Source organism: Ostrinia furnacalis, unplaced genomic scaffold (assembly GCF_004193835.3).
Source record: "Ostrinia furnacalis isolate ACB-3 unplaced genomic scaffold, ASM419383v2 OfSCF0664, whole genome shotgun sequence".
Lineage (NCBI taxonomy): Eukaryota > Metazoa > Arthropoda > Insecta > Lepidoptera > Crambidae > Ostrinia > Ostrinia furnacalis.
In genome coordinates this window covers 66,181-138,269 of record NW_021130903.1, presented here as the reverse complement: position 1 = coordinate 138,269, position 72,089 = coordinate 66,181, and the positions used below count along the sequence as shown (strand labels likewise).

At 36.7% G+C, this 72,089-nt stretch overlaps 4 protein-coding genes and 1 long non-coding RNA gene across 5 annotated transcripts; 1 reads left to right on the top strand and 4 right to left on the bottom strand.

The window, feature by feature from the left end:
- Positions 1-5,522: 5,522 nt before the first annotated feature.
- Or-18 (olfactory receptor 18) lies at positions 5,523-9,213 on the bottom strand. The gene is made up of 5 exons (XM_028323642.1): positions 8,498-9,213; positions 8,096-8,195; positions 7,903-8,010; positions 6,772-6,927; positions 5,523-5,595 (listed from the first exon to the last, which is right to left on the bottom strand). Exons 1-5 carry the CDS (start codon positions 9,211-9,213, stop codon positions 5,542-5,544), a joined length of 1,134 nt encoding a protein of 377 aa, XP_028179443.1. The 3' UTR covers positions 5,523-5,541.
- A 7,433-nt stretch (positions 9,214-16,646) lies between these two features.
- On the bottom strand, positions 16,647-17,674 carry LOC114366699 (uncharacterized). The gene is made up of 2 exons (XR_003657043.1): positions 17,379-17,674; positions 16,647-16,812 (listed from the first exon to the last, which is right to left on the bottom strand). It is a non-coding gene; the product is annotated as an uncharacterized LOC114366699 (long non-coding RNA).
- Positions 17,675-41,260: 23,586 nt separating this feature from the next.
- On the bottom strand, positions 41,261-52,945 carry LOC114366705 (uncharacterized). Its single transcript, XM_028323649.1, has 3 exons — positions 52,707-52,945; positions 41,697-41,894; positions 41,261-41,266 (listed from the first exon to the last, which is right to left on the bottom strand). Exons 1-3 carry the CDS (start codon positions 52,941-52,943, stop codon positions 41,261-41,263), a joined length of 441 nt encoding a protein of 146 aa, XP_028179450.1. The 5' UTR covers positions 52,944-52,945.
- Positions 52,946-53,130: 185 nt separating this feature from the next.
- mRpL32 (mitochondrial ribosomal protein L32) lies at positions 53,131-54,583 on the top strand. The gene is made up of 4 exons (XM_028323641.1): positions 53,131-53,323; positions 53,450-53,686; positions 53,785-53,912; positions 54,372-54,583. Exons 1-4 carry the CDS (start codon positions 53,236-53,238, stop codon positions 54,507-54,509), a joined length of 591 nt encoding a protein of 196 aa, XP_028179442.1. The 5' UTR covers positions 53,131-53,235; the 3' UTR covers positions 54,510-54,583.
- A 171-nt stretch (positions 54,584-54,754) lies between these two features.
- On the bottom strand, positions 54,755-56,162 carry spn-F (C2H2-type zinc binding domain-containing protein spindle-F). Its single transcript, XM_028323640.1, has 2 exons — positions 55,333-56,162; positions 54,755-55,216 (listed from the first exon to the last, which is right to left on the bottom strand). The coding sequence occupies exons 1-2, from the start codon at positions 56,075-56,077 to the stop codon at positions 54,858-54,860; spliced, it is 1,104 nt and encodes a 367-aa protein (XP_028179441.1). The 5' UTR covers positions 56,078-56,162; the 3' UTR covers positions 54,755-54,857.
- Between the last annotated feature and the right edge of the window lie 15,927 nt (positions 56,163-72,089).

Here is a 72,089-nt window from a genome sequence, read left to right as displayed (position 1 = left end):
CAACTGAGCTAGGGAGACTTAAGTACGCAACGGCGTTTCATCCTCGAAGACGCGCCCCACCACTTTTTGATCGAGGGAAGCGCGGGGTGTGGGGAGTTTGATCCGAGCAATCCGAGCGTCATTATTGTAGTGTGCGTGTGCACTCATGGATAATTTAGCGTGTACCGATCCGATAGCACTCAAACATTAGCGAAAGAATGGTGGGGCGCGTTTAACAGTGTAATTGAACTTTGAAGCTCATAATAACAACACTATTCGTATCTCAAACAAAATTTTAAATAACTTGAAAAAATCCAATTGCCTAAGGTTAGAATTTCCACCTTATTTTTCAAGTTATTTAAAACAACACTACGCCCCAAAAATTCTAAACTAACAGCTGCTCGATTCCAGACGTAGAAACATTATCCGAGCCGAAAGTTTCCAGAGCAGGTGTGGCCAACAGTTCGAGTTGAACACTGAAACTGTTTTAAGCGGACATCGCTGAATTTAAACGACGACCTCTGCCTTTATTAGGGATAGGTATGACAAAGTTAGGCCTGTGCAAATATACCTCACAGGTGCGAGTAGTTTTGAATGTCACATATGTATAATATATGCTGTAAGCGTGAATGATTTCAAAGGTTCATCATCATCATCATCCCTCTAGAAAAGTTATCTAATTTTAATGTCGAAATCTCTTTGCTCCGGCTATTTTTGGCAGGTATCTAGTTACTTTAATTACACTTACACTTTCGAAGTTAAAAAAACTTTGACGAATGTTTCAAAGTAATTTTCAGTGAAAATATATTTTATTTTACACCATACAACAGTAAAGTAAGAAAAATAAAGAAATACACAAAAAACAAAACAATTTAGGCGGTCTCATCGTAGTGAGATGACAAATATTTGTAAGCAACTTTTAAAAAGCTCTTTTACATTCACTCGTCTCGATTCGACTCTCCAGCAGACAACAGTACCTCAAAATGCATGACCCCCTGTCAATGTTTACCAATCGTCTCATTTGCGGACAGCCAACGTGTTAATTAAGCTCCCGATTGTCAGTTCAAAGCTTAAAGCTCGTGGCTTCAGCCGTGATTACAGAAGTTAAGCGACCCACGCCGCGGTCGGGCTTTTCCGAACAGGTTTTGGTCTAATTTATTAACATAAGTATTTAAGCGTCTACAGGGTGTTAGGTAAATGGGTATATGAGCCGACACTAGCTCATGTTAACATGGTCATATAAATGGTATGGTGAAGTCAGAAAATTGATATCTTCATTTTAATTATTTTATTTTTCATACAAATCGGATTTTATAAAATTTATTTTGTATGAAAATTAAAAATATTAAAATGATGATATCAAATTTCTGACTTCACCATACCATTTATATGACCATGTTAACATGGGTTAGTGTCGGCTCATATACCCATTTACCTAACACCCTGTATAATCACTGTACCATCCATGTTTTCATTTAAATATATATTTCTCTACGTATATTTATGTACTAACGGGACTATTCCCACCTGTCGTTCCCACCGCTGCAACTCCTGTGTAGCCAGGATCTACAGCTTGACCGCCAATAAAAACCCAACCAGTGAAGGTCAAGTTTGTCCCGGGCGAAAGTTAAACTGTCATTGGACCCGCAACGAATAATCAGAAGAACATGAGGAGTTCGAAGTTATTTATATTTATTTACTAGCTGTACCTTCTTATGCGTGAAAATACACTCGGCGTCAAATAAATCGCACCTCTGATCTTTCGCTTTGGCTCTTATCCATCTATCTTATTCGACGCGAATACATGCTCTAACTCTGAAACAGTATTTGATTTTCCGCAATCAATCTCAATTCAAAGTCTATAGGATTGTGGCTGTCCACCATACTGTCAGCCATAATTACATAGCGCTCCCTCTCTCCAGGAGTTCTCAATCCATCCACACTAGGAATTAGGTTAGTTAGGAGCCAGCACAATACGTTACGTGCTATAGCTTTGGCTGGCCACAGTAAAAATAGATTCAGAAGATATTCTCAGATGAATTAGGAAAAAAGAAAGAAAGAAAGATACATTTATTACAATGGACATCACACAAATACAGGCAATTACATAGACATGACAGCACTTAATAAAGGAAGAAAAAATAAAAACAAGAGTAAACTGAGCAGTGCCACCCATTCTCAAATAAGATGCCCACTGCAATGGGATCGAACTCAGCATATTATGCCGTGGCCCACGGTGACGAAGGCCTCGGCGCTGGTTTACAGTGTGCCCTATGCCGAGTGCAGCTGGTTTACAAATTACACGACAGTTAAGGCCAGTTAGATTTATAACACTGCATCAAGCAAGACCATTAGATGATTTGAGATGATGATTGGAGGAAAAAATGTGTAAAGCCCATTTTACCAGGTTGACACTATGTCACTTTTTCCATAACGACCGGTTCTGCACTGCAACCTATTACTTGGTATATAAAGTCGGAGTCCTGCCTACATTACATTTTCAGGTGCGTGACCATCTTTCGAAAATTTTTGTGCTCCAACCAGTCATTCAGTCTACGAAATTATATTTGCACACTCAATGCGACTTGAATTTAGCAATGCTGCGGGCTATGTCTGATGTTTTTTTTTTTGCATAACAAGGTAGGTATTTGACCGCAATCGAACCTGGTATTAAGTGAGATGCAGTCTCGGATGGTACATGTTATAAACCTATTACAACATAGTAATAATGCCCTGTAAGTGCCTATTTACCTCGCAAAAATTACAGGGGGCGTTTATTGTCTGTCGCGGTGCTCTTGTGCTTTTTTGACGCAACACAAGTAAATCTATGGCGACTGAACCATCGTGGATTTGAACCATCGCTCGGCCTTCGGCCTCGCCTTTCTGTCTGTCACTGGACTCTAGTCCTTTTTAGACGCATAAAAATTAATCTATGACAATTCTCGGGCTTTAAACTATCGCTCGGCCTTCGGCCTCGCCTTTTTCTACGTTAGCTGAGCCCCCCTGCATACAATTTGTATGGAGAACTCAGTTCCATTAGGAAAATGGGTGACTGCTTGGCGGCCATCTTGGATTTCCAAAAGTTTGCATTTTTCCCTTAATCTGGACCATTTTCCGCGCCGAACCTTATTTTTACTTTTTTTCTATCCTCACCCAGTCCCGTGAAACAATTCCTTGAAACCACCCATGCCCCAAAACTTTGAGTTCCCCTAACTCCCAGTGTTGCCAGGTGATCGAGACGAAAATGGTCAAATGGCCCGGATTATAGATTTATTTTCCAACAGAACTTACGAATAAATGATGATATCTCTTTCGCTTGCAGCTGGAAGAACTTAATCGTTCAATATCTGTGTTATTCGATTGCAGATTTAAGAACAAATCGATCTACTCTTTCAAATTTTACTCTGGTTCCAACACTAGCACTTGTTATGGCCAGGCACGTGCCAGGTAAACAACTGTGCACAGACAAGACTATTGATTTGGAGTGGTAAAAACTGCTAAGTATGAACTAACTTAGTTTCTAACTCCATCTGTGTGCTTACCATGAGTGTACATTAGGTGTGCTCGCTAGCGAGTACGTCAAAAAATGTATGAAGATTTTATTTCTTGAAAGTAGCCGCTAGGGGCGCTGCGCAATATGTCAAATATTTAATGTCATTTTTTTACGCAGTCGCTAGCGAGCACACTTTACATAAACTCATAGTAAGCACACTGTACTAATTACATAGTACATAATGACCACCTGTCCTAGACCTAGAGGTCCCAGATGCAATACCCAGTGGGAGCATTATTGCTCGGTTTGATTGATAATAGAGCTTGTTCTAAGTCTATTGCTTTTAGGGTTTGCTACCACCATCTTGCCTAAGTCTGTCGCCATTAACAATGTTAACAGCGTTGTTGTGTTTCGATAGTTGCAGGTAAGACAGCCAGTTCCTCTGTGGTTGGGGATTCCGGGTGAATCTGTCTTCTTTCCGCCTGATCATCACTTTCCATCAGGTGAGAAACTGCTTCGTTGTGGATAACTACGTAAACCCTTCTAAATTATACAATGAATTATGTATAAACCACGGAGGAAACAAAATCATCAATTACAGACTTTCACTAACCACTTCAATTTGTAATGTAAATTAATTAGCCTTAAAATTGAAATATAATTTTAATTAATGCTAATAGAGACGTCAAGGGCAATTCTGGGATAATTAATATGAATCCGGCCGTTAGAAAAGAAAAGGGAGAACGGCCAGATCATTGTGTTCCATATCAAACCATGATGATGATGATCCATTTTGATCCATCCATCAATCCACAAGCGGTCACATAATTATGATCGCGTAACATTTAATTATCTAAATGTCTCGATTCACCGTGCTTGAAGGGAAATTAAGTCAACAACCTTCAATGGGGGTGTTTCATTCTGGAATTTGTGTATAGTTGCTGAGTTAACTGGCAGAAAATAATTAGATTGTGAAACTAAAAATATTACATTTATCCCAGCAAAAAAATATCAGAGAAGGTAATGCTTTAATGGCAATTTTTCTGGATATAGAGCCATTTTCTTTTTCGTACAATAATTTAATTTGAATATGCTTTAAATTATTCCAAAAGTAAAAAATAACTGCTGTTTTTTGTCCAGATGGCAAAACCTTTGTGCGCACACTGCAACTGCGCAAAGTGTTTGAGCTGGCGTTTCTCTCTGAGCTGTGGCTCTTCCCGAAACACAGGTCATATTTAATTACTACTATTTTGTCATGCTAATTGATCGCGCCGAAAGGAAATTGCTGGATTGTGTGCTGAAGAACCATGCATTAATTACTCACACGTTGTTTAATAGCACGCAATTCATTTTGGAATCAGTTTGATAAATGGTGATAAATTTTGCCTCTACAATACAATATGTGATGTGATAAGAATCTCTAGAAATTTAATTTTAGACCCAAGTCGTTCACATCAAAGGAGTAACGTGACAAGCACCTCTCGTAAATGAAAATCATCATCATCATCTCAGCCATAGGACGTCCACTGCTGAAACATAGGCCTCCCCCAATGCTTTCCATGTTTCCCAGTTGGTAGCGGCCTGCATCCAGCGCCTTCCTGCTACCTTTATCATGTCGTCGGTCAATATTTCATTACTTTTATTAATATTTAGAGGCGGTTGACACCATGGTAGTGATTTTATTCACAATCCTTTTTACGCGTTTCCACCAAAAATCTGGCATGGAGTTGAGTTTAATACAAAATTTAAAATAATGTGACAGTAATAACATTTTTTATGCATAACAAGGCAGGTATTTGACCACAATCGCACTTGATGTTAAGTGGGATGCAGTCTAGGATGGTACATATCTGCCCTGCAAGTGCCTATTCACTCTCGCCTTGAAAAGGCCCGGATTATAGTCTTCGGGAAAGACAGCAGCAGGCAACAAATTCCAGTCCGTAGCCGTTCGCATTATAGAAGAGTCATCGAAACGCTTAGTGCGAGCTGGTGGAATGTCAGCAATAAAAGACATGACCATAGGTGTGACTGTGTAATTGAAATTATAATTTTTTGCTTGTATTATAGCATTAATTGACGACGTCTCGGAGAACTGCAAAAATTGAGTATCCGTTGTATAGAGCCTGTTAACAAACAATCAAAAAATAAATGATACAACTCTCTTTTTTTATAGGCAGAATGTGTCAAGTGACTCAAAAGAAAGCACTGGATGATTTGATGATAATACCAATGCTAATGGAATGTGAAAATTAACAAAATGATTTAGGTACCTACATAAAAATAAAAATAAAATAAATTTTCATTTATTTCAGACCAGGGCTCATAAAATTCCAATAACAATTACATTAAATAAATTAAATTAAAATGTTATAAAATGTATTAAAATGTTACGCCAACTTTCATACCAATAATTAATAAAATCAACAGATACCATATTTCCAACAGATATAATCTAAAAATATACTGCCTCCTCATTGTAAAAGTATCAAAGTTTGTCGCCAACTTTCATATCAAGTATCAAGTTCACCTGATCACCGTACGAAACTCGTCTACTCGCAATCAAACTTGCTCGATCATCCGTGATAACATGGGTGGTAAGTGTCTTCCAATAACGTCCAAGTGTATTCGAAGTTTAACTAGGTACATGTAAGGTTTTAAGTTGAGAACAACTTTGGAATTGGTTTGAAATAATTTGTAAACAGCGAAATATTTAGTTTCCTCGCCTACCTGTACGAGTAGAGCCAGTTTTAAAGAACTCGTAGTATATAAGTCGTGAAAAGAAAGTTAATGCTAACATGGTACTCAAATTGACTTAATATTTACTATTTATATTATTTGAATAGTGTCTTTTACACCTAGTATAACGAGAAGTTCTCCAGTATGTCAAAATTACGATTTTCTTGAATGAATTCCTTGTGATTTTAAACTTTCATGTACCTAGTTGTAGATAATGTTTGAAATCATTTGAATTTTTTTTTTTGTTTATTAAATTGCTGTTCACAAGTCATTATGAATGTCTGTTTAGAAAGAAAATGTTGATCATTAATTGATTTAGTTGAACGAGCGAGCGAGAGAAGTAGACGCCAAGAGACCCAAGAAGGTTGTAGTTGAGAAACTAAATTTCACTATTTGTACTGACCTGTAGCGTGGGCAGGCCTCCTAGTAGGTGGACCGACGATCTGGTAAAGGTCGCGGGAAGAGCCTGGATGCGGGCAGCGCAGGACCGTTCATTATGGAAAACCTTGGGGGAGGCCTTTGCCCAGCAGTGGACGTCATTTGGCTGAAACGAACGAACTGACCTGTGCATAAGTCTGCATAGACATATCGGCTATGCCCCCAGCGGTGAGGCTCAAGCTCTTCTGAGCCACCGTGATCACTATGAGTAGGTCTCGCTGCAGGTCTACCGGCCAAGACGTCCAGGTGGACTCGTATGCTGCTAGCGATATGCCTGCACTCTGGGAAAATTACACAGTTTATTTTCCTGTATAGGCAAGAGGCAAACTTCACGGTGCGTTGCGGCACTGCGTCATCTTACATAGAAATATCTGTGACGGGCACACGGCGAATTCTTTGCGATGCGGCTGCGCAAAGCATCGTGTGCTTTGGCTCTAAGACTACTAGGTTAAATACTAGTTATTTCCCGCAGAATATCCCGTCTTATATTGCTTATCAATACCCAAACGGCATTCCATATAAAAATCTCGAAAAAATTAGACAATTATTGAATTTTGACTCAGACTTTTGATTATTTATCTACTGACGATCAATTTGCCTTTTTACTAATTTTATACTAATCTGTTTTACTGACGCTGGAGATTTTAGAATGTTAGAATTAAGAGGGCATTTACAACAAGCATTACAACAACCCTGATATAAACAAACGAGAATAATTTCGAACATGCCACATGTAACAAAGGCCAATCAGCGGCCCGTAGAATCCCCTGATTCTCGCTATCACTGTTATGACAAGGCAATGCGACTGCACCGACCAAAGTGGATAAACCTTACATTCAATAAAGAACAGTGCAATGGAGTTTGATTAAGGCAATTTACAAAGGCTGAGACGTCTTTAAGATACTGGAGAAAATTCTGCTTCTGAAGCATTCGTAACTTGAACTGACATTACAGATCTAGAGATATTGCGATTTAAAAAGGGAAAATTTCACTTGCTCAATAAGGACTGCTAAAAAACACGAACTCCTGCCGAAAGTCCAGCTACAGAGAGCTTTATCTACTTTATTTGATTATGTTCGTAAGTCGCATGTGTTTCAACACGTACTAAATAACCGAGTAGTGTATTTTGCAAATAAACTATGAAACAAACTAAGCCTTTTAATTTGTTTCTGTCACCATTTTAATACTGCGTTCTTCTGAAAGATTACTGCATTTTGGCTAATAATGTAGTTTAGTTAATCTTAAAAAGTACTTACTTCATCTATCAAGTTGTTGCCCAAATGACAGAAAATGAATGCATTGAATAAAGCCATTATCAGAAAAGCCATGAAAGATACTAGATGATTCTTTTGTTCCAGCCCAATCTGAAAACATTCACGTATGAATTACAATTAAAACAAAAACTTATTATGTCCCAAATTAATTTCAAAAAATTAAAAAAACACTTACTAAAGACATCATAAGAGCATTTAGACAAAGCTCTGCTGTGATCGCTAAGTTTTGAACTAGGAAAAACTCATTGAAAGCTGATTTTATTGACTTGGAATACCTGCAAGAAAAAACATAAGCATTAGAAACACAATATGAATTGGGATGAAGAAAATTACATAACTCGTAGAGCTGATGGCCGCTGAGGCAGAAAAGTTTTAAAGAAAGAAAGAAAAAAGCTTGGGGGAGGCCTTTGTCCAGCAGTGGACGTCTTTCGGCCGAAACGAACGAAATTACATTGCATGACAACTAGTTTTCTATGCTTATCTCTAGACTCCTTCTTTTTTTAGCTTTCCTCTGACACAAACTAGACCTTCACTGATGTTTTTATAAGCATAAAATATTTTAAGAATAAAAACTTACTCCATGAGACGAATATGTTTCTTCAGAATATCCTTGAACTCTTCTCTCAAATATGTCTCGCTCTCCACAGAGTACTTCAAAGCTTTCAACCGTCTCTGCAGTTCAACTAACTGATCGCAGAGGTACATCACTACGCTACACACTATGCCCTGAATGGCTATGGCTCTAAACATGAACGGTAGCACAAACAGAATCGAAATAATTAGAGTTGCTGCCAGAAACGTCAACTTATTCTTCTTTGGCTCAAAAGGGAACCAAGCGTCCATTATTAACTCCCCTTTAATCTGAGCTAAGAATTGAAAGGCTCCAGTTATTGAGGTCACTAATAGAGTGACCATGACTACATGGATCTTCATGAGATATTTACGGTTAACGTCAATTTGATCCCCGGAGTGAAGAATGGAGGAGATGATACATTTGATTTGCTCGTGCTTGATCAAGAAAATCATGATCTTGAAGAAATAATTGTAGGTAATTGTGACTTTATCCACATTGGATAGTAGCCTGATGACGTCATCTTTTGACATGTACGTCCCTATGCCAGTAGAGATAAGGAAGATGATTGAACCAATAAATAAGGAATACTGGTAGATTCTGTAAAGCTGATTAGACAACCTGTTCTCATCAGGCCATAAGCCAACGTAGAACAAAAACTTCAGATTGAAGTCGAAAAAATCAGCACGAGGGTAGGAGGTACCGAATACGTGGACTGCCATCTTGGAAATGATAAATCAATGGCAGATTTGCACGTGGAAGTAAAAAATTATGGACATGTAATGAGCTATGAATTGCCATGAAGTTACTAAATTAAAATGTATAGAACAGGCGCATAAAAAGCGTGACATTTACATATTAAGTGACAGTCAGGCAGCACTCAAAGCCATTGCCTCAGTGAGGGTTGGATCCAGACTCGTTTTGGAGGCAATCTTGGCACTGAATAAACTTGGAAGGCACAACAGGGTGACCCTCATGTGGGTACCTGGACATACTGGAATCGAAGGCAATGAGAGAGCCGACAGTCTAGCGAGACAAGGGTCAGAGGCGGCACCTTAAAGGCCGGCAACGCACCTGTAACGCCCCTGGGTCTGCGGGTGTCTATGGGCGACGGTAATCACTTACCATCAGGTGATCCGTTTGCTCGTTTGCCTCCTATCACAAAAAAAAAAAAAAAAAAAAAAACCTATTGGGCCAGAGCCGATAGTGCCCTTATCTATAAGCACTGTACACANCATAACGATATATCCAATTAATATTATTCTTACAAACATTTATATTTCGATTTATCAATGTATGTCAGAATATGTATTTATTAACATCTCGACTTATACATTTATGGATTTTTGTTTTTAATTTGACAAAAACAGTTATCAAGTTATGATCCCCTCTGAGTACTAAACACATCCATGATATGTGCAGTTGTCTTGTTATGCACGCAGTCAAGAGTTTGGATATTTGGAGTTATCCAGCTTTTACCTTCGTATAATCATATTTTTATATGTGTCATTAGCAGTTGTTAAAATATAACATTGTCAGGATTTCGAGCGTCTTTAAATATTTTTTACTTACCAACCCCTGAAAATATTTTTTTAATATATTAAGCGTTAATTATTACTTTTATTACTATTTTCAACAGTTTAAAACTAAATTAACGTTTAAATAGCAAGTTGAAAGAAGAAGGATAAGTTTAGTCAATATAGGTACTATCTATTAATGTTTTTTCATAACAGACTAATATTTCGTTTGACAAGAGAATTTAAGTAAACAATCTAATAATAAACTTTTAGGTCAATTTTAAGTTCCGGATAATTTTATTTTTATAGTCTATTTGACTTCAATGACATAATTTAGGAATAATGATGAGGTAAAAGTAAGTAGGGTCGATACGCCAGATCTCGTCCATTTAGTGAGTTGGTAGATTTGAGGAATAAAGATAATATACAATTTTTCGTAATCATTTTGAACGAAAAATTGTTGTCATTATGCTCCCTTTAGTCTTTATAAGTATAGTATAAACCTTGCTTTAAACCATTAGAAGTTTTAATATTATCTTTGTAATATTAATAAAATATAGAAAAAATGCTATTAAAATCACTAACAATTAATAACAGCATGGAAATAAAAAATATTAATAAAATCTTACTAATACCAATCAAAATATTTAGGTATCACACTTAATAATTCGTTCGTTCGTTCGTTCGTTTCAGCCAAATGACGTCCACTGCTGGACAAAGGCCTCCCCTTAATTAATAAAGGACTTAATAATTATAAACAGACATATATTTTGATTTATTTCATTTTTTGAAATTTCAATAGTATGGCTCAATTTGCAATATGGTATATTGGTATCCTCTCTAGGTACAGTTTGCTTTTTAATATTATTTACAACGTCTGTATTTAGAAAATAGTCGTGATAATGTGGACGCAAATTGGCTATCACAAGGGCAAGCTAGTTGTCAAAGTTGCACAGCGTGCTATGGAGAGGGCTATGCTTGGTGTTTCTTTGCGAGATCGAATCAGAAATGAGGAGATCCGTAAACGAACCAAAGTCGCTGACATAGCCCGACGTATTAGCAAGCTGAAGTGGCAATGGGCAGGGCACATAGTAAGCAGAACTGACGGCCGATGGGGCAGAAAGGTTCTGGAATGGAGGCCGCGTACCGGAAAACGCAGCGTGAGACGTCCACCTACAAGGTGGACCGACGACATCGTAAAGGTAGCAGGGAAGCGCTGGACGCAGGCCACTACCAATCGATCAACATGGAAAGCATTGGGGGAGGCCTATGTTCAGCAGTGGACGTCCTGTGGCTGAAATGATGAAGGGTAAGCTACATTAAGAGCGTGTATTAGCGTCCAGGAAAAGGCATAAGTACTGAAAAAAANGCGATCGCTGCCGATTGCGGCCGCAAAAACAAGTTTACATGGGCATGAGATTTTTTTCAAAGTTACTCTCACGTACGTGTATCGTCGTGTGTAAAGGGTTACGCTTACAAACATTTTATTTCTATAAGGGCTGATTTTTCAATCGTCAGATAACTTTTAACTGAAGAATAAGTTTGGCACATTGACAGTTTCAGTATGGGAAAATTGTCAAAATGACAAGGTTATTCTTCAGGTAAAAGATATCTCAGGATTGAAAAATCAGCCCTAAATCATTCTTAATCTTCTTTGCAGGGCCGTAACATATAACATTTTGCCTTTTTAAAACAAATTACAAAACTAATTGAATTTTAAAACTCGATGAAGTCACTTATGAGGACGTCGAGTGGTGTCACAAGCAATACGTGCTTGAATCGTTAAAAAAAAATAATTACATGACTGAATAAACATAAATTCAGTTTGTAACTGTTCAAAAACGCAATGTCGCCATCTACTACCGCTAAAAATACTCCAGATTTCAATGACAAGGGGGCATTCTAAAATTATGTAGACTTGACTGAGTTTCGTCGAAAAAAGGTTGGGAAACTGTGCCTTTGGGGTTGGATCCTGCGAATCCTGTGGCCTCTATCTGATTACAACGTGTCTAAATTATTTCGCCGCGCATGGTTAGGGCGTTTTGACGTTTTGCACGAATAACAGTCTTATCTAACGTGATGTCATAAAAATTGTTGAAGAGGTTAAGTTTTTTAAACGCAATGCGTGATTGTCTGGCTCAAAACATAATATTTAATTAAATTAAACAATTACTAGGGACAATCATGTTGTTTTTGTTGTGGTTATCATTGCGAGAGGGAGGCCATTGCCCAGCAGTGGACGTCGACTGAAACGAACGAACGAATCATATCTCAAGGGCGCTACGGTCACTAAATACACTCAACATCAAATAAACCGCACCTTCCGCGACGCGAACTTTAAAGATTTTCTTCTGACACAATCATGGTACCCCAACAATATTGGTGTTATTTGAAAGCCCAATAAATATCCTTAAAGAAAAATACATTTCATTTGTAATTATATGATTAACATATACCATAAATGTGACTTGAAAATAGACCTCACTTTGGGCTCACCTCTGGGATCAATTAGACCAATTTTTATGGTTATAAAACCAAATAAAGATCTCACGTGTCCACTTTAACAGATGGATAGCGATTAATCCCAACTTAACAGTTTTATAGTCATAAAAATGGCTATAGCGTAACTACCTATTTTTTGAAGAAGTGACTCTGGATCCTTGTAAAGTAAAAATTTTTGGGGTAAAAACCTTTCCTTTAATTAAATGAAGTTTAGAACTAGGCTTTCAAATGGTACCAATGTTGGTGGGAAGTGGGGATGTAGACGTTTGATAAGTGCTTGTCGCGGGAGGTGCGATTTATTTGATGCCGAGTGTAGAAATGAACATTTATTAGGTAGGCATTATTGTACATTATTGTATGACCACTCAAAAAGCAAGTAGGTACTTAAAGCAATAGAATACAGTGATGGGATTTATATACATATTTATTATTCAAAAACACAACGAACGTATTTCTTCCTTTTGAGTTTAACCAACTGCCCCAAAGGAGGCTTTGGTTATACCGACATATCCTGGCAACCGCAAACCCTTCGTTAGATTACACACAATCTCGGAATCGTTTCGTCCAGCAATAATCGCCGGATGAATTGTTTATCACCGGGTCTACCGTTGGGTCTACCGCTGTGTATCATTGGATTGCTAAGGAAATACGTAGGGATACGAATATGAGAGTTTGGCTTTCAAACCCCCGAATGTTATTAGGGATTACTGTAACACATTCGTGGTTTTAGGTAGCCACTATCTAGTGACACGTATTACTTTAAATTGCTTCTATACTGCACATTAAATAAATAATACAGAAAAGATAATGAGGTCATATTCATAGGATAAATATTTTCCTATTAAAATTTTATTTTATTTATAATATTTTATGTGATTTATTTCCTCTTGTGAGACGATAATAGCATTATTTGCTTATCAATAGTTCGGTCTGCATGGATACGCAACATTTTGAGATAAGAACCAAAATGTACTCAACTATACTAAGATTTTTATTATAATGTTCTTTATTAGATTGAAATTTAATGTAAGTGAAATGGTGGAAATTCCGATTAACTAACTAACTTTATCATTATTTTTGTTTCACGAGTTTCAGAATTAGTAAGCCACTGGCTATCCTTTACATGCACATATTTGAAATCTATCATTCAAACTGATTCGATACTATCCCACTAATTATTAATGTTCACTGATCTATTGGATCCACTATATGGATAGGATCTTTGCGGATGAGGGGGGATAAAGGTATAGGGAAGCACAAAAGATCCCAATGGGTCGACGTGCACTGCGCCCATGCGCGGCCCTAAAATAAGATAAGATAAGATAAGATAAATTAAAATGTATAAAACAGAATTAACCAGAAGTTTTATTTTATGACACTACGATTTTTCTCTCAGCGTGTCTACTCGCATAACTTTTTGGGCTATTCATAAATTTCTGCTATATCAACCAACCCATCTGGCCTAAGTGGGGAGTGTAGTCCTCCGTTTCCCTCTGGTAAATAAGAGAAGGTCGTGCTCTTGCAGTGGAGACTACATGAGCTGATGATGAAAATGATGATGACAGCTGTATCATTATACTATGGATTCAAAACACTTCTCGTGACCTTAATCATATCCATATCCATATTTCTAGCATCCTCAACACACTCATTGGAACTCATTACTCTAATGCAAAAGAAAAACTTTGCAATTAGACTGAAATGATAGGCGAAGCGCATAAACGAAATGGAAATGGTAGGTAATTGTTAGTTCTTTGCTGATTTAATATGCGAACTTTAAAGCTACGAGGGTAGTTTGTGAAAGTTTAATTTGCACTTGAAGTTTGTGTTTTATTAGTGAAGTAGGGAATTGGATTAGTAAAAAGTTTTCCATAGTATCCGTTTATTTATTTATATAGGTATAATATGTTAAATATATTTATTTATATTATTATGTTTGTATGTATCTGTATATTTATGTATGTATGTATGTAGGTATAATTATGTATCTTAAATATTATATCAATTAAAAATTTAGCTTCTACCCTTCTACCTCTACCTTCGCACTCACAGCTTTCTGCATAACCCAGGAGTCGACTGGCTGAGAATGCTCAAATAGCATTAAGTCCACCTTTTGTACTATTTTATTGTGCAATAAAGTTTTATAATAATAATAATAATCCTTATTTGTAGACCAAGTGCTGCCAAATTGTGTTATGTACTCGTATCTGCTGATATCTTTCCCAAAATACCATAATCTGGATCTCTTCAAAGCAAGAGTAGGTAGGCATTTGCCTACTGGGCAGGTACTATCCTAGACTGTATCACATATTGCGATAACCCGAAAATTCGCGCTATAGCGATGGGTGTAGCCAAGTATTCACGTATACTTCGTTGCTTTGATACATACTACTTAGTCAGAACTGTCTGGAGCACTTTGCGCCGCTATCGCCCGAATGTTTTTGTGACGTTTAGTGTGTGGCTCAGGGGTGAGCATCAGGTGTATAACATTTGCTGCTTAAAAAATTTATCTAAAACGATTGAAAGGTGTAAAGTTATCTCTACTTCCCTAAAATCTCCATTTGTAGAACACGTGCTGTCAAATATGTGTAAAAATTATTGTGAAAGGTATAAGAATTTCCTTCAGAATTCCACAGCAAGATGCAAGTAGCTTTCAAAAGCACTTTAAAATAATCCAAACGTGACACGCGGGCGCCGCGTGTTGCCCGCACTTAAGGACCTAGAAATGCACCTTGGAGGGCTTTATGGGACAGGTAGAGGCCACTACTATTTGTCATCTTTCATGAAAAAATATTCATTTTATCTCCTTCTGTTATGTTACGATTGAGACCAGAATCCTGGTATTGGGGTCGAGTTTTTTAAAGTTATATCTGGACACGGCTTTATTTCCGCTTACCGCTGGGCTACACAATATTGGACATTTTACACTGCGCTTCTGGTCCCAAACTAAGCAAAGCTTGTACTATGGGTACTAGACAACGGATATAAACATATGTACTTAAATACTTTTTTTTTGTAAATACATACATAGGATTATACATAGAAAACACCCAGTCCAATACAAACAATATGTTCATGCACACAAATGTTTGTACTTTGCGGGAATCGAACCCGCAACCTCCGGAATAGTAGTCCGTTTCGAACCACTACACCAAACGGCCGACTAATTTACATTACATTACAGCGCGTATCATGTGTGTGGCCCAGAGGTTACATAATCATTATTTTATTTTTCATACAGTCCAGTTGAAATATTATAGATGTGGTGAGAGGCCCGCCCCTAATGACATCTTTGTGAACCTCAGGCCCTCAACCCGTCTGGTTAGCGTAGGTAGAATAGGTCTATTATCCATTTGCCTCTGTTATGTTAGAGTTGAACATTGACGTGCTTCTGTAGTAGAGAACAAAATTTGGCGATGAATACTGACACTTACAAAGAAATTACCAGTTCTGCACACATGTTGTAAAGAGCATAAACCAAGCACTTATTCTCCACTTATTTTTAGTCCATACATTTTGGTCACATTTTTAGTTTTAGTTAGTTTCTTACCAATAGTAGGGGACACTGCAAATGCAAGTTATCTTTTCACAGAGAACGGTTTTAGCTTCCATCTGCCTCAGTGCATACGACTTGTACAGGGAACACTTTTGTGCTTTGACCATTTTTATGTAGAACATAAGTTGCGGAAAATGTCGTGAGCCTGTTTTTATTTAGGTCCTTCTTTCTCTTTATTGGGCATACAGTTTGGGTTGGCGTACTATAGTCTTTTAGATATTATTATCACAAATGCAGAAGACTCAGTTGGTCAGACTTTATAATAGCTACATTTTCTAAGTGTGGACAGGCCTCCCATTAAGTGGACTGACGATCTGGTGAAGGTCGCGGGAACCTGGATGCGGGCAGCGCAGTACCAGTCGAGAAATCTACAATACACAACAAGCTTCATACTAGCTCCAAAAAAACTGACTTAATTTTTTAATTTCTCGTAAAATACCTTTGTCATACAAAATGAATGAAAATCTTACTTTTTTTTTAACTTTAACTTTGACAAACGTCAAAAATCTGTCAACCTCCATACAAAAAATATTGAAACAAACGTAGATTTTTGCAACGACTGTGTTTTATTTCTTTCACATGCTACCATAAACAATATTTAATACATATTTTGTTACAAAGAAGTTCTAATATCAATACCCCCACTTAACAAAATAAACTAATTAAATTCAAACTGTGTTTCATTTAATTATTCATGACAAAACCTATTACATTAGTCAGTTGTAATGCCTAATAAATGAAGAAACCTATAATGCTTACACGACATTAATCCCTTTGTCAACAAGTCAGCAGGCATCTCATTTGAACACAAATATTTAATTTCAATAATCTCATCTTTAATATAATCTCTAATAAAATGATGTCTGACATCAATATGCTTTGACTTATTATGACATTGGTGACTTGTTGCCAAACTTAAAGCACTTTTTTTATCACAATACAAAGTTATTACTTCTAATTATTTACCTGTAAGCTCATAAATATATAGCCTCTCTAGCAGCCTATCTATATCTATAGTTTTACAATCTGACATTTGGAACTTAGACAATAACTGCTCTATAAGTATATTGAAGCTGATCTACAGTTATTACATTGTTTTCTCTATCAACATTAACATTCATGCCCAAATAACGTTTGACAGGTCCTAAGTCTTTCAACTTAAATTCTGAACCCAACATTTTTTTTAATTGTTCAGTTTGCAAGCTATTATTAGAAAATATAAGAAAATCATCAACATACAAGCAAATTATGATTTTAACATCATCATCAAATTTTGTAAACAAGCAAGGTTCAAACTTACTAATCTTGAAACCTATGTTAACTAAACAATCTTTTACTCTTTCATACCATGCTAATGAAGATTATAACTTATGCCTTCCACAAAACCTATCTCCTCCATACCTGCTGCACTGCTAGTGCATAGATTTGTGAAACCATACTTTTGTGGTGGTCTCCTCTGTCTCTTCGGCCTGGTATTTGGAGTCTGAGTAACTGGATTTACATCTGAAGTACTTGTTGCTTCTCCACCATCTGCACTTTCTGGAGATTGTGAGACTGTAGTTACTGTGGTTGGACAGTTCAGGGATTCTTGTTGTTTCAGCTCCCCCACTGAATNATTTTTTTAATTGTTCAGTTTGCAAGCTATTATTAGAAAATATAAGAAAATCATCAACATATTAATACAAGCAAATTATGATTTTAACATCATCATCAAATTTTGTAAACAAGCAAGATTCAAACTTACTAATCTTGAAACCTATGTTAACTAATCAATCTTTTACTCTTTCATACCATGCTAATGAAGATTATGACTTATGACTTCCACAAAACCTATCTCCTCCATACCTGCTGTACTGCTAGTACATAGATTTGTGAAACCATACTTTTGTGGTGGTCTCCTCTGTCTCTTCGGCCTGGTATTTGGAGTCTGAGCAACTGGATTCACATCTGAAGTACTTACTGCTTCTCCACCATCTGCACTTTCTGAAGATTGTGAGACTGTAGTAACTGTGGTTGGACAGTTCAGGGATTCTTGTTGTTTCACATCCCCCACTGAATCCCTATCCTCTGCACACACCACAGCTTCATCATTATTCAGGACCCAGATGTTGTTGGAATCTTCACCTGAAACTGTCAGTCCTGTCTCTCCTTCCATCACAATAACATCTCTGCTGGTGGTTACTGCATTCCTTTTTGGATCATAGATGCGGTATCCTTTCACATTCTCGGAAAAACCCACAAGTATCTGTCTCTCCGCTTTTCTATCCCATTTCAATCTGCATTCTTTTGGGATGTGGACCATTACGGGACTTCCAAATAAACGAATGTGACTTAAGTCAGGCTTTTTGCCATGCCACGCTTCATATGGTGTCATATTTTTCAAGCTTGAAGTTACACATCTGTTCTTCAAGTAAACAGCTGTGTTAGCTGCTTCAGCCCAGTACTTTTTCTCGAGTTTTGCATCAAACAACATGCACCTGGCCTTTTCAATGATGGTTCTGTTGGCTCTCTCACTCACTCCATTTTGTTCTGGCGAGTAGGCATTCGTTCTTTGATGAACTATTCCATGGGTCTTCAAATAGTTCTCAAATTCTCTACTACAAAACTCACCGCCATTGTCTGTGCGAAGTACTTTTATCTTTCTGTTTTGCTGATTTTCTGCAAATGCTTTGAACTCTTGAAAATACTTGAACACTTCATTCTTATTTTTCATGAAATATATGAATGTCATACGGCTGTAATCATCTATGAACAACACAAAATATCTGGCACCTCCTATGGATTTCGTTTCCATTGCACCACAGACATCTGCATGTACTATCTGTAGAGGTTCTGCACTTGTGTTACTTGAATGAGGAAAAGGTAGTCTCATTTGTTTACCTTCACAACAGGTTATACACTTCTCCTTTGTCATGTCACTAATGGTTGGGTAAGAAAAACCATTGACTAAGCCGTTCTTCATTTTGTTCATGTCACTACCGTTGATATGAGCTAGTCGCCTGTGCCATAACTCTGCGTCTGCTACTGCTGATGCCGCTAATCCACAATCTGCTTCCTTTGTCATAAGCTTGTAGACTCCATTAGTCAATTCTGCAGTTGCAACCAGTACATTTTTCTTGTTTCTGATGTAACAATGGCTTTCATTGAAGTTAACTTTGTTCCCATTGTTAATCAATGCACTTACTGATAGCAAATTTGTAGTTAAACTTGGCACACATAGCACATCTTTGATTGTCACATCGTAGTCATAACTGGTAGTTATCTGTACGTCTCCGGAGCACACAACTGGCACTTTCGTATCATTTGCAACAGTTATTTCTGATAAACTTGGAGAAAAATTCGCGTTGTTTATCCAATTCTTGTTAGCTGTCATATGTGCGCTGGCACCAGAGTCAACGTACCATTCAGTTTTATCGTATGTACCATTCAGAAATACCACACTGAATGCATTGGTTTCCTTTTTCTTCAACAACGGACACTGATTTCGATAATGCCCCTCTTGTTTGCATTTGTAACAAGTGATTTTCTTTGTTGATGAAATATTATCTGTCACTGTCTTTCTGTTGACACATGACGTATCACCATATTTTTTCGGCTTAGTGTTGCCAGAGAAAATTTTGTTTTTCGCTGCAAATGCTGTTCCACTAGTACTGCCTTCAAAGTCACTTGCAACTTCCATGTCGAGCAATTTTGTTTTGATGACATCTGCAGTTATCGAAATCCCCGAATGTTCAATTGCCATGATCATTGGAGTATAACGTTCAGACAATCCTGCCATTAATAATGACCCAACCCATTCATCAGTAATTGTAAAACCCGTGCCATTTAACCGTTGAGCCGTTTCGACTATTTGCGTTATGTAGGTAGCCATTGAGTCGCAATTTTCGAGTCGTATAGATATCAAATGTCGAAGTAGGGTTATTTTCCTTGAGAAACCAGAGTCATCGAACATGGTCTTCAGTGTATTCCATAATTCTGCCGAGCTCTTAGTGTTCTTTATGTGCACGTACAATACTGGGTCAATCGTCAATATTAGCTTTGCCTTCGTTTTTGCGTCGTCTATCGGTTTTAGTTCAAAGTCATCCGTTGGCTTTATATACATAACCATGCCTTCTAAAACCAGTAGGTTTTCTGCCGCAAAACACCACTCGTCGTAATTCTCCCTGCCTTTCAATTTTGGCACATTTGCAATATAGTTCGTAGCCATTCTGTTTCCGCAAAAATAACGTAACACAATTTATCTATTTTGTACTAAAATAAATCTGATAAAATTGTTTAGGCCCATAACCTATTGAAACAAACGTAGATTTTTGCAACGACTGTGTTTTATTTCTTTCACATGCTACCATAAACAATATTTAATACATATTTTGTTACAAAGAAGTTCTAATATCAATAAAAAACACCGGTTATCGTTATAGTTACTATCAAAGTTAGGTGGTGCAACTCAGCCTAAGTCTATCAGTGAGTTAAAGATAAGTTCCGCTTCAAAAAAAGGTTTTTCATGCACTCTCTTTGAAAACATTTCACAAAACCACATGATATCGATATGATACGTTATTTATATGTTTATAAGGTCCCGCGTCCGCGATGTACACCCGCAGTTTAAATTGGAATGTTTTATGCATGCGACCGCCGCGCCGATCAATTCGCCTGTGGGTGTACAAGGGCTGACTTTGAAAATTGTAACGTTCTGGAACAGTCGGTGTTTGAAAATAAACATTTGAATGTTTTTGGGATTTTTAGGTGAAACCAGTTAGGACGTTGAGTGCACTATGTAACTGTGTAGGTGTATGTGTACTAATGTGTAGGCAGAGGAAATGGCCATACATTTGGGCCATTAGGGTTTCGTATTTTTGTGATTGGCTTATGAGATTGTTAATGTACCAAATACAACTCAAGGTTGTTTGAAAACATTTTAAATCTTCTCGAAGAAGTTAGCATACCAAAATATTTGACTAATTTATTTTCTTGAAGCTTTTTCGTACAAGGTGATGAAATCATTTTTCAGGACCTTGCCTGAAAAATGCTTTCTTGCTTGCTGAGCCCTTGCTCAACATATTCGGACTCTAGATACTTAGTAGATAGAAAGAACTCATTTCATAAAACGTTGATCGAATTTAAATAAATAGGCGACCAAATCGCAAATATTGTCCTACTAGCCAATATAGAGGATAAAAATAAAATGGATTCTGTCGAAATCAATTTAGTAAATCGGAAAGCGAAACGACTGTAGTGAACAAAGTTGGTAGTCCATTTAAATCGGTATTGAAATCGTTTGCCTACGCAATGTAAATACCGATTTGAATAAATAAAATCGGATCTTATTTTTAGCAACTGAATATGTATCAGGCGTGTTGTATAATCAATGGAGACGATAAAAAAGTAATAAAACTTATTTATTTTTTGCAAGTAGACTTTTAAAAAGCACTATTAGGCAGGTTTTAGAATCGCGCTGACCGCTCGCTGATCGTCGGCGCTGACAAATCAATATGTATGTAATTGAAGGAAACGTTCTTGAGTGACGCTGATCGCTCGGCGCCGACGCTTCATACATTTCGGCTGACGGTCAGAGTGCGTCAGCGTGACTCTAAAACCAGCCTTACATGTCCCAGCATTAACTCTACCACTGCTTCGGGACAACAAATGGCCCAGTGTGCTGAGAAGAAGTAGCGCAAGAAACTCAGTCACTATTGTGAGACTCAGACACTACTTGGGCAATCGCTTGTTTGAAAGTAACGGGACTATAATTCCCACCTCTCTTTCCCACCACTGCAACTCCTGTGTAGCCAGGATCTACAGCTTGACCGCCAATAAAAACCCAACCTGTGAAGGTCAAATTTGTCCCGGGGAAAGTTAAACAGTTGTTTGAAAGTAAGTCTACATTAAAATCTTTTACTAAATCATATTGCAAATGATATAAGTTTTGTTTTACACATAAAAAAATAATTTTGTCCCACCTTATTGAACCGAAGCAGTTAATCCAAAAAATAATTGAGACATGTAGCTTTTTGAAAGCCTTACGTACAGAAAATAAAATAAATTTTGTTATTATTTTTTATACTTCAATACACTCGACTGTTTATGAGAAGATAAAAGTATCTTTCGTGGAATTTAATCCATTACAGAAAGTATATCGATCAAAGAACTTTTTCCTTACACATATTATTATAACACTATTTATTGATGACTCTAACATACATATAATGGTTCCTACATAAAATATTTTACGACAAAAAGCAGTATCTGTTCTCGAGGCCTTAATGTTCAAATTTCAAGGTTAACGGATAACCAAACAGATTATACTTAGTATAAATAATATAGTAGATGAAATACAAAGTATATACGATCGTAAGTACCTCTCAAGTTTCGTTCGCTTCTAGACTTCCGATGCCATTTCAATTTCAAGTCTGAGCCGTGTAGGGTAACAACAAGTTAAGTTCAAAAGGAGAAAATGTACTAAAGCTTAAAAAGAGGACAATTCTAATTCCCCTGTGATTTGATCCCATCTCCCCAACCAGTACGAAAGATGATGGGCTTAATTTGAAGTCCATATTTTAGTAGAAAATACTTATAATGGAAAGAAATTAATTTTTGGTACAGCATTTTATAACTTAAATACCTAAACTAAGATAATGTGTATTTTCGTCTTAAGTAATTTTTCAACTTAATTTGGGGTCTTCCCTCTTCATTCTAAAACAGTCTGTCTAAGGTTGTTGCTGGTTAGGTTATCGTTGTAGTACCTAAATATAATAAGTACTTTAAAGAATAATTATGAAGTTTTTAGGATCGTTGGTCACCCTACGCCGGATAAGCGTTCTTACAAACTCCAAACTAACTAATGCGCTCTTTAGTGATATCGAGAACGTCTCGATACCTTTTGTATGCAAATACAGGCGATATGTTTGTTCGGCTTATAGCCAATTGGATGGCAATTGAGCCTTTATGGTGCTTGTTCGATAAGTTTTAGGTTTTTTATTGTCGTCTGTAATAACAAAATGGAGTCTGACTTCGATTTCGAATACCCATGTTGGCTTATAAACTCTGGAGTTACATAATTATAAATCGTTCATCTACGAAGACGTGCCCCACCAATTTTTGGTCGAAGAACGCGGGGTGCGGGGAGTTTGATCCGAGCAATCCGAGCGGCATTATAATAGTGTGCGTGTGCACTCATGGATAATTTAGCGTGTACCGATAACACTCAAACATCAGCGGAAGAATTGTGGGGCGCGTCTTCGTGGATGGCACGATCTACATATTATAAAACTAACTTTTGCCAGTGTCTTCGCTCGCATCAATTTGGTTTTATCACGGAAAGACTATCGCACGCACGTTCCCGTTCAAGAAACTGGGATAAAAACTATCCCAAGTGATTTCTTGGGTCTCAAATTACCTCAATACCAAACTTCATCTAAATCAGTTTAGTGGTTTGAAAGATTCATATAATCATTATATCCATAACTAGCTGTGATCGCGACTTCGTACGCGTGAAAATAGTTTGAATAATATATCCCGTTTTTGCATCATTTTCTTTACTGCTCCGCCCTTGCTGGATGTAGGGTGATCTTAATCCTAAAACCTTCCTCTATAAATGGGCTATCCAACACAAAAATATTCAAATCGAACCTGTACTTCCCGAGATTAGCGTGTTCAATTAAAGAAACAAGCTTCTTCAGCTTTATAATATTAGTATCTAGAAAGTAAATAGTAGGATATAGAGTTCAATCTGAAACTGAAATGAAACGCAATCGAAGTGCATGTTCACTTTTGATCACAAAAATCGGTCGAAATGTTGTCAATTGCATCAGTTTCCAATTTCGACGACGGAGAGGGAGAAAACTCGTATTACCGCCTTCAAAATGGCGATATTTTGTAGACTGTAAGAACGTGGATATACGGTTTCTCTCATATTGCTACGGATGTTCTAGTTTCTGATTATCTCTCATATTGCAGATGTTACAGTTTATAATGTAAGTTATGTTGAATTGTCTTTAAAGTGACTTAAATAACTTAAAGTAATTTAACTTTGTACTTACCAAATAAAAGTAAGGGACATTTAGCCTTTTTTTTTCGACCGACCCGTCCGTGGCGACTTCGGGCCGGAAGACGTAGCGCGGGCGGGTCTCCTACTAGGTGGACCAACGATCTGGTGAAGATCGCGGGAAGAATCTGGATGCGGGCGGCGCAGGATCGGTCGTTGTGGCAATCCTTAGGAGATGCCTTTGTCCAGCAGTGGACGTCATTTGGCTGAAACGACGACACCGACGACGACGACATACAAATAAAACTTTGAGCAGCCCCATATGCCACCTATTTTTTGAACAAAAGAAAACTCCCTTTTACTGGGTAATTTACCCCACCATTAAACGTCGTGTGCGTTATCACAATTTAGCGCATAAAGTGGGGTACTCACTCCATAACTTTATTAAGCTAAAGTGGCAAACGCTCCCGAAGGCTTTTATTTTTGACAGCAAATTACATTTTGTCATTTATTAACTGTCAACCACTCAATATGGCGGGTAAATTAGCAGATAATAATAATAATAATAATAGGCAGCTTTGTGGCAAGCTGTTGGTGAGTAGCGACACCACGGGGCCAGTTGTTAATCCGAGTGCTCCCGAGAGTCGGTCAAGACCCTCGTCTTCGGCTTGCCGAAGTGGAATCCGAGAGGGTTTGCAGGACTTTCACCTCTGGCTTGCCTTAACCGGCCGACCAGAGTGGAGTCGCTAGAGCTATATGCTCCAGGGGTGGAAGTGTTAAAGGGCATAACGCCGCGAGTAACCTCGGAGAAAGCGCAGCACACCTCTCTACACCCCTGAGCTGGNCGGACAAAGCCGTAGGCAAAAGCTGAGTACCTCTATTATGCTATTCTCATGTATAAAAAATATTATCTAGGTACTGTAAAGTTTATCAAGTGTAAGTAAAAATCCGTTTAGTAGTTTTTACGTGAAAGAGTATCAAACATCCATACTCACAAAGTTCCGCATTTACTTACAACATTAGTAGGTAGGATGCTAAAACTGAATAATTTTAAATCTATACTTAATATTATAAAGCTGAAGAGTTTGTTTGTTTACTTGAACGCGCTAATCTCAGGAACTATCGGTACGATTTGAAAAATTCTTTCAGTGTTAGATAGCCCATTTATTGAGGAAGGCTATAGGCTATATACTATCACGCTACGAGTAAGTAATAGGTGCAGAGCAAAAATGAAAAATGTTGCGAAAACGGGTTTTCATGCATACGAAGTCGCGGGCACAGCTAGTTAATCATAATATTCAACAAATTACTTGCTCAGTGACAGTGATTCAACTAGCAGCCGCCCGCGATTTCGTCATATTATTTTCAATCCTTTAATAAATAAATTCCGTTCTTAGTGGATGTCTACACCCTATAAGGAAACCTGCCAAATTTCAAGTTTGTAAGTGTTAGTTAATACCGGCCGGCACCAATACCTATCAAAATTGTAATTATTACCTTGACAAACGTTTAGGTATTCAGTTTGGCAATTTGGCATTCAGTCAAATAAGTACTTCAGTTTTTCATAAATTATGCTATAAAAATTTATGGCTTTTAAATAATTTTTGCCAGGGGGGACAACAGTCCTCAAATCATTGATTAAAAATCTAGTCCTGTTTTCTCGCCTAGCCAGGGGGGACAACAGGATTTCGAAATCCTGTTGGCTCCCCTAGGGGGGCCAAGTTGGGGGGACAACAGGACTGCACCGATTTGCAACACCCTTACAGGGTCATAAGTTGAGACTAAGTTTAAGATCACCACCTATGTACACTTATGAAGCAATAAATAAATGATTATGATTATGATTATGATTATGATAATTGCTACCAATATAACAATTACTAAGCTTTTAGTGTCTAAAGAGGTATAAGCTTACAGCCACATTTGTCATTCATAATGTAACCTAGTATAAACCGCAACAAAGTAAATACATACCACTAAATTATTGTTAATGTTTGCTCTGTGAACTATTAATTAATTTATGTTTTTGTTGCTCCAACGAAACATGTTATATTAATAATGTACATGCTAAATCGCAAAATGTCAGCAACACAAATGAATATGTTATTATTTATTGCGTTTAAACATTTGCTTGTGCTACACGAACCTTTTATTTAAATGGTACGTACGATGTGAACAATTACAATCATTTTTCATTGCCACGAGCATTCAACAGAAACCTGCACAATATACCATTATACATTGTGGACTAAAGGTATGTTAAAAATTATGTAATATACAACTTGTAGAGTCTGTTGTACATTGCAAAATATACAACTCTACATTGTAAGAGCAGAGTGACACACTTTGGATTCGTTACAAGCCAGCCATAACTGAGTTTTCTGTTAATACTTAGACAATTTTTGAGTCACTGAAGTAAGAGTCTACGAGTATTTATTTGAAGCCATGAAGAACATCTACCTATTGTTTACTTTGTAGTTTCACATACCTATCTGCCGGTTCTTTGATCTTAAATAAGGTTTATCCTAGATTGGCAGTAAGTGGACTTGATAAATTGAGACGAGCGTATGGCGTCATTGGGCATCGATAGGGCCGTAACGTAACGCGCCACTAACGCGCACTAATCCCGGGTTAGTGCGAGTTTAGTGCGCCGTGCCATGCGTATCGCATCGCCTTGAATTATAATTATTTGCTTACAACATTGTGACAAAAATGGATTTAGGAACACAAACAAAACATGTCATTGCTTAGTAAAATGCTCTTAATTTTGCTAGGTACCCAAAATATTTTATGAATATGGAAAAAATTACGACATGAATTCAGGTCGTTTGATCACCAGGCAGAAATAATGCTATGGATATGGATCCTGAAATAAAGTAACATTAAAGAAAAATCCAAAAAGAGGCCAATCCAATGACTAACAATTACCTAAACCGTTTGTGAAGCGTCAGCTGCACAATCCCGCGGCCACGCGCCGCCGCGGGCGATCATCCCGGACTTATGCCGGGATTGTCTCATGCACACTGCCGGGAATTAAACGCCGGGTAAATATTATACGGAGGCAAACTAGACAAGCCAGATAGATTTTTTCAAGGTTAGCATCGTAGGGCCTAAGACGTACCGTTTCTTGAAAGACATCTTGAACTTTATCTATATACTTATATATATAAAAGAAAGTCGTGTTAGTTACACCACTTATAACTCAAGAACGGCTGAACCGATTTAGCTGAAAATTGTCAGGGAGGTAGTTTAGAACCAGGAGAAGGACATAGGATACTTTTTATCCCGTTCGAAATAAAAAAAGTCTGCTTATTTATTGCCATTAAGGCGGAACAAAGTTCGCCGGGTCAGCTAGTTGCTTATAAATCTATTTGTTACGCGTCCGTACACTTTCATGCAAAGCACTTTTAAAAATTTTGTAGTATTGAAAAGAGACACTTGGTGAAAGAAGACAGAAGGCAGAGTTCATATAAAAAACCACGGAGATCTACAGAATTAGGTACGATTGTTCTATCGAGAGGCTGCTCTTATTAAGCCATGTCGTAATGGTCCACTTTAGGGCGCGTCCACATCGCGCGCAATTCCAACAATTCCAGCTTTCCGATCCCGATATAGGTTTTACGGGATTTTTGCTCCCACCTCCAATAACCGGGACTAACGCGCTCCAATAACGCGCGATTTGTTGCGCTCAGCTGTTGGACATATTTCGGATCAACAGTTATTGAGTTGCACTGCCGATGTGTTTAAGTTTACTTAGCTACGCCTGGGACCGAACCAATCTTTTCGTTGTAAATTAGGTATTTTCTGATTCCTGACTTGTTTACTTTGCTGTAAGTCTCATTAAATTCTTAGAACACGATAAAACCTAGCTATTATTGTTGTTCAAACATCCTTACTAAACAACTGTAAAGTATTTTGAGATTTGTAACTGTAGTTAGCTCGCACGCACGCTGAATTTTTAACGAGCGCAACTTCTGGCGAAGTTTAAATTTAACTTGTTTCCGCGAGTTCATCAGAACAGAAGCCGCGTGTCATTGCCAGGCCCAGCCCAAGCACAACATCCTACTGTTTATGTTTATATGCTTCGTTATTAAGGGAACTATTATGACCTACCTAGCCAGATGTAGACGAATAGGACGTAAACTATTTTTCATGCCCCTAAATATATAACGCATGTATAATTTATTACGTACTATATAATATTTGAAACTTGACGATATTTATAGTGATCCAATCGTGTTATGCCTGTGGCCGCATTATGAAAGTACTTATTATTGGTATCAGCGTGTTGGAATGTTTGTGTGACACCGAGGGTAGGTAGTTAAAACACACTTAGGCTGGGTTGCACCATCTTACTTTAACTTTGACAAACGTCAAAAATGTGTCAAATTCCATACAAAAACCACCGGTTATCGTCAAAGTTACGGTCAAACTTAGGTGGTGTAACTGAGCCTTAGTGCTGTCAGGTTAAGCTTAATCATTATACCCTAATATTCATGGATTACTACAAACAAACATTTAGTTCGGGGAAAAGACAAAAGTAACGTGACACTAATGTCACCCGGTGTGAAGGGCCTATGTTTATTCAACACCGCTCGCTCCAGTACGAATAACGTGTCATATCTACTACTCGTACATAGTAAGTTAATGTCATTCCATACGCGTTGTGTACTTAACACTAAGTTGTCATTTACTTTGCAGTTTATATTTAGAGGTGAGGCACATACGCAGTAGGCTCAGTGTGATCCCCGAACCGATCTAAACGGCATCTTTGTGGCAGCTGTTTAGTGCGCGTTCTAAAGATGCAAGAAACCGAAGGGCATGGTTTGGCTAGGCTTTTCAGATTGTACCTTTGTTGTAAGATCGAATTGCTCGCGCTTTCCATCACTAGAACTGTCTTTTTCCAATAATTTTGAACATCAAACTTTTTTAGCTTTGTGAGCCGCGAGCAGCGTTTCTGCGCCCGCCGGTGTTGTGTGGAACTTAGAGGCGGTGGACATAATCAGATGCGGCAAGTTTTGGCTGATGAATATTAATGCCTTAACTCTTTGCTAATCAGATTCAACTCCAGCTTTCAGCTGCAGTAGATTTGTGAATAATTATATTAGGGCTTTGTTTACAAATGTTTAATGGGCGTTTAATGTTATTTAAACAACAAACTTTTATTTTAAATTATACTTAACAGTAACAAGTTTTGATCTGATTCTGAATACACTTAACTCTCAGAATAAGCTCAAAATTGTAGCAACTTGGATGTTTTCCACCTCGCTACACAATACTGTTTTTGAATGATATTAAGAGTAAATAATGTACTCGTAGCTAGTTACATGTTTATTTCATGTCCCAAAGAGTGAAATGACTTTCAACCGCGAGAGAAATATTGATAATAAGGGTTCGTTCGTTCGTTTCAGCCAAATGACGTCCACTGCTGGACAAAGACCTTTACCAGATCGTCGGTCCACCTAATAGGAGGCCTGCCCACGCTACGTTTTCCTTTTAATAAGGGTTAGTTTAAATAAAATAGAATCAACAACCACATTATACCTAGAAGCGGCGAGCACAGACGTAGGTACAAAGTCTTTGTTATCGCAATTATGCGATTAAGAAATTAAAGCTTTAGGTTAATACCTAAAGCCTTAATTACTAGTAGGCAACGTTAATCAGGTTTATCGATAGTTAAGACGCAGAAGCCATTCCGGGAACGTGGCGCCGTACAACGCGATTTCAATCATCCCGGAACGGTCACACGACGGCGCGGGGGCAATATAGCCCGTAAATGGACAATAACGGGCAAATTTACAATTACGTCGTAAACAGGGCGCTGACGGCGTCGCGGGGCTAACACCATTTATGGTCAGCTATTTTCACTGAATTGTTTTTGGACGACGGAAAAAACTGTTTGGGAAGGAAAACCTTTCGAAGTCTGCGCAAATGTTGTGTAGTACATTTAGCCATTAATGCCTATTTTGTGCGTGTGCAGTTATGAATGTGAAAATGTTACGCAATTACATTTTGTGCGATGGTATTAAAACTACCGGCCGATAATTTGCTTTCGTGATTTTTAAAGGTATAATTTTATAAGGTGATGAATTCAGTCCATTAAATGTTAGGTATATTAGTAGGTAACTACAAAAATATTTTAAATCCAAAAAGTTCAACGTACTCGTATGGTGTCGAGCCTACAATTTTACTCGTAAACATGCCCATGTTGTTTGTATGTATAATTGTATATGTACCGCCTGAATTTTTCACTTGGTCGCGCGCCGCCGTAACCTACATCGCGACACGTCGCGCGGTGACATCGTCATAACAACATTCATTTTCGTTAATGGCGATTCTTGTCAAACTTTAATTGAGGCTAAAATGTAATGGAATTAAAACAAACGTAATTGGCTGTTGCCTAATTTACCTAAAACGATGAAAGTGTCTCTGGAGGGGACTTAAATCCAATGAGGCAGCCGAGGTGAAAAGTTCTGTTTGATGTCTCAAACAACTAATTAATTGTGTGATTATTATTTTACTGTGTGATAATTAGTGACTGCTTCAAAAGTGTGGATTTAGGCTTACACATACAATCTGGCTGCATGCTATTAATTAAGCAGGTACACAAAACCATACAAAGAGATTAATTTAAAAGCTGTGTTACATTTTTTAAAAGTTATGTACCTATATAAAGTGCATTGTGCTCATGATATAAAGTTTTCCAATTTCTTGTAAAAACATTGAGGTCCGTTTCTTCACAAAAATACGGTCCGTATCCAAATAGTGAGTTGTGTTATGAAGCAAGTTAAACATTCATTGAGCACGTCAAACATTGACAAAGACGGGCTCCGGAGTCCTCGATACCCCGCAGGTTCTTTGGTTTGGGACCTCAAGTCCCTTCCTTGTTTANGTAGTCTCCATCCATAGCCCAGTAACCAGTCCCTCCATCCTTCATCCATAACCCTAGTCCATTCTTCAATAACTGCAATAGCTCCTGTGCACAGGCTGGGGATGGTCACTGGCTACATCCCATGATATAGTCAGAGACTAGATCCAGCATGTGCACCACTTTCACTTTTGTCGATTATTTTGCGCTTAAAACGGCCTCTACGTGTTGGATCTGTATCCCCACGCAAGCCTTATAAAGGACCGGGCCACTTTTGACCCGTGAGCTCCAAAGCGTACAAACATAATAATAATAATAATAAAATCATTTATTTGCAAGAACATGGTTAGATTGGTGTTAATTTAGTTAATTCCAGCATATTCTGTCGCATGCGACGTGCAAAAGTTTTTGTTCTTAAAGTTATGTTAATTGTTATTGCTACATTTGGTCTTAGATTTTACATATTTTTACAACTCAAAATACTTATTTTACTCATAGTTGTTTTTCATATACCATGATAGTAACAAGTAACAATACAATAAATACATGTCAGGGAACAAAATTTGAATGACGGCAGACGGCATTTTGATATAATTTTAATGCATTGCATGTCTTTGATGTTTTAATGTACTTAAAATAGCAAAATATTTATTTATACACTAGCTTTTGCCCTCGGCTTCACCCGCGTAAAATTTGTGGTTAAAGATATTTATTTCTCAAAAAGATTACAATGCAATCACTTACAGAGAAACATTAATTTGTCTTAATAATAATAAACAATACAAAAACGATTTAGCGTAGCAGTTCTATTAAAAGTGATTTTTTATTTTTTAAAGTAGGTAGGTGCAAATAAAATACAAGCCATCCAGTAATTCACTACACGGCGCGGCGGCGAGCATGAATAGGTACAATTCGAAAACATGTTTTGTACGGGATAGGACACATTTAACATTTGAGCGAGTGGCTTATAGGCTGTTTTCATAATAATTTGACAAATTTGATATTTTATAATGATTTTATGATAAAATAATGATTGTTAGTTTTTGACGTTATATTTATTAATATTATAATTGGTATTAATAAGTGTATTTTATGTATATTATTATTAATTAGTATAATATATTATGTACATATTTGTAATTTACTTACTCATCTTATTAATTATAACTTAATAATGATGATTGGCGGGTTATTATTATTATTTTTATTGTTTAAATTTGATTATTTATTTAATTTTTTTTTTTTTATGTTTGTAATTTGTAAATAATATAATGTATAATATATATTATATTTGAATTTAATTTATTTTTAGGCATTCAATATATGATGTTTTAAAAGCTTTTTAAAGGTATGTAGTGATTTAGCGTCCTTTATATCTTTGGGCAATTTATTGTAATATTGGACTCCTTCATATAGGATACTTTTTTTCCCGTAACCTGTTCTGGGGGCTATTAAGCAGATGTTGTTAGCTCGCCTGGTCATACGTTTATGATACTCGATTTTTTTGGTAAATGTCAAAGTGGAGTGAATATCTTTAGTTAGAATTTTTCTTATGAGGTGACATGTATTAAATTTATAAATTTGGGTCAAATTCATTAATTTTGATTTTTTGTATACGTCTGTAGTAGGTGTTCGATAATTATACTGAAATAAGGTTTTAATGAATTTATTTTGAGATATTTGTAATCTTTGTATGTTTGTTTTGTTAGCTGAGCCCCAATTTAGTTTGTCCCAGATCGTCATAAATTATAGCCTATGTGTTATTCTGGGTTATAAACAATAATACTGTAAAGTTTCATCAAAATCAGTTCAGTAGTTTTTGCGTGAAAGAGTAGCAAAAATCCAGACATACATACAAACTTTCGCATTAATAATATTAGTAAGAAGTAAGATTTTAGGATTTAACAATATAATACGTAGCTGACACAGCATATTACTTTGTTTTGCAAATTACATTTCATAAGAACGAGTTAAGCCGTTTCGGAGAAGTTTTGTTACAAACACTGTGATACGAAAATTTTATGAATTGGTGATTATTCTATAAGTAAATCGAAGCTTAACCGCTTCTATGGTTTAATGGGAACTGGTAAGAATTATCTGTATCAGACCTAGAGTTCCTGTGTTCGATTCCTTGTGAAGAATTCTGCTCTGGTTCATTTTTTTTTCTTTTCATTGCTACTAGGCCTTGTTCTAAGTCCGACTGGCTATCCACTATTTTAACTAAGTCTGTCGCCAAACTAACAACGTTAACAACATAAAAAATTATGTGGGAGTAGCAGCAGTAGGAGGTCATCCAAACATAAAATTCTATTTTTGTGAACGAACCATAACCTCTTCGTAAAATAAATGAATCATTTCAATAGCAGACTGAAAAACCTGGATAACTCAATTATAATACTCGCAAACCAATTAATAAATCAGTTATAATTGGATCGAAATGTAATTTGCATTTAATTAAGTTAATGAATTACATACCTTTTCAGGACTTCACGTTATTGGGCTTTGTGTTAAGAGATCCTGGCGTTCCTGGATCAACCTACCTGAAAATAATTAGAATAAAATGAAATAGAAATTGATGAAATTAAATGTGGCACACAAAAAATATGTATTTCGAATTGGAAGAGACAAACGCCCGATTCACAAACATTACTATGAGGTAAAGCAATAAAGATATTGAGTATTGAGGTCTCCCAGTGCGCGTGGACGCATAGGGTGACACTCGAACCAATCACAGAGCTCCATTCAACGGTGTGTGTTCAATTTGCTGATTCACATTAGCTAGCATCGTTTGTGAATACAGGCAAAAGTCGTGCCAAAACGGTTAACAGTTGACTGTCGAGTTTTGTATGTTGGATTTTTTTGTATGATTGATTTTTTATTTGATTAGAATTTTTGGTGAATATTGTTTTTGTAAGTTCATTCTTTTTAGCCATATGACGTCCACTGCTGGACCAAAGTCTCACAAAGTATTTTTGGTGGGGTATTTTTTGAATTGTGACGTGGTTTAGTAGACGATATGGTAAAAAAATCCATGATGTCTCTACTATGTGGTGGAATTTATTAGTTAATAAAATAAAGGCCTTCCATAACTTAACCCGTGGATGCTTAAGTCGTTTAAAATTGACCCTAGAAAGGACTGCGCAACGAATTTGTATGTATTAACCGTGGATACGGCTTATGGTAATTTAACCCTTTCGGGCCGGCGCTATTTGGGCTAAATAAAATATTTTGGGTACTGTTTAGCGGAGAATGGAAGGGTTAATCTTTGGTTGAATTTGATTTAGTATGAATTACGTTGTAAAGCACTTTGATTTTAATCAAGCATTTTGAAACTAACTTGTCGTAAGTAACTAAAGATCACTGCTTCACTGTATGACAGTTTAACTTTCCCCGTGGGACAAAATTGACCTTCACTGGTTGGGTTTTTATGGCGGTCAAGCTGTAGATCCTGGCTACACTGGAGTTGGGAGCGGTGGGAACAAAAGGTGGGAATAGTCCCATGCTTCACTGTTATTGTTCTCACATTTTACGGTTTTTACCAATTTTCAAAGAACTTTTTCGTCACTTAGTATTGTTTTTTATTTCCCTTCGTTCCAACTTCATTTTGCTAGACACGGACTAAAATTGGTTAGCACATCAAACTTTCAAGTCATTTTTCACTTTAAACCACAACGCATAAGTTTCAAAATCCAGAAATTCGTATTTTTTTGCCCAGTTTGCTCTTTACATTTTGTGTTACTTACATTTTTGATGCAAAATACTCTTATTTTACAGTATTTACTTTTAACATGACGTCATCGCTTGTACAGTAGTTAAACATCCAAATATTACATCACAGTTAATTTATTCCTTCAAATCAAACACATTCGTGTTTGATTTCAAAACACAAACTGATTTTCTGTACAGCAGAACTAGGATTTGTTACTTACACAGCATTAATTAGTTTGTTCACGTGGTTCAAATGGAATTGAGTGAGTATTATAAACTACAGCAAATTAAAATAGACGCTATTTAACCGTATCTTGTCTAGTTGTAAAATTGTGCTATTTTGCAATAAAAAAAAAAATCTGTCAACTGTAGGTACATCAATGTTTTTATCAACAAAAAATTACTGCCTTATGTGTTGACTAGCGGCCGCCCGCGACTTCGTACGCGTGGATCCCGATCCCGTTTTACCCGAGTGGAGTTTCGTAAAATCCTTTCTTAGCGGATGCCTACGTCATAACTACCTAGTATACCTGCATGCCAAATTTCAGCCCGATCCGTCCAGTGGTTTGGGCTGTGCGTTGATAGATCACTATGTCAGTCAGTCAGTCAGTCACCTTTGAGTTATATGCATATAATTAGATAACTAATATCATCAGAATGTTATATCATATAAAATACACTACACCGCAGAGGTAAGGGTCGGCTAAAAAATCTTCAATATCTTCAAGTAACTCACCTAGCTAAATGAAACAAGACTAATTCAAGTTTTCCAGTATTATTTGTTTTATAAAGTTAGGACAGGTACTTTTGAGTATATAGAAGATTTTTAGTTGTGGTCCAGTACAGTTTAATCATTCTGTTCAGGTGATAAATAAATAAATTACGGACTTACGTAAGTTAACTAATTTAATTCCACCACAAAGCTATGTGAGCTCTACTGTGATCTTGTTCAACGACTATTTATCTTAGTAGATTGCATACCGAAATTCACAGCGTAAGTTGCAGGTTCGAATCCCGTAGAACAGGGAACTATTCCCACCACTTCAAGTCCTATGTAGCCAGGATCTACAGCTTGACCGCCATAAAAACCCAACCAATGAAGGTCAAGTTTGTCCCGGGGGAAAGTTAAACTGTCATTGGACTGAATCCCGTAGAAGACAAAATTATTGTGATAGTACACTATGCGAAAGGCCGAGACGTAATAGTGTGAACTGAACACCATCTCGGTTGCTTTCTCCTTCCCCCACTAGTGCGACGCCCATACTTCGGTGTGCGATGTAGCGCTTCGTCTCAGTCAATTTTCCGTATGAAGAATACTTACGAGCAAACGATAAACAGTCTGACCAAACGTCAGGCGAAGGTTAATAGGTCAATTATGTCCATCTCTCTAATAAAGAATTCAGATTAACTTACATAAAAGCCAATAAAAGTAAAAGTTTCCCAATGACGAAACTCCCATACGTTATCCTTGACAGTAATTTATATTGACTGCATATTTCTTCATAATTGCCCTCTGTCGATATTATATCCAAAGTTCCTCTATTCGATGGAGCGTTCTCAAGGATAATTGAATAGGAATTGGTATGTCGCGGTCAAGGATGTTCTAGTATCGATAAAAATATAATATAATTTGCCGATAAATATGACATTAGAGGTGGTATTAAGGTACCTATAGGAATTAAAATGAAAAAAAATATTTTGATCGATAACATGCACTTATCTATTGTATAGGTATACGTTGATCGATAATATTATACAATGAACTGAACGCCTCAAAGTCATGTTGCTTATTGTAAACGTGTCACTAAGCAGTAATCAATTGTTTCAATATCATTGTCTCATCCCAGACATTGTTTTGTATCGAACGCCGAGAGGTTCAATTTAATGTCTATTCTGTCTATTTGACTCACCGAAACAATAATACAACTTACAAACACTATCTTAGTAGATAATTAGTGTTTTTTGCTAATAGTGAGCGTTTGGGCCGGGCACATAGCTCGTAGAGGCGATGGCCGTTGGGGCGGAAAAATTCTCGAGTGGTGACCGCAGGCTGGAAGACGTAGCGTGGGCAGGCCTCCAACTAGGTGGACCGACGATCTGGTAAAAGTCGCGGTAAAACCTGGATGGTGGCAGCACAGCACCGTTCATTTTCACCGGGAGAGGCCTTTGTCCAGCAGTGGACGTAATTTGGCTGAAACGAACGAACGAGCGTTTGTGACCTCGGGATGGAAAAGAGAGGTAAGCTATGGCATCTTATAGCGTTGTGATAAGTGCCATTTTTTACAATCTGATGGTCTGTCAACTATACCATTGAATATATCTATCGATAAGCATGCTACGTCACTATTACTAAGGTCACAATGACATTACAGATATCGATGGGTCCCGTACACGCAACGCCGAAGGCCGGTGGGCCACTCAATGTGTGTACAGTGCGCACCAATAAACTGGCAACATTTTTAACAATAGGCTCTCATTGTGAGAGATTTTGTTTATCCCTAGTGCACATCACTATTCACATAGATCATAAATAAACCTTTATACGATTCCAAACTCCAAATAAAATAATTGAGCCAGTTGTAATGTCTATGGTTCTAATTTTTATCGCGCTATGTCCAATAGAATCTATTGGATCGGATTCTGACTTTTTAGTTCGGAGAGCAACACAAAACGCTTTAATTCTTAAAAAATAACATGAGTTTTATAAAGCAACTAACAGTGTACGCATTACGCACTTTCATCCATTTAATTCCTGACTAAAGCTCGGTCCGTGAGCACGTAGAATTTTGTCCAATGACCCCTAGCTACCCATCTTTATCACTCGCGCGTAATTATATTGCTGTCGCGACTGTGCGACTGGCACCCGCAGTGAGTGTGCGAGCGCGATAGCAACATAATTACTCGGACGATCCTATTACCGAATTTCTGAACACAGACATCACTGNGGTGGGGTTTTACTAGGGAATTATAGATTGTGTATCTAACATATGTTGGTAGACATCTAACTATGTTTTTTATTGCACCAGTTAGCGAAGAGACTTTACTACGAATTTTTTCAATGTGCGATTCCCATGTTAGTTTTTCATCTAGCACGAGGCCCAAGTATTTTTCTTTAGCTACCCTATTAATTTCCTGTCCATCAATTGACAAAGGATTGAAGTTATCAATCTTTTTATTTTTAGCGGCGAATATTATGTAGTTTGTTTTTGTAGCATTAATTGTAAGCAAGTTAGATTGTAGCCAATTGTGTAGAACATTGAGGTCGTACTGTGCGTTATCAATTATTGTTTTCATTGAGTGACCGCTATAAAATAGGCTTGTATCATCAGCGTACAGGGTGATGTCTCCTTTGAGTCCGACCTGATGTATATTATTTACGTAAATTAGGAATAGTAAGGGCCCCAATATTGATCCCTGGGGAACACCGCAAGTGATCAATCTTGGCTCGCTTTTCTCATTATCGATCTTGACGACCTGGTTCCTGTTCGTAAGGTATGATTCAAACATTTGATACGCTGTGCCTGAGATGCCTAAAGCTTTCAGTTTTGATAAAAGTATACGGTGGCTAACTGTATCAAATGCCTTTTTTAGGTCTATGAAGATTCCTAGGGTTATTTTCCCTTGGTCTAGGCTGTGTCTTATGCTAGTTACTAGGTCAACAGTAGCAGATACAGTATTAGACTTTGGTCGGAAACCGTATTGTTTTTTAAATAGAAAATTAATATCGGCCAAGAATTTGCTCAATCTAATATGAAGTAGTTTTTCGAAAATTTTTGATATTACCGGGAGCACGGATATAGGACGATAGTTACTGGGCTCCATTTTACTTCCAGATTTAAAAATAGGAGTTACCCTAGCTGTCTTTAGAGAGTTAGGGAAGTGCCCTGAACTGAAACAGTCATTTATACATTTTGATATAATGGGAGCTATAATATTTTTGATACATTTAATAACTTTTGTTGTGATTCCGTCTAAACCAGAGCTACTATTTACATCTAGGTTATTAATTATTCGTGATATTTCTTGAGGATTTGTTGGGTCTAGTTTTAGGAGTTGATGGTCATGGTTTTGAGAGGTTAGTGAAATTGATACGCGAGTCGAATCAGTATGAAATTGTTGTGGTATTTTACTTGCCAACTCTGTGCCAATTGTTGCGAAGAAGGAATTAAATTTCTCGCATATAAGTTTTGTATCTGTTATTTCGCCTAATGGGGATGATAATTTAAAGGGTTTGATGGTTTCGGGTTGACTACTGGATAACCTGTTGATTAATTGCCACATTCTTCGCGGGTTTTTTTGACAAATCTCAAATTTGTGACGAAAATATTGGTTCTTGGCAGTCTGGATCTTCTTGGAGACGTTGTTCCTCATTTTTATGAAGTCTTCTTTAACGAGCTCATCAGGTGTTTTCTTCATGTTTTGCCACAGAGAGTTTCTCTCATTTATAGATGCTATTATATCCCTATTTATCCATTCCTTACAGGGTGGGTTAGTTATTTTGGTCTTCATAATTTTGTTAATGGAAATAGCTCGCTGTATTAGATTTTCCAGTTCTTCATAGTCTTCAATCTGATGTATATTAAGCAATTCTTCCATAGTTTTATAGAGGTTGGCATAGTTTATTGCTGGATACTGTACACGTTTTTTGCGATCTAGGCATGTCCTGTTTATCTCCAGATATATCTGCTTATGATCGGAGAGTGCAGATTCAATTACAGTCATTTGGAAAGTGTTTTGCTTCAAATTTGAGCACACATGATCTAAGATTGATTTTGTGGTAGATGTTTCGCGGGTACAGTACTCTTTAGAAATTTTGTTTAATATGCGCATATTGGTATCTTTCAGTAGAGCATTGTATTCTTTTACAGATTTATCGTGTTCGAGCAGGTTCAAATTGAAATCACCAAAAGCTATGATTCGTTGTCTTTTAGACAGGTGAAGACTGTAGTTTTTAAGAAATGCATCCACATTTGATGCTGGTTGTTTGTATACAGCTCCTATATCCAAGGCAAGCGTATTCAGGTGGACCCACAGAAAATGATTTCCATCTTCATATTGTTGTTCGATTTCGTGGTGTTCTATACTGTTATGTACATATATGGACACTCCACCGCCTCTTGAGTTTGGCCTATAGTTGTAATAATGTGTATAATTTGGCAGCTTCAATCTATTTGCCTCATCATCATTTTTTATCCATGTTTCTGTCAAGACAACAACGTGAACTATATTCTTAAATGATTCAATCACGCATCTTAGTTCATCTAGTTTTCCAGGTTTGACTAAACTTCTTACATTAGCATAGAAAAATTTTAGACATTTCTTCTCAATTGTTACTGAATTATAATTTATGCATATTTTGTGACTCACATATTTCTGAGGACCTGTGTTTAAAGTTGCGTTTTCTCCTCTGTGTAGTTTTTTGACGGCTTTTTAATGATCTTGGGGTGTCCTTTGATGTATTTTATAATTAGGTCAGTTTCTCCTTTTACAGTACGTTGTTTTAGGTCTTCCCTCAGCTGCGCCATGATTTGGCGCTGATTTGGTGTCTGGNTCGTAAGGCAATTACCGGTGATGCGCAGGCGTTGTGTAACGCACGCCCGCGTGCGGGCACGTCATGACTTTGACACACTTCCGATCAATGGGCACGACTACGAGCATTCCTACTACGTACCCTTTCATCAAAATAATAACCAATATCAAGCCAATAACTAACCTGTCTCGTTTGTAAAATAACTACCAGCACGCACTTATTTTAAGGCCCCGTAGAATTACATTTTCAATGGCGTACTCTATTTGTGTAAGGACAAACAAATTACAAATTATGTACTATGTATAAACAGAATATAGAAGCGTTTGATTAAATTCACACCATTCTTTTGAGACGCACAAAATATCTATTGTGAGTTTAAGGTCACACTTAACTTACGTTTATTTTAAAAGCTTAACTCAAAGTATTTGGGCTACCTATTTTGCATAAGCGCTACGGCCTTGAAGGAAGTCGTATCTATAAGGTGCTGCCTATAAATGAGCTAAAAATAGTATTTGTGAATTAATCAAGACCAAAATGATTTAAATATTAAGAACTAACGTTTTTTACATGCTATTACGTTAGAATTACTACATAATTAAGTTAATTGTTTAGTTCCACTGTAGTTTAACTATAGCACTGAAAATGAAAAATGAAAAAAAAACTATGACAATAAGATAAATAATAACCCTCCTTCTGGCGCTGTCGGGTAAAAAGGAATGGCTGTTTTAAAACATGTAACCAGTGCAAATATTTCATAATCTCATCTACATGTGACCAAGATTTAATGGATGCTAATAATAATCTAATTAATGTAAATACATGATAACGGTAACAGAAGTGACCGCTCCTCATTGCACTATTTACACATACGTGCCACACAAAACACCGTTCATTTAGACATTAAGCGTCACGCCCAGCTAATGTCAGATGCAAACGTTTATTCAAATGTTATGATTTAATTTTAATAAATGAATTTTGCCTGTAGTACGAGTATATCTCTTAAGTGTACTTTGTGATGCCAGGTCACATGTCAGAGGCGGGATCAGTGTCCATCATAACGCCAAATCATATTCAATAGATGCATGTTTATTCGAAAGGTCAAGGTTACGTCTAGTGCCATTGTTGTGTTGTGTTGAACAATGCCAAAACTGGCTTGGTGATCATCTTAACGTGCGAATGTTTACGGCCTCAGGCCTACACTTGGCGGCCAAAGTTTTACAGGTCCAAAGTCAAACTTATAAGGAAGGACATGTAGACATTAAAATTGGACTTTGCACCGGCAGCTTTGTTTCGCTCGCAATTTGGAGTAAGACATTTATAACTCTACATTATAGAATCAATAAATAACGTTAGATGTTGGTATAGAGCAAGAGCCTAGAGTTATAAACCCAAGACCTTCGTTAAAATATCAAAGCTGAAAGTTTGTCAACGCATGCTTAGCGCTCAAAGTTAATCAATACTTTCTTGTAATCAGTACTTTTGTGGGACACACTTTTCTAACCCAATGTCCTTTTTACTGTAATATCGTAGCCACACTTACCGCTCGTATGTCTTCGTATATGCCATTGAGGTCGTCTTCAAGCAAGCGGTAGGGGTCGACGATTTGTGTGCCGTAGTCTGGGAGGGAGCCGGTGCTTGTGCTCTGTAGGCTGGAGGCGAGGCGGCGCGCAACGCCGACCGACGAGGTGGCTGCGCTCGCGCCGCCGGAGCCACAGGCGGGCCCGCATGTTGTTACCCTCTGAAAATAAACAAAGATTTCAGGCTCGTGTGACAATTATAAATAACTTGAAAAAATCGACCTGCCTAAGGCGGGAATTGAACGACCTTTCGCTTATTATCAGTTTGAGATGCAACTCCTAACGCTAAAAATTAAATAACTATATTAGGCTCGGTTTCCATCAAGGAGGAGTGGAGCGGAGAAGTGTTGGGCGGAAGAATCTACTATATAAAAATAAGTCGGGTTTTCCTTCCTGACGCTATAACTCCAGAACGCACGAACCGATTTCCACGGTTTTGCATTCGTTGGAAAGGTCTCGGGCTCCGTGAGGTTTATAGCAAAGAAAATTCAGGAAAAATTTAAAGGGGATAAAACGGGATCCGCTAGTTTTTCTATAGAATTTGACAGCAGCGGCGGCGCAGCGCGGAGCGGAGCTTTGTGGAGCGGAGATGAGAAGTGGAAATAAGGAAATCTGATTGGCTCTTCAAAACACATCTCCGAATAAATAAAAACATATCAAGCGAATTGTCAAACGCACGAAGATAAAGTGATTCAGTTTTCTGAAATTATCCAAGTTTCCGGACAATTTTTGGTAGTAGAGATTTCAAACAGTTCCCCTGATCGAAAACAAGTTATTGTAAACTATAACCTACCTAGAAGTTAACTAATATTATTCCATCCTGATTATTTTAGGAAACCTACAGACAAGATAAGTTCTGCTCTATTTAATAATCATCGAATTCTTTATTCACTTGACAGGACAACAAAAAAGAAGTTGGCATTACGTTCACCCGATCGAGGCAAATACGACAATCACTGCACTCTTAACACAAAGTAAAGATAAGACATTTTATAATTATAACAGAATAATATTACATTGTAGAATAATGAAATAGAAAATACAATAAGTAATATAATAGAAATCCATTAGATAAAATGTTCAATAACAGGAAACCCAATTGTTTCATGGTGGTCTCGAATATTGTGAAAATGAGACGTAAAAAAGGTATTGAAGAATTCATGAATGAAAGTTTCCATATACTCGTATGTCATTAACTAGTTTTTATGGTCCACAAAACAGGCTTCATTACTAAAACACTTGACAATTTAACTGTACAAGAAGTTATGCAATGTAATGTGTGATTGATCGACTTGCTGATTAACTGAAAGAAAATGCTCAACCACTGGTGCTCTTTTGCTGTAAATACTTGAATTACAAGGCTATGATTACCCTTAAATTATAATGTCGACTTTACTTAAATCCAAAAAAGAGGACATATCAATTGTCAATCAATCAAGCAGGTAGATATTGCACTGAAGCATCCCGTTGAGTTAACAAAACAAAAGTTAAAGCATTATCACAGCTTTTTAATTTTGAGGAAGGAGATACACCTACGACTCTATATCAAACGAACCGCTGTCAATTTTGTGTTTCCGTCAAAACACAATGGTTGATCTTCACCACGCGTCAATAACTTGGCGAATCCTTCACTGGTAAACTAACAGTACCGATTCAAAAACAAGCTTGTTACATTCTCAAAGTATTCGTCACGACGTCCTCGGAAGGCCGTTGACTACAGCTTTTAAACCAAAAGCAAAAGTGGTCCAATTAGGGTTGACGCTCAAAGTTAAAAATCAACGATGGACGGATGTACATATTTAAACATAGTATAATGCACTATTTACTCACATCGTACAGCAAATTATACAATGACGGGAATGCACTAATATGAAGGACAATCAACTTTTTGCAAGCTATCAGAAATAGAATGCAGTCTGAAGACCAAGTTACCTAATGCCTCTATTAACATTATTAGATTCGACTCTAAACACATGTATAAGTTGCAACTGTCTAAAGAGTAACCTCCAGACAGACACTAATTTTAGAACATGAATAGAAGAATTGCATGATAAATTAATTTATAATTCGTTTATAATATGCGTTGAGCTGCAGCCGGAACTTCTGCTGTTTTTAAGACCAAATATTGAGCTCCAGCCGGATCTTCTGACGTTTTTTAAGACCAAATACTTGTTTTAAGGCAACCCTAGTATCAATTAATAGCTCAGAGCCTAGAGCCTGCATTCGATAGTGGAAGGGTGCGGTGCCCTTAACTATGCAGCGCGGCAGTGACCGCGATTCGTGTGTCGCAACATTTTATGCAACTGAGTGCAGTCCGCACCCGATGGGCCAGCCGTTGCAAAACCACACACGTATGCATTCGCAGTTGCACGTAGTGTGCCATAAGGGGATACCTTTTTCAGGGTTCCGTACACAAAAAAAACGGAAGCGTTATTAGGTCATTCACGCGTAAGTGTATCAATTAAAAAAAGTACTAATATTATTTTACTTATTATTTAACTCTACATAAAATCTAGGATCGTGGGAAGTTATGAAAATACACGGAAGCCTCTTCATTGTTTATTGTCATTATTTTTTCTAAAAAATGTATGCACTTACGAGTTCAAAGCATCGCTGTTAAAAATTGTTTTTTTACTATATTCGATTGCTCGTAAACAACATACGTTTAAAAATAATGAATGACGTATTGTTTGTTAGCGTGCACGACTGATATTGTGTTAGCCCAATTAACTACAAAGTAGCCCTGGAAATAAGAGAAATTAAATTGAGTCAATTCCTAGTAACTGAGCTAATAAATAGATAAAAAATACTTTTTATCTGACTGCAATGCAAAAACAAGTTTTTAATGTGAAAATAGCTATTCTAATCTACAAACCATTTGCACTCGTTATTGTTAATGATGATTATCCGAAATGCGACCTTTTTGCACGCCACGAAAACATCCAGTAAACAACCATGACTAATTAATGTTCCAGTTTGCCCGTACTAATGAAACAGTTATTACAGTAAATTGGAAATCGTACCACAATGGGTGACTGTAGCCTCGATTAACTTAGTAGGTGAAAAGTAACGTGTAATAAAATCACTAGGCTTAAGTGGCCTAAATCAACGACCACACTGAAACGTTAGACAAATTGGCTGCAAAGCTCTACTTGTTACCTTGGGCTATTGTTAACAACACTGAAAATACAATTGACATATTTTAACGCAGTTACTATAATTGGTATTTTTATCAGGCAAGCCATAATTATAGCACTTCAATGTATATAAAATAAGCAAGCTATTAATATTCTTGAAGTACTAATGATACTGAAAGTATGTAACCAATGCAAGGCTCCCGAAGCATTTTGGCAACATCCTTAATTCATTGTGACGTCTCGACCACGCTGAATAATAATTACTTCCAACCGATTTCACGCACGTCACCTGAGCTACTCTTCAGACGCCTCCATAGGGAATACTAATAAGTTTTTCACTCACAATGAATTAATAGCTACATAAATCGCTCGCAATAAATTCACTCGCGCACTTGTTTTATTCCCTTCAACTGGTCACACCATGAATACAATCAACTCAAATTAATCGACTTAATAAATTATTCCCATGCCTATTATAGAAAGAGTTTTGCATATTATTATTAAACTGACCATTTTCAGAATTAAATTTTCTTATACAATTATTTTCCTTTAAAATACCCTGGACAAACCTTGTGCGTCAGACGAAATACTAAGGAAACTTAAATATTCATAGCAAACACATAAAACTGAGTACAAAACAAACTGCTAAGTCCCAGTACCTATTGAACCAACACAAGTTTCATTAACCGCCGAGTAAATATGTATCTGTAATTAACTACCAAACGGTTTCTAGTTCCTGATAGGAACAAGGTCTAATATGTTTTAGTATCGATGTATATTTTAGCATTAGCAAATTATTCGGCACGCGCTAGGACGTAACAGTCGATACACTGAGCACATAACTAGCAGTTTGTAAATACCTTTAAGAAGTTTTGACTCCTTACGTAGAGAACCAGAAAGTATTATAAATACTCAAACACGAGACTTGCCGCATGAATGCTAAAGACATGATGTAAAAAGCCTCGTGTCTTGTGCGTGCACGCAAACAAACTCGGACTCGCAACACCACGCTCCTGCGCTTTAAAATCAACATTGCACTTGCATTCAAATTACGAAAATTTCAGCAGTCAAGTAATTCAGTTGTTGTACACAAGTAGATCAGTCGTGTTAGATCAACAGCATTCTTTTGTAACCGTAAGTGATTCATCGAAATCTGTTGCTTATAGCTTATAGTGTAAAGCCATAGCGTGTATTGACTCTACATAATATAAAGTACACGCAACGATGTGCGGAACTTGATAAGGAAGCGAAATTTTACTTCCTTCCTCACTTAAGCTAGCGACAACCAAAATCGATCGTCAGATGACATTTAGAGCGAGCTCAAGTGCATTTTAAGTTCGATTGTGCTGCGTTTTAACCCAGTCATAATGAATGGCAAATGATTAGTGAATAGGTGTTAAATGTGACGACTGCAAATAGGTATCGGCTTCTAGGTTACGAAATAGCACTAACTGCAGCTCAATGGGCATACACTATTATAATTCTTGTAATAGTTATGCTATACATCGCTGGAACATGACATGTTACTAATAACGCTGTAATGTAGGAACAGTATTAAAATACAGTTCCATGATTGATGTAAATGATGAACAGCATTCGCGCACGTAAAATTGCATGAGCTGGCAACAGCGTACTGTTTGTACATAACAATTAAAACTGTAGAAAGTGAACGTTCGGAACTCCTGCGCGAGCGCTTAATATAGATGCGCCCAGCAATTGACACGTCCTGGCAATTGACAGATGCTTATTGCGTGTGCAGTTGCTAAACGGAGGCTCTGTTGCGATACAAGCAATCCGAAACATTTCTTAAAACACATACTGTGACTTTAAGTCGAATGAGTTAATTGAAAACGAATTTTGTCAGAATGAAACAAATAATTGTTTTAATTGTCACAGTCTGAATTTACAATACAATTTCTAATTTAGTTCAAAATGCTCATGTTCTAATTACAATTATTATTCATAAGTATTAGCTAGCTTTTAAGATTAATTTTAATTTTTGTCTTTGATTTATTACTTTAATTGACAAGTTGATCGGTAAACATGTAAGTTTAATGTTTGACAATACATACATTACATATTTTCTGATAGATTATAATTGTTTGCAAGAATTTCATGTCTCCAGCTGCAGTTACCTAGAAAAGTGAGCCTATTCATTGAAACGTAACTAGATCGCTATTCCATTTCAGTGAGTCATAAAATTTGCGCTTGTGAATTTGAAAATAACTTTCAACATTAGCTACAGATTCGTTAAAACGTAGTTAAATGGCAATTAGGTACCTAAGTTTAGTCATGATGAGACAATGACCGCTAAACAGTATTAACATTTGGGTACAATTTTCACTTTCGTTTCGACAAAATATTCAACACATAATAAACATTATATTTGTGCGTATGAAGTAATTCTACAAAAAAATTATCGCCGAATATGAATAGCCTGTACTGACGTGACCGAAAAGTCGACGGTTCTTTACGACTAGACTGTCAACTGTTGTCACGTTCAGTTAACCCCTTGCCCTCCCCGATGATGTAAGTAGGTATACCGACTAGACAAGCATCTACTCCAGCAAGTGTGACGTAACAATATAAGCGTATAAAAAGGAAAGGACCATTAACAATAACCATTTGTAAAGAAAAATAAAATCACGAAACTCACACAAAGAACCTGTTTTATTAACCCTTAAGGTCACTTACCTAATCGTACTTTTTAATTTGTTAATTAACACGAAATGAGCTACGCGGCGCGTGCGCAAGTTCCGTCCAAAAGACTTCAACGCACTACGCTTCAATATTGCAACATCTAAATTGAAAATAGCTTATTATTTTGTACCAAATTATAAGGTTTGCATTATAATATTAAAGATAGACAGATAATGGGTTAAATTATCATAATGAATATTGAAAAATACCTACAAGTCATAATTCCACGGTAATCGCGTAGCACAGACGGCAATCAAGACGGCATGCAAAGCGAAATTAGGTTAATACAAAGTTATACTCGGCTCATTCATTCCTTAGTAATTTCAGTTGTTGATCACCACTCAAGACCAACAATTTAAACCTAGCGTTAAGTAAATACATTTAAGAATAAGCAATTTATATCCCCATCATACAACAAAATTTAATATAGTTGTAGGCAGGCAAGTTCGTAATAAATTTCATTACTAAGTTAATGGGAATCGTACGTCACAGATGTAACAATGCTTTAATGACACATTTTTCATTATAATAAATTCAAGTTACAATTGATCAATGCCACATTAATGCTGAGAGCAGTAAATCATAAAATACTACAAATAATAATACGGAAATATTATTTTAATGACGACCATAATAATTAAACTACGCCCTAATAAAAGTTTCATGGCTGTGTGCTTACGTTACTTAATACTTGTAGGTATTTGTTTAAGTTGTCAGAATCCTAATGAGGGCTTAGCTGGATGTCAACGGTAAACATCTGTTTACATAATCGCCCGAGTCTGGGTCAGTCGAAAAGGGTCAATATCATACTAAGCCGTGATTATGTGGAGGCAGGTAAAATTGCGGCGCGCATGCAACGCCTTGGCGTGCGCGCACCGATTTAAGAGATTTTCTAACAAATATGACGGTCGCATGGCCGATTAATTTGATGGAAAATACTATATCATCAATGCAATTTAATTATAACGTTTTCGTTTGTTTTACGACAGAAAATTACCAAAATATTGAATTATGTTTTATTTTTGTCTGATACGCAAGCTCTATCTAACAGAAGCTACGATTTTATTATTCTTCATTTTAAGCCAGGATATTTACCCAAATTATTTTTAGTCGTTCGTATTCTTAGGTGAGAAGTGTTATGTAGAATTTCACTACAAATATTGAAGATGTCAGTTTCTTTAAATTTTTATTACAGCAGCATGTCATACTGATGTTAAACTGCCTGGCTAATTTCAAGAATTCTGTAATGAGTTTTTTATTATAATATCGTGTTAGATTACCTAATAAACTACCTAATTACTATAAGCAGGTACTTAAAGAAAGTCTTGTGAAATTAAATGGATATGGTGAGATTTTATCGAAATAAATAATTAGATTTTAATTAAAGCTGGAATAAACGACTACTCATAAAAGTAATTACCTATTTTGACTTTACAATACATGATTACGGGGTTTATTGTTGGGCACTTTATGTGTCATGAAAAGACATAATAAATAACAATCTGAGAGGGTCAGAGATCATTTTTCATGTAAAACTACGTAAAAACGCGTTACAATAGTTTAAAATGAGAATTTCAACCTGATTGCAACTTATGATATAGTCTGTGTCATTCGCTCGTTGAAAAAACAAAACGAATCTTTTGAAAATAAACAAAGCCTACTCTAAAATGTTTTATTTTTTAAAATATCACAGGATTAATAATTACGAGCCGCAATTTATCAATTTTGGAATTTTAACAAAATGCCCTTGCGTTGCAGGCATTGAAAGTTATAACCTTGGTTAGAGTACAATTTAAAAACAAAGCGAGACAAGAAAACACACAAATAAGGAAACGCACTAATAACATAATCCTTGGAAAAAAAATCAAATTTCAATATCCACTACAGAGCCTACTGAACAAATGGAAATAAGAGATCCTTTTAGAGAGTATTGGCATTGGCATGGAAACGCGATTTCGCGGAAACATCGCAATGCCCATTAAATACCTCTAGGTTATATTTATGTACATACAATCTTAACATCCACTAATGCAACGCTGCTTCATTTAAAAGAATTGCACTGTGCAAGCGATGTAGCCAAGGTGCATTACAAAATAACTCTGTCACGCTCTCAAAAATTCGAACATGCTTATTATTTATAGCCCATAATAATCATGAATTTTATGAGCATCACTAGATGTATCTGCTACGATGGCTATTCCAAGGTTATTTAAGTTTCCATAAAATATGGAAGTTTATTACAAGGACGTCAACGTTTGTGCTCAAAACATACCCAATAATTAACTCTTCATACTCGTCACGCGCATCTCAATTACATCTATCTTCAATGACATAAAGTTTAGTTCCACATTTGAAGTTATCATCTGGGGAGATCTCTAAAATTGCGAGTGTAAATCATACATTATCCGTTGCTCAATAGAAGTGTAGGTCCTTATCAAATAACTGCGTCCTGCGCGCAAGCGGCGGCAATTAATAGTTGAACAGACATCGTTGATGAGTTCATTGTTTGCAAGAGCCGACCGAAACGCAGTTGCCCAATTGTACCAACCTAGCCTGCGCATGCAGCCATTGCAAGGACGCCGAGTAGCAATCAACGCAGTAAATAGTGCCCCCTCTTTGGTTAAGTATGAAAATATATTTGACAAGACGTCACTCTATCACGCTTAAGATCCTCTGGGCGATTTGCTCATTGTCATAAGTTATTGGCAGTAACATCAAGCAAGAAACAGCCGTCGTTAATTTAACTAAAACAGCTTGAAATCGCTACGAGCATTTCGAGGCTCGGTTTTGTAACAAAAATGTATTAAGTATCTAAGTTATAGCCTAGGTATTCTATATTACCTATTGATTCTTGCGGTGTCTGGCCGTTCCGTTTTCGTAAGTTGGATTCACTTGTTTTCCTAATGACAATAATGACGAGTGTCCGAATATAGTCAAATATAAGATTAATATTTTCAGTGTTTAAGTTGTTAAGTAGAGCTTTTTTCTCTAATTCTTATTGTCATTTTGGCTTAGAGAAAAGTTTGATGTTACCTACCAAATTAGATCTTATTAGAAAGATCGTGAGATACGCTATAATATACTGTAGTATTGATTGCGTTTAAAAACATCGCTTCTTACTGGTGGATTCTTAAACCGTTGCTGACACAAGGTTGTGGTCTTCGATGTCACAATATTAACCCACGCTTTTACAACGACCAACGAGATATCAAGTTTGCGTAATTTACATCAAAATCAAATATACTATGTTAGAATTGAATGATGTGACGAAGTATTGCGAAAATTCCTGACCATGAAACAATGAGTTACAAAAAACTAAATTACACTATTAGCATCAATAGGAACATCAAACGAATCGCCGTAGATGGCCGTAAACATGACTTTCCAGCTTTCTATGCCCTTTTGTATTGTCATCACGTAATTTAGGATTCAAGAAAATGTTGTAAGTCGAAAATAACATATGCTACGTCGTATGCGTTGCCGCAAACTCTTATACAATGATGTCGACTGAACAAATAGTTATGTGTTCCGCATTTCTACTGAGCTTCATTTACGCAGGACGTTACGTGGCGGGCCCATTCAAGCGTCCACCCAAATAACCTGCAAACATCAAACTCGAACCATATCTAGCTTATTTCTTCGAAACGGAAACAATCAGTGAGGGTATACTGCATAACTTTTCCTTTGAAGACGAAGTTATAAGAATAAGAAATCCATTACATAGTTTTCGACTGTTTTAAGAATCAACGGTAGGACCTGCTTGTCTTGCCTGGCAGTCCTGGCACCCAAACTCTACGACTTTTCAGCTAGCAGCTCTAGCAAATCAAAAACTGACTGGAAGAATTAACGAAAGGTTCAGAAATTGATCAAGAAAACTATTTCTGCTTGCTTCTTTTAAAGCCTGAGCATTTAACCACAAGGTTTCCTAAAAAAGGATCTAGACGACACGCAACATCTAAGCACGATAGCCCGAGTGGTGCAAATGTCTCGCGACAAAACGAGGTCAATGCTCGCCAAATGGACTAGAATAAAATAAGAAAGGCAATAACACTCCTTCAACAGGTTACTTACCCAGATTTCGAGCTATTAAAAATTCAACGCATCATCATACAACTTTCACTGACCATAGAATGTTTGACCAAACATTTCTTTATAAAATCTTATAGGGATCTACCTAATATAGTTTAAACAGCAAACAAACTTTAATAGTCAATTATTAGAGAATCTAAAACATATCTGGCTTGGAAATATTTTAACGCTTTGAAAAAACTCTTCAGCTCCAATGAGGACAAACTAAAGAAATCGACCTGTAATCAATTGCGAATGAAGGAGCAAATGAAATATTAATGCGAAAAATAATTGTTGCTTAGAAAGTTTTGCGCTAGTCGTCGATATTGGACATTGCATGCGCGCACGCTGCGGCCTGCGCGAGAAAGCAAGACGCGGCGCGGGTGCCTGTCACACACGGGCGCGGCGGCTGGCGGCGACGCCGGCCATAGCCCGCAATCAAAATACCTAGACCTACCATAATTACTTTACTAACAACATTCATTAGTATTAATCCCCACAAGTCTAAGCAAAAATAAAAATTCCTTTTGAGTGTTCCTGATTAGATTCTAATAGCAAAATCACATTTTACTGATTAGAATCTTGTTCAAATTATTTGATGTCCACAGTACATTCAAAAGATTTATTATCTGAAACAACAGAGCTTGTTTGTGCAAAGTAAAAGTGAAATACCTTCAAGAATGAGTGAAAATCATTGAGCAAACCCAACAAACCTGTGTCGCGCGCGCACGAACCTATCCACTATCCACCGACACGCGAAGATTTCACTTTTACCATTTACAATAAATTCGTTTACTGCGCTGAATAATGTACACTTGTTATGATGATCATGTCTGATCTTTACATTTGCCAATTTTTTTTCTATAGATTCAGTCAGAAATCTACTGAAATCTTACGATCAGCTGACGTAGAGGTTAATGTCATGCCTGCGGTTATGTAAAAAGTCCTTCATTAAGAATGACATGATTTAACATTCTGATATATTTACTATAAATAAAAATAACAACTTTGTTAAGTTCTAGGAATAAATAAATATTTTTAAACAAATAAAATTAAAAAGTAACTAACCTGGCAAGTCTTTCCAAATATCCGCAAAGGAGAAGGTCCAGGGGGTTTGAGTTTCACAAATACAGTTTGCCTTCGAACTTTATGTCCAAATTGACACAATAACTTATCTTGAACACGAGCACAGAGCCTACTGGAACTTAAACACGCCATAGTTACAACTGCAACGATACGCTTGAGGACATGAACTACATAACGAACGTAAAATACAGACGTTCGCCTTTTCCTCCCCACTTTCATACAGCTGATTGTCAAACGCCATTTTTCATCTGAGTTGCCATTACGAAAAAGTTTCCTGTCACCAATGTCAATATTCTGACCGAGAATACCAATCAATTCAATTGATCATCGGACTATTCAATTGCAATTTATTTATCACACAAGCATTTAAGGGTTGACAATTAAAAAAAAAGGTTGACTTGACATTTCATTAAATTAAAAAAAAATTATAACCTAAAAAAATTGGCCTGACTGAATGCTGATTGCTGAAATAATATTTTCATGTTAATCTCCACGTTCATTTATTAATAAAATGATTCCACGCCTATCTCGTTTTATAGACGTAATTCGTCGAATTGAACATAATGTTCTAAATAGTTTTTTCGGACAGCCACCAAAAGGTAGGAAGGAAGTAAACAGAGTACATAATACTCTAGCTAGATAGATATTTCTTGGTAAAAATGTAATCAGCCTTTTCTTCTTTTGTTAATGTAGTTAAAAATTATAATTTAAATTATCCTTTACAGAGCTGGCGTTAGCCTATGTCCATAATCCTGCGCCGTTAGCACCCAGAAAGTTTTCACTACAAGATATTATTGGTGATGGTTTTTTGATGGCAGTTCCAAAATTTAGGAGAACTATTGAGAAGCGTTTGAAAAGAAAGTTTGGTTCACCACAATATGTACTAAAGATATTACAGCCTAAAACAAACATTCTGGTGTGCAAAGAATGTGGCCATCACTATGAATCGGGAAGACTTTGTGGTATGTTTTTTCTGTCTTCAGCAGTCATTAATAGTCGCTAATTTCAAAAATTTCAGCTGGTACATCATTATGTAAGCCACAAATGTTACTTATTTCAGGACACTGCTACAAAAAAATTGAAAGTGAAACTAAAGAAATACAAGAGAAAATAGTTGAAAAATTGAGTAACAGCCCGATTGACAAAGAAGTAATTGTACTTTATGAAGGAGAAAATGTCCCAGATCAGGTATGTTTGTGATATCTCAACAGCTTTAACCTTTGGCGTGCTATTGAGCCGCGCAAAACTGCACCCGCCAACTGCTACGGTTTTCAAATGATGTTTCAAATGACAAAGTAGTCTTGTCTTAGATCTGAGACATAGCAGTTGACAGAGGTTGCACAGATCTGAGACAAAGCATAGGAGAGGTTAAAGATCTTATATGCATTTTAATAACTGAAGATACTTTGGCATGTATATTTCATAATCATAATAATCTAACCCCCTTACTAATAAAACTTACACGCTCGTTGAACAGTGTTTTAAAGTGACGTTTAGTATGGAAATGTCATTTTAAAACAGTGCTCACCAACTGTGTAACTTTTTATTAGTAAGGGGGTAAATCTTTAATATTGTAATTGCTTTAGCTGTATTTTGTTTTATTGATCTGTGTTAACAACTTACTTATTTGTATTATAATTATTACAGCCCAAAGAATTCTGGAAAGGCAAAAGGATTATAGAAATGAAAAAGGAAAGACCACATTGGTTCAGCAAAAACTTGCTGCAAAAGTCTACACAAGAACCTTCAGATTCTAAAGATGTAAAACCCACAGATTTAGCATAGAGTATGAAAAAAAACTTAAGTGTTAGATTAGTTATCATTAATCATTGATAAAATAAATAAAAGGTTTAATCTCAGTTTATTTTTATTCATCAATCCCAACACTAAATGCCAAAATATACTGCTCTAAATAAATAATAAAAATATCAAATGAGAAGGCTTTCAGATTATCTCTCTCACCATAATAGAATAATAGCACAAATGGATAGAGTAGTTGCTAGGTGTAAAAATTTAAAAAAAAAACTGCATTTAGTAGAAATAATTATTATATCATAATTCTTACAAAACAGATTCCTTTTTCTATTCAAAATAAATTACATTTAACAAAAATAATAATAATTAATAGGAATATTATATCACAGGATCAAAAGAATATGGAACGTTTTCAAAGTTGTCTATAACAGAATCTGCTTCACTTTCTCCAATAAAATGATTTTCAACATGCGATTGGAATTCTGTAAAAGCTACATCTTCCTGAAAATTTTGTCCACACATTGGACATACTTTATTAGGACATGCTCTACTTTCACTGTCATTTTTATCTATATTTTTTTTATAAGCCGATGTGTTCAGGTCACTGAAGTTATTGTAGTTGCTGGATTCCACTGGCGTAGCCCAATTTGCTAAACTATCACTTGTTTCAATTTCCTTGTGTTCAGATGTAATAATTTTAGTATTGTTTGCAATACAAGTTGGACATTTGTAGCCTTCTGTAAACAAGAAAGATGCCATTATTATAAAACGCATAATAACATCCCAACATGATTATGCAAGGATAGCAGTTTTGGCATTAGTAATCAAAAACACAATCAGAATAGTGAAATACCTTTTAATACAGTTTCTATTCTTGTTATCACAACTTTTAGGTCTTGCTCTTGTTGAGCAAGTTCTTTTTTAAGATTTTGCAGTTTCTCAGTATGTAAATGAATCTCCTTTAGGGAGTCCATAGCTGGGTCTTCCATATAAGCAAAGCCTATAGATTCGACATTCAGAAAATTCTCATCATCAGCATCTTGAAGTTGTGCCATTTGCTCATATTGTTCCACTAATTGTGACTTCTCTTGGATGTAGCTATTTATTAACTTGAGTGATATCTCTTCTAAGCTAGATTCGGAATATTTTTCTTGATAGTTTGCACTTGTTTTTGGTGTACTGTGCACATATGTGTTAGCCCGTGCAAGTGGTTGCTTAGTATATTCTTTAGTAGCTTTTTCTGGCCCTTTGATAGCCGATATTTTATTCCAAAGATTCTTATTTTCACAAGAAACCATAAAAACATGATGTAAGAGCTGGGATTTCTGTTTATTTAATTCAGCGATTTTTTGTTGCAGCTGAAACTTTTCATCTTCGGGTAGAGGGATGTATGGGGTATTTTCATTAGCTTTAGTAATGTCTAGTTTTAAACGCATGTTATCACTTTCTAGAGCATTGATTCTCCGTTGTAGCAGTAAACATCGATCTCTCATTGCGTGTAATGCCAATTCGTGAACACTAACATTATTATAATCGCCTTTTAGTGTTGATTGAAATGTAGAATCATTATTGAAACTTACAATTGATGACGAATCCATTTGTTTTTATGATTTAGAGAAACAAAGAAACTTAAATCTAATAGCAAAATTAAAGATTTTGATACGATCAATGAATGAATCTACTTTTTTGACAGGTGAAAGATATAATTTTGTTGATATTTTACCGTTTTGATGAGAATGTGTCAAAATGCAATTGACAAGAATACAAGGTGATCATAGTTGCTGTAGTTCAAAGCTGTGAAACTTGTAAAAAAAATAATTGTAGAATCACTGTCATTGACTACAAACTATGGAGCGGGCAAGGATCATGGTCAAACAAACATAAAATGCTTAAAGTCATGATTATCCACCTTAATTTGTGGTCTTGTGGTATGGTAAGACCACCTGCTTCAGACGCAGAGGTCCCGGGTTCGATTCCCAGTGGGGGCAGATTTTTCTGTTCGGTTTGGTTGGTGGTAGGGCTTGTTCTAAGTCCGCTTGGGCTTGGCTAGCTACCACCATCTTATCTAAGTCTGTCGCCATAACAACAATGTTAACAGTATTGTTGTGTTCCGGCAGCTAGAGGTAAGATAGCCAGTTCCGTCGTGGTTGAGGATTCCGGGTGAACTTCGTTTCCACCTTCGGCCTGATCACCACTTACCATCAGGTGAAATACAATCTTAGTCCAGTCATTATAGTAAGTTCACCTCGGAATTCGAGATACCCAGCTGTAAGTCTGTAAATACGTGTATATTGACACCCTAAAAGTTGTCTCAAAACCTACATATGGTAGGGTGTAAGCAACTGGGNGTGTCTGGTCACTGTACATTTTTATATTAGGATTCTTGATGCTAGTTTTCTTTTTCAATATCGTTTTTGCAGCCTCTTGAGATGAGAAACACACCTTCAGTGCACGATCCTTACTCCTATTATATTTGCCTAGACGTATTATTTTTGCAGGGTTCGGACATTCAGGATATATGTCGGTAATAACTTTCATTACTTCGATTCTGTCTGATTCTTTTCTGTTTTCTATATTATTATCATGTGGTTCAGGAATTCCAGCGATTATTAAATTTTTGCTGCGTTCTAGGCGCTGTTCTAATTCTTCAAGTAAATCTACTTGAGAGGTTGATGCTACAGGATGTTCCATAAGTGAGAGCTTATCTTGATTCTTTCGAAGTACACTCACATCATTTTCAAGGGATTTTATTTTCTCTTGGGTATCAGACACAGTATGAGAAAGGTTCTCGATTTGTGTTTTAAATACTCTGTTTTCGATTATTAATTGTTCAGTGGTAGTTTTAATATCTGTTAGTTGGTTTTTGATGGATGAGATGTCTTTTTGTATCATATTAATACCTTCAGTCTGAGATTTTCCAGCTTCAGCGATGACCTGCAGTATTTCCATTTTAAATTCACTGAATTGGCGTTCATAGTCATCATCCCGTACTCGCTTCTTACGTTGTGCTACATTTCTTCGCTCAATGTCAGCAGCATTAAGCTGTGGTAGTTCCTGCTGGGAGGTACTGGTCTGTCCACTTACATTCATATTTTTAGATGGCGAATGTTTGACACTCATACCGCACTGCAACAAAACTCGCTCCGCTTATCGCTCCGCTCGGTTAATGTGAATACGGGTTCTGAGTACTGCGATCGGGGCGCGTCGTTGATGCGCTTTCTGTCCTCTTCGCTCTTCCGATTTGGGCGTTTTTGGATATTGCACTGTATTTTAGGGTCTTTATGGTTAGTTATTGAATATCACTTTTTGAAATATTTTCGAAAATAATGTCGACACGTCTGCTCGCTACGCTAGTCGCCGCGGATACGTTTGATTGTTTATGGTCTGTTTACATCTCATTGAGAGCAAATATCTATTGTTATGGTAGAGGTAGGTTTAAGTAAGTGAAAAGAGAAAAGTATAAATATTAATGCCATAGAATGGAGCTGCACAATTGACTAATGAATTTCAAAATGAACTCGATTTGTACGTGAAAAGTTTATTCAGTCTAAATATTCGTTTGTGCTATCTAGGTATCCGACTTTATACATACAAAAACTAAAAAAAATCACTAAAAAGATCTTAGTAAAAATCCCGGATTATTTATATTGCCTAGGTTAGGTAGGTACCTGTCTAGATTGTGAAAGAAAATAATATATTTAAGTGAAATAGTATTTGCATTTTGTTGCCTTCCAAGTTGTGAATCTCTAGACTATCTCAAATCTCTTCAGAATGGAATTGTTAAAAGTTTTTCTCGTTACAAAGTTACTCCAAACCTTCAAGCGCGTAAAGTGTTTTACTCCGTTCATAAGCTAAAACAATACGAAGCACAATCCTTTCAGTGACCTACTTTCAGCCCAAAAAGCACTTTCTGGTCTTGGATTTCCTTTTATGTAGAATTCCGATTGACTCTACATCCACAGGGACTTTATTTTAAGGGTCAGAGCGTACCTGCTTCAGTTTTCATTTTATGCAAATTCGACAGATTTGAGAATTTTTAAATTAAGCCAAAATACTTAGTTACAAAACTTACAAATGCACTTTTTTGAGGAATGTAATATAGGTTACTCAACTTTTATGTTCTGTAATCTTAGATATTTAAAATAACCCCACAATATTTTCGTCTTACTTATGTCAATAAATCCCGAAATACGGAGGTAACGAAGCGAATAATTTGGTAAGTGGGGCTGTAAATATAGATGGAGACATTACTGAGCCAAATAATACAGGTTGAGTGGAATATTATACTTTGATGAGCAAAGAAAAGCTTTCAAAATATAATGTACGCATACATTAATACGCAAATTCATTAGACGTGAAATGATGATGTACTTGTAATAATGAAACAATTATTTCAATAATCCAAAGCAATTCCTAAATTATGTTAATGGAAAGGTTGCTGTTGCCATCTTCTTAGCTTTGTAACAACCCAGTGTGCAAGTTTCCTCGAAGGCGCGACGGGTGGGTTGCGAATTTCCTAGTAACAATAAGTAAGCTATCTATTTATATCCTCTATCATAACAACTGAGAGCCGTAATAAACGTATGACATATTATTATGTGACCTGCTGGATAGCGCCATTGTTTCCCGCGAGGTCGGGGTTATGGCCGAAGGTATTATGCCGCCTGTTTCCTTATGGCCTGATTTTAGTGCGCTTTTACTATACCACGTCAAAGGTGTATAATTGGTTAAGGCAACTATAAAATTTTCATTTGTATAGTATTAAGTAATTAGTCAGTGAGGTTTGAATAAAATTAAATCCATCCAATCTTCTTGCCTTTGATTTTGATGTAAATGTACTTAGTTAGGTTCAAAATCGAAGTGTTGAGATTTTCGGATTTAAGTTCATAATTCCTACACTTATTACGCCATCTAAATATAGCTCAATACAAGGAAGAAGCAAAGTGATAATGTAGTAGATAACCAATATATCGGGGCTGTAGGAGCGCCCACGCCCGGACTTGCACTTAAGTCAGCGCGGGCCTAAGGCCGGGACTCCTGGGATTTGGCGCCGCGCGGCGTTAAGTAGTGGCTGGACGCGATTTTCTTTTGTTTTTCTTTTCTTGATCTTCTGATCTACACTGAAAAAAATGTTTTGTTACTGCTTACACAAATGAGTGACTTGTGAACTGAGTGTTAACCTATAACCGAACCAGGTTTAGTTCACTACAAAATAGTTTAATTTACAAAAAAATTTGTTCCTTGTGCCTCACCATAGTTTTATAGGGCAGGCCTCCTACTGGACCGACGATCTGGTAAAAGTCGCGGGAAGAGCCTGGATGCAGGCAGCGCAGGACCGTTCATTGTGGAAAACCTTGGGGGAGGCATTTGTCCAGCAGTGGACGTCATTTGGCTGAAACGAACGAACGAACCTCACCATAGTTAGTAGGAACCTCCAGTTCGCAAGTCTCTTATTTATGTAAGCAGTAACCAAACTATTTTTTTCATTGTATCCGGTGGATTAGCTTTTTCTAGAGTTTTGACTTTTATTACTTGTGTCATGCGTAATAATAATATAATGTTCAAATTATAGTTAAAAAATATCCAAGATTTTAAATAGACAAGTTTTTATGATTATAAAAGTGATCTTGTGATGCACGTGGCTCTATCTAAGGAAGATGTTTTCCCGCGAGTCCTCTGGCGATTTTAATTAAAGATTAATTCCCTGACTACATTAGGCACTAAGTTAAATTGACAACACCTTTTAGACTTAATGAAAAAATTTAAACCTGGGAGATTTCGTTTGGAAGCAAATTATTTAAGTAATTATTAGACTAGACAAGTAAAAAACGTTTTACAAAAATACACAATTTCACTAGGCGTACCGACGATCTGGCAAAGGTCGCAGAAAGCACCTAGATTTGGGCAGCGTATGACCGGTCGTAGGGAAATCGTTTGAGGAGACCTTTGTCCAGCAGTGGTCGTTCAAAAGAACGAACATTACAATTTCACATTGCTATAGATTTAGGTATCTCCTCATGTTACTTATGTTATTTCCTGTTATCTAATTGGAAATTACGGACGGTATTTTTGTGGATATCGGAATTTTAAGAATCTTATCAGAAGTGAGTTTCTCACTTCCGTTCTGAAGTGAAGCAACTTTTTTTTAGATCGGCCATTAATCTCAATTACAGTGGCGCAACATGTGTCCAGCCCGCGCCTGATTATTTGCGCTGGCGTGCTACAGGCGCGATAAAAAAGAGTTACAGCGGCGTTACTAGTATACGTATATGAGCTGTTTTACGGCTTCGCAGAATTCGCATCGGCTGCAAACAGTCAAGCGGAGAGAAAAAATAAGAATGTTTCTGTGATTTTAAATTCAGCCTCATAACTCCTACTCATGAGTAAGAGTCTATATCCATTGAAATTAATAATTAACTATTGCATGTGTTTACAGCGCAACCATTAAAAACTGACTTTTAAGGCGAGTGCGAAATGATACAGGCGGGGTTTGCGCTCAACTTATCAAGTATGAACATTTTCTTAAAAAATCCTGGGATATGAGACCAGGCCACTATTTACCTACTATTGTAAAAGTAGGCCAAATGATAATTAGAGAAAATTGCTTGCTGATAAAAAGATTTTAGCGAATAAGCTAATTATTTTTATTTCTGGAAACACTTATTTCATTAACAATAGAATTAACAACAATTATACACAATCTCGATCTCTCCGGGGACTTACATTGTTCGTAATTAGTCGAGGCGATTCTTTTCGGGATTACTCTCGGCATTCTAATTCGGCCAAATTCGGATAATTAGCTCTCGGGAAATAAAGAAGTCAATTAGATGATGCCAATCCGGGGCTCAGCTGGCGACGTGATAATCTGAGATTTTAACGAACTTTTTCCGCGCACCCTCGGCGTTACGGAGTAACTTTATAAGCCAATCTATCTCGTTGTTATAACATAAAATGTTCGAATAATGTAATGTAATGTGACTATTACCAATACGGAGTTTTTATACAGGTTTGTAGCTTAATGATACCCAGAATCCTTTTAAACATTGTTCCGACGTGACAAAAGGCAGCTGCACAAAAGCCGTTCTAATCGCGATCCGTCATGCTACGTCTTGATCTCACATTACTCGTAAGAAACCGAAAACGAATCCTTTCTCGGGTTATTGTGTCTCGTAATGTAAGCTAGGCTACAATTTCTTTTTCGAATTTAACCAAACTTTACATTACTGCTGTCAAGAAAATCTGTTAAAATATAATCAAACATCACCAGCAATTAGTAACACACACCGACATAAGCACGCGTAGAAACAGCGTACCTACTCATACGGTCGTTACGATAACGCGCGTTTTGCCTCTTTCAGACAAAAATAAGTGACTGACAAAAGACGTGCTGATAACGTGCTCGTTATAGAAAATACATACGAGCACGTCACCACGCCACGCCGCGCCACTTCCACTCGCTGCCAGGCGTAGCAAATGCGATATTCGTAGAAATTGGTGCGAGCAAATTCGCCAAACGATCGGTAGATTAGCGAATTGTTTATGATTTCTTTCCTCAATTCACAGATGAGTAAAATATAAAGAATTTTAATTTTTTCCATGCGCAGGCGAGGAATTTTTACTGCTCCAGTGAAATCAAAATAGCCCGTCGACGCGGCCGCGCGGAAACGGCGCAAACGCTGTGTATACTTTGTTAAGCTCGATATTTTCATACACTTTGAATGGATGCTTAGTAAGCATAAACAAAAATGAGCGGTTGCTGTGGTAACATTTTCCCACAGTTTAAGCATGGTTTGATATAATTATTCAAAATAGAATCTAATTAATAGTACCGTCGGAATGTAGCTAACATTAATTGCACTGAGGATGGCGTTAAAATAGCTAAATGTGGGCGAGTTTGTCAACAGAGCGCTTGTACACACGCGCTTTGAATGCGGGCAGTATTTGTCTCCTGCCGATATAGCACCTACTTATTACGCCATGGCTCATGATTACCGAATAGGTACTATAATAATATGAGACATTGAATAGTGTTACAAACATTACGGATACGTACTTTTTTGTTACAATTCTCACTTGGGTAATGTCAGGTGATCGTCCAACTTAGGCGAGAGGCACCATTTGTCAGTATACTACACTTATACCATTAAAACTTGAAGTTAGCTTTGAGGCCGTTATTGGTTGAATTAGGTCAAAGTTGCATTTGGAACTTTACTGTTAGTGACTAATTATGCCGAATAATACAGCTACAGCAGGAGATTAACTCAATTATCTGACAAAAAGTTATAATCAGGGGCAGTGTTAGATCTTACTACAAGTATCTCATCTATCTCAATATTTATAAATCAGGTCCGAGAGTGCCGTGAATTATAAATGAACTTGCTGCTCGCTGTCAAAGACCTTATTTTACGATTCCATTCCCAAATATTCGCGTTTATATTCTGATACAGATCATGTGTCGTTATTACTGCGCCAGTGAACGCACAGCACAGCAACATCAGTAACCTTGCTTCGGGCGTAGTCGGGTAGAGGTGTAATGTCACAGGTGTTTCAAAAACACATGTTTATTTCTGTATGTAGTTTAATAATTAAAAATATTATTAGATGACGAAATGGCTAGCATCTTCCCTTCTTCAGGTCCCGGCATCCAGACTTTTTATTTGACTCTGTCTGTTCTGCTTTGCGCTACTTCGTCTGCCTCAGTTTCGATTTACGATGTAAACAACGCAGCTGTGTCTCTGTTCATATTCAAGCAAGAAAATATGAAGCATTGGTGTTAATACAAAATCACTGTTTTGCTGGTAATGAGCAGGCCTAAAAAATTGGATATACAATTTTTTTTTTAAAGAATCATATTCATTACTGTTTAAACAAAAGCAGTTGTTATGTTGCACATTGTGATTTAAACTATTGTACACAGCTTGAGCCAATCTGGCAGACATTCGTTATAAAACGAATGGAATTCAATGCATTCCATACCACGTATCACGTACGAAAAATATTTACCGACATCTTTCAAACCTCGCGCAGCTCTCTCGAGCAAACTTTCCCGAGTCGTGACCAAATTGCGACAATTCATACGTCTCGCCAATACTTGCCGCCACAAATAACCACTCACCTTAATCTCCATAAAAATAGCCCCGAAGGAAAATATAGCATAAGGAAAAAATCGGCCACTTTCAGGACGCATAAGAATACCGCAGCGGTCGTTTACGTGACACATTGCTGTATTAACGTCAGATATGTAGCGTTTACAGAATCTCAAGCTATTCTTTATTATAACGTTAGTGTTGCACTGCCGTGGCTGTGAATTGATGCTTGACCCACTTTAGCTCACTGAACAATCATGTCAAACTTGGAGGACGCTGTGTGTATCTTGTTTATGCGAGCTCTCGCATATTGTTTTGATTGAATTGCCTGAATTCTCTATTTTTATTATTTCATTAAATGTATAACTAATTACATATAATGTTTTATCATTAACACTCGTTCATTTTAATTCCATGTACCCATGTACTCGTATATTGACAGTCTGGTGACTTGGGATTTTGACATTGAAACTGAAAATGAATTACTTATTCAACTTCTAAACCACTTTCTAACAAATATTTTTCTTCGTCTGGCAATTAAACTTAGGACGAGTCGACCCGATAAATCACGGAGGCGGTTAATTAAGCCGAGAGGACATAATAATATTTTAGTATAATTATATTATGATCGTTATGACGCACTACAGTGCCGGTAATTGTCTATTTAACAATCCCCAGGTCAAAGCTCCGCCATTATGTGCTCTGTTTCACAAAACAAAGGTAGATATTTCATTTAAATTACTTCCACGGATTAACATTTCGAATCGTTTTGTTTCAGTTCGCGCTGGATTAACGAACGAGGACGATTGAAACTACTATCGGTGAGTGTTCGAGAACAATACACGCGTAATGTACAGCTGGAACTTAAGATTTAATGGGTATTTTCAAAGATGCTTATTTTTTCATACAGATAGACAATTTGAAAGAAGTACTGGCTACCAGTGCCGGTGGTTATCAAAATGCACACATTGATCAGTCGATCGCCAATCGGTACATGCATAAAAAATATTACCATGAAAAAGCAAATTACTTAATTTAATTTAACGTACAGCAGGTCAACGCTCATGAATATCTTCAAGATAAATAGTCCCTAATTTATATGGACTGCACCAACGCTAACCCCTTTGTTGTCGGAAGTGGAGTAATATAATAATTAGTCTAGCTAAAGTTACCAGAGCTAAGTTAGAGCCGGCATCCATCGCGTGGCTGCTTGTTCATATTCACGCGCCGGATTGCGAGCTGCATGGAACGCTGCAAAAATACTCCCTGAGGCTAGCGAGCAAACCAAACTGTGGCGAAAATACGTTGTTGCCAAAAAATGGGCTGACTACATTGTAATTCCCTGGACAAAAATGGTCTTATTATTGAATGTGGTCAATACAGTCTGAGTCACAATGAACACCTTTACCTATTATAATCATTTATTCAGTTTAGATCAAACCTTGGAAATAAACATAAATCACTAGGTACCTATCAAAATTTTAATACATAAATTCAGTACGATTTTTGACAAAATCAAATATTACTCTTTGTTGTTAAAAACATTGATGATGTCGATTTAATGTTAAGATTAACGCTATTGTGAATTTGTGACCTTTCACGACAGGAACCTCTAATTTACATTTCGTTGAATCAATTTCGATATCAAAGTCAAGTCACAAATTCTGAAATAATTACAAGGAAACAAAATATCAAATATAAGATTACTTTGAGCACAAGACACTTTGAGTGATTTTGCAATGAACCAATAAACGAGATTCACATCTAAATTAGATGGCATTGAAAACGTTTGAATAAATAGAATTACCTACCTATGATAACATCATGAGAAATACACAGGAATCACACAATAATATAGTTACGACGTGAATTTATTGGCCGACGATATTTAACTACATCCTACATATTTTATACGAGTATTTATAAAAGTTTTCACGATACTTACTCCGGTTGATTTAACTTACTTCATTTTTAAAACAAATGCTACTGCGGAATGTAAACAAAGCAACCACATTACTACTTAAATTATTTATTTATTTATTTATTTATTTATTTATTTATTTATTTCCACACACATTATCACTATCTTTACAGGTACTTAAAACCTAATGCGATAGCATAACTTAATCTAGGTAGGCTTAATAATAACTTAAAAACTAACCATACAGTATCTATTTACATTTTATAACTAATAATACCCAAAGCCGTCCTTGTGAATTCACTCAGAGAACACGCAAACACGTCCACTTGTTCCGCTATCAAGTTAATAGTGCGCAAGATTAATAATTACGGTGAAAATAAGTTCACAAAAGAATACCTTAAAATCCCAGACAAAACTAATTAAATCCTCAACTTTGGTGAAACTGGCAAGTTCTTGTTTATTTTATAAAAGTCTGTATTTACCTGAGTTCTAAACTGTTCAGGGAAAAGTGGTATAATTAGAGGCGAATTACAAACGTCCTTAGCGAGCAGGTGTAGAAGATTTACCTACTGCTGCATTTTTATTCGGCTACAAAGTAGAACTTTCTGTCTGATAAATTATTCTTTGGTCACGTTCCATAGTTTAAAACATTTGTGATTATATGATTTACCTTTAACTCATTTCAGAAGCATAATATTCTCTATTTTTTTTTCTCAAGTAAGGACGCCTACACTCGTAATCGTTTGAGTCATGTGTGTTACCAAAATAGACTTACTAATATAGGTACATTTTAGTTTATGGCCTTGCTAGGTGGTTTTTCTTTGAAGCAAACATCAAATAAGTCAATTTCCAACGCGAAAACGAATACAGCATCGATGTTTCTGTACAACCTAGCTTCTATTTTACTATGTAGGTATATCCGACATGAGCTGGCGAGGATTAATCGAGGAATTCATCCCGATCCCACACTCTACTCGTATCTCCATTTTTCGCTTGTAATCTTTTTTCCATTGCAACATGGTTCAAAGCTGACTCAAACATCCAGGGGAAATGCAGACAGGTGTGTGGCTCGTGCAGGTGTCTGTGTAATGCAATTATTGAGCATTCCCCACTTCTGTTTTTACCCCCCATAAAGTAAGTAGTGGTGGGTAATGGTCTATAAAATTTTGATGACTCTATTCATCGCAGTAAAAGTATAACGCGTAATAACACAGAATAAAAAGATACTAAAGAAAAATGATACAAAATGCGTATAACACCATAATGAAAATAGTACATTTTGATCATTATTAAGTTAGAATGACAATCGTGACGGTAGATAGTTACACTAACTTTTAGGTACAGTTTCGAAGGCTATTGAGGAAAATTCAGCCAATATTTAGCTGGGCAAACGTCCGGTGTCGCCGGGCAGCGCATGGCAATCACCGTCTGGTCTCCGGCTGTCCGGTTTTGTGGCTGTATTGGCCCCATTCGACGCAAAATGTCATATTAAGTTCATAATAGTTTTCAAACTTCACACACAATACGACTGAAGTGTCTGTTTGTGAAAGTTAGGCCCTTTATTCACAAGTAACTGACATTTACTCTGTTAAAAGCGATAAGTCAAAATGATCCTCCACTCATCTAATTGCCATGTCTTACACGGCCCATAACTTTCTAGTTTTTATGTTCATTAATAGAAGAAATAGGTTATATTGAGCATTGAATAACCTTGATGAAGGAACTATATCTAAAACCCTATAAGTAATTATTGGTGGACTGTTGCGTTGTGTTGATCAAAACTTCAACTTTATACTGTTAACTATTAGTTACAGGATTCAACAATAAGTAAATAGAGAAGGAAATTATATCACAAGCGTCACCAGTAAAACTCACACAAAAGTACTAACACCTCTCCCATTTGGAAGTTCCCGCGGCTTAGAGAGAACTGTAGACAAAGCGATTCCCGCGGCCGTGCCGCCGCATTAATTAANTCATTGTATATATTCCCGCTATTAGGTTTGCCATGTAGCAACCACAGTTCATAACAACGCCTCGCCTCCCTGTGAGCACCGCTGACATATTTGTTCCATCCCACAACTTGTTTATATTTTTTCTTTCTGTTATAACTTAACTTGGCAGCCTCTGTCAATGTGCATACTATGTCTTTATACATTTTGTCCAACAATNTAAATGTAACCTACTTATTCTGAGTTTGATAATCTATTCCAATATTGTATAGTCAGCACTTTTTAAACAGATACCTAAGATACAGGCAATAAATTTTGCTTAGTTTAGGTATCATTAATTACTTACGCACACTAACCTTAATTTTATCGAAACCAAACTTGTACGTGTTTAGGCTAAGTTTTTATACAGTAATAAATTTATTCTTATTCTATTCTTATTCTTAATAATACAGTTAGGACGTGAATTTATTGGCCGACGATATATTAACTACATATGCCTACGAGTATTTATAAAAGTTTTGACAATACTTACTCCGGTTGTTTTAACTTACTTCATTTTTAAAACAAATGCTACTGCGGAATATAAACAAAGCAACCACATTACTACTGAAATTACGGTGAAAATAAGTTCACAAAAGAATACCTTAAAATCCCAGACAAAACTAATTAAATCCTCAACTTTGGTGAAACTGGCAAGTTCTTGTTTATTTTATAAAAGTCTGTATTTACCTGAGTTCTAAACTGTTCAGGGAAAAGTGGTATAATTAGAGGCGAATTACAAACGTCCTTAGCGAGCAGGTGTAGAAGATTTACCTACTGCTGGATTTTTATTCGGCTACAAAGTAGAACTTTCTGTCTAACAAATTATTCTTTGGTCACGTTCCATAGTTTAAAACATTTGTAATTATATCATCTACCTTTACCTTATTTCAGAAGCATAATATTCTCTATTTTTTTTTCTCAAGTAAGGACGCCTACACTCGTAATCGTTTGAGTCATGTGTGTTACCAAAATAGACTTACTAATATAGGTACATTTTAGTTTATGGCCTTGCTAGGTGGTTTTTCTTTGAAGCAAACATCAAATAAGTCAATTTCCAACGCGAAAACGAATACAGCATCGATGTTTCTGTACAACCTAGCTTCTATTTTACTATGTAGGTATATCCGACATGAGCTGGCGAGGATTAATCGAGGAATTCATCCCGATCCCACACTCTACTCGTATCTCCATTTTTCGCTTGTAATCTTTTTTCCATTGCAACATGGTTCAAAGCTGACTCAAACATCCAGGGGAAATGCAGACAGGTGTGTGGCTCGTGCAGGTGTCTGTGTAATGCAATTATTGAGCATTCCCCACTTCTGTTTTTACCCCCCATAAAGTAAGTAGTGGTGGGTAATGGTCTATAAAATTTTGATGACTCTATTCATCGCAGTAAAAGTATAACGCGTAATAACACAGAATAAAAAGATACTAAAGAAAAATGATACAAAATGCGTATAACACCATAATGAAAATAGTACATTTTGATCATTATTAAGTTAGAATGACAATCGTGACGGTAGATAGTTACACTAACTTTTAGGTACAGTTTCGAAGGCTATTGAGGAAAATTCAGCCAATATTTAGCTGGGCAAACGTCCGGTGTCGCCGGGCAGCGCATGGCAATCACCGTCTGGTCTCCGGCTGTCCGGTTTTGTGGCTGTATTGGCCCCATTCGACGCAAAATGTCATATTAAGTTCATAATAGTTTTCAAACTTCACACACAATACGACTGAAGTGTCTGTTTGTGAAAGTTAGGCCCTTTATTCACAAGTAACTGACATTTACTCTGTTAAAAGCGATAAGTCAAAATGATCCTCCACTCATCTAATTGCCATGTCTTACACGGCCCATAACTTTCTAGTTTTTATGTTCATTAATAGAAGAAATAGGTTATATTGAGCATTGAATAACCTTGATGAAGGAACTATATCTAAAACCCTATAAGTAATTATTGGTGGACTGTTGCGTTGTGTTGATCAAAACTTCAACTTTATACTGTTAACTATTAGTTACAGGATTCAACAATAAGTAAATAGAGAAGGAAATTATATCACAAGCGTCACCAGTAAAACTCACACAAAAGTACTAACACCTCTCCCATTTGGAAGTTCCCGCGGCTTAGAGAGAACTGTAGACAAAGCGATTCCCGCGGCCGTGCCGCCGCATTAATTAACAGCCGTAAACCGGAGTGGACCGGTTATTACTGGCCCGGTCCGGTTAAAAACGGAATCCATGTATAATTTTACGACGTCTTTCATTGATATTGCCCGAAAATCATTTTCAGCGTTTCCCGTCGGTATTTGTAGAGCGTAGGAAGGTTTTGGCAAGGGAGGAAGATACAGTGAGCTTAATCTCGACTGAAGAACATATACAGCGGCAATAGATAAACAGCTGAATCCGTCCCACGATAGTAGAGTTAGAAAACGTATCGTTACTAAACTACGTAATCATAAAGCAATTTTTCGAAATTGATAGCGTCTTTATTTTCGCGGGGTAGCTGCAAGCGCTGCTACGAAGAAAACACCTACGAAGAAACTATGTCACTTTTCGTCAAAATGTTCGTGATGATACATTTTCCTTTTCGTTTATACTTAGCTACCTAGTTTTGAATACCTAATTCTCTTGAGACATAATCGTAAAGTGTATTGTTTTAAGGGTTCCTGACGCTCGTAATTCTCTATTAGCGTTTCGACAATATTTAGTTAGTTGGCACTCCACTCAGAAACAACCAAAGCAAGCTGATGTAACAAGGAAATGGGTTGTATTTCCTACATTCTTATCACGTCAAATCAACAATCATTTCATTTTGATCATTGTATTTTGAAATATTCCGCATTAGTGTCATTACGACCTTACAGCCTCGTTAAACTTCTACGACACCTAGATTTTCACATTGTGTTTTTGATTAATGATTCAGGTTAAGATTATTACCATGTTACAAAAGCTGATCTAAAATTTTCATTTTGAAAAGAGAAGTTTTCCGGCATCGTCCTTGAATGAAATATGAAATAATATTTGCAAAACTCTACTTTCACTGAGTTTTCCTGAAAATAACTGAAATTAAAACTTGAACTTAATAAGCCGCTCTCATGGCGGCGTGCAGCTCGAAATTAAACGGAGTCGCGATCCGTCGGATCTCGGAGCCGGACGGATAATCCGCCCAATCCCGCCCCACTCACCCATATTTGCATGGCACAGGGCAGATGCTTTCAGCAGGTTAAGCTTTTTAATTAATCGTGGTTATTACTTATTTGATAACATGATTAAAGCCCGATTAGAACAAACTTTTATCCGATATTAACTCCTGGTATAACTGGCACTTTGACAGTTTCAGTATGGGAAATATGTCAAAACTGACTATTTATTCCGAGATTAATATTTACTCTTGTTTGGTCAAATCCACCCTAAAAGTATGATATGTTACGTATGACGGGTTATATTCTATTAAGAGATGTTTTTAATGAATGAATCTTACATAATAATGCATAAACCTTAGGGCTATATTTCACCGGGACACCATGACGGCGCAACCAGTCGCCGGCTACCAACAAAATGTATACAGCTCTATAGAGAGTTACTCACCTGGTGTCCGTTTGGTTGCGCAAAGCTGCACACATTTTGTTGGAAGCGGCGACTGGTTGCGCCGCCATAGTGTCCCGGTGAAATATAGCCCTAACTTAATTAAAAATATAAAATATTACACTCGAATCTCGAAATGTGCTAAAACCATTTGAATATGAGCGTCGATAATGTAAGTTTTAAATAAATTTTGAGTGTTTTTGTTACTTAGAAGCAACATTACTGCATGTGCCTGCGCTGTGAGCTAGTGGCGCTTGCATCTGTGAGCTTCATGAGTTACATTAGGTGTGCATTTTAGGTCTTGAAATTAGCTGCTTGGGGCGCTGTACAATCTCTCATACATTTAATATCATTTTTTTACGCAGTTGCTAAAGATCACACCTAACGTAAACTCATGGTAAGCGCAATGATCCGGCTGAGACTCCGGCGTCTCCCGGCGGCGCCGCCATTAATTTGGAGCCGGGCTTAGAAGCGCCCGGTAATTGTATTCGCGAACAATTTGACGGCCTATCATTTGAATATTGACTCCAATACGCCAATAAAAGGGACACTTGGGAATTCTGTGATTTGATTTATATTATAATAAAGAAGTATCATTCTACCTTCAGAAATCAAGCTTGGTATAAGTATTTTCAGCAATCTGACTTACTGAAAATGTTATAAGCACAAGACCAAGGATTAGAGCAGATTCTGTTGTTCTGAGGTCCCTTACAGCGGCAGCAAATACCTAAATAGTCACTGTGTTTATATTTCTCAGTTTCTAAATTTGCAACTGTTTACATTGCATGCCGTGGCAGCCTTTAATTAAGACAACACTTAGTTCTAAGCACTTTTAGTTATAGTAATTCCATGTATGCGTGTTTGTCTTGTTGGTTGTCCCAATAAATAACTAAAAAAGAAAAAAAAAGAATAAAAAATAAATTCTGCGCAGGACACATCTTTCAGTGATCATCAGATCGATACTATGACGATTTAATAGTTAAATATTATCATTTTATCCCGAATTGAGGTGTAAATGTAAGTGCAAAA

Bases quoted from the DNA above. Each gene is read 5' to 3' on its own strand.
- Or-18 (XM_028323642.1), bottom strand. From the start codon at position 9,213: ATGGCAGTCCACGTATTCGGTACCTCCTACCCTCGTGCTGATTTTTTC. The intron at 8,011-8,095 runs GTAAGTGTTTTT...GAATGTTTTCAG, and splicing joins ATGCTCTTATGATGTCTTTA to ATTGGGCTGGAACAAAAGAA. The intron at 5,596-6,771 runs GTCAGTTCGTTC...GTTTGTTAACAG, and splicing joins CTATGCAGACTTATGCACAG to GCTCTATACAACGGATACTC.
- LOC114366705 (XM_028323649.1), bottom strand. From the start codon at position 52,943: ATGAAAGTGGGGAGGAAAAGGCGAACGTCTGTATTTTACGTTCGTTAT. The intron at 41,895-52,706 runs GTTAGTTACTTT...GTTTATTTTCAG, and splicing joins TATTTGGAAAGACTTGCCAG to AGGGTAACAACATGCGGGCC.
- mRpL32 (XM_028323641.1), top strand. From the start codon at position 53,236: ATGATTCCACGCCTATCTCGTTTTATAGACGTAATTCGTCGAATTGAA. The intron at 53,324-53,449 runs GTAGGAAGGAAG...TATCCTTTACAG, and splicing joins TTTCGGACAGCCACCAAAAG to AGCTGGCGTTAGCCTATGTC. The intron at 53,913-54,371 runs GTATGTTTGTGA...TAATTATTACAG, and splicing joins GAGAAAATGTCCCAGATCAG to CCCAAAGAATTCTGGAAAGG.
- spn-F (XM_028323640.1), bottom strand. From the start codon at position 56,077: ATGGATTCGTCATCAATTGTAAGTTTCAATAATGATTCTACATTTCAA. The intron at 55,217-55,332 runs GTATTTCACTAT...TCTTGTTTACAG, and splicing joins AATAGAAACTGTATTAAAAG to AAGGCTACAAATGTCCAACT.